The sequence below is a fragment of the Centropristis striata genome, chromosome 10 (genome assembly GCF_030273125.1).
Source record: "Centropristis striata isolate RG_2023a ecotype Rhode Island chromosome 10, C.striata_1.0, whole genome shotgun sequence".
Lineage (NCBI taxonomy): Eukaryota > Metazoa > Chordata > Actinopteri > Perciformes > Serranidae > Centropristis > Centropristis striata.
In genome coordinates, this window is record NC_081526.1 from 19568961 (window position 1) to 19631630 (window position 62670).

The 62670-nt window shown below is 39.9% G+C and overlaps 4 protein-coding genes across 4 annotated transcripts in view; all 4 read right to left on the reverse strand.

The window, feature by feature from the left end:
- The window catches only part of xpo4 (exportin 4), a 54834-nt gene extending 54800 nt beyond the window's left edge, over positions 1-34 (reverse strand). Inside the window, exon 1 of the mRNA XM_059343255.1 lies at positions 10-34. Coding sequence (XP_059199238.1) covers positions 10-34 — 25 coding nt within the window. The remainder of the gene's footprint in view (positions 1-9) is intronic.
- Positions 35-4451: 4417 nt separating this feature from the next.
- lats2 (large tumor suppressor kinase 2) lies at positions 4452-35460 on the reverse strand. The gene is made up of 9 exons (XM_059342420.1): positions 35220-35460; positions 24533-25250; positions 14127-14259; positions 12435-13993; positions 10928-11155; positions 9838-10192; positions 9173-9355; positions 8922-9028; positions 4452-8241 (listed from the first exon to the last, which is right to left on the reverse strand). The coding sequence occupies exons 2-9, from the start codon at positions 24896-24898 to the stop codon at positions 7702-7704; spliced, it is 3471 nt and encodes a 1156-aa protein (XP_059198403.1). The 5' UTR covers positions 24899-25250; positions 35220-35460; the 3' UTR covers positions 4452-7701.
- A 1536-nt stretch (positions 35461-36996) lies between these two features.
- Positions 36997-44941, reverse strand: LOC131979429 (uncharacterized). Its single transcript, XM_059343399.1, has 2 exons — positions 44698-44941; positions 36997-43516 (listed from the first exon to the last, which is right to left on the reverse strand). Exons 1-2 carry the CDS (start codon positions 44873-44875, stop codon positions 42159-42161), a joined length of 1536 nt encoding a protein of 511 aa, XP_059199382.1. The 5' UTR covers positions 44876-44941; the 3' UTR covers positions 36997-42158.
- Positions 44942-45943: 1002 nt separating this feature from the next.
- ska3 (spindle and kinetochore associated complex subunit 3) lies at positions 45944-53096 on the reverse strand. The gene is made up of 11 exons (XM_059343079.1): positions 52917-53096; positions 52203-52264; positions 51405-51576; positions 50839-51286; positions 50633-50694; positions 49790-49989; positions 49472-49675; positions 47704-47895; positions 47402-47469; positions 47040-47170; positions 45944-46276 (listed from the first exon to the last, which is right to left on the reverse strand). Exons 1-11 carry the CDS (start codon positions 53029-53031, stop codon positions 46119-46121), a joined length of 1812 nt encoding a protein of 603 aa, XP_059199062.1. The 5' UTR covers positions 53032-53096; the 3' UTR covers positions 45944-46118.
- Between the last annotated feature and the right edge of the window lie 9574 nt (positions 53097-62670).

The window sequence follows — 62670 nt, forward strand, 5'->3', positions numbered from 1 at the left end:
GTCTGGTACCAACACCGGGATGCTTCACATTCATGTGGGAACATTATTAAAAATTAAAAGTGAATTTATATTTGAAAGTACTTGCATTATAATCCTACTATATTATTATATCAGTGGCATACATTTGTCTTAAAATGACAATAATATTATAATAATTTCTGGGACAATATATCCTCTAACAAAATATTTATTGTGACAGGCCTATCTGTGGGTCACATGTTTCTACTTCTGTGGTATTTAAATAAAACAAACAATCCACTAAAACAGTTCCTCATATCATTTTTTTTAAAAGGGTGGTTTAAAGTGGTGGTCTATAGCGTAGTGGGTTACGCAGACGCCCCATGTGTAGAGGCTACAGTCCTCGCTGCAGCTGGCCCCGGTTCGAGTCCCGCATCGGACGGCCCTTTACTGCATGTCATTCCCCCCTCTCTGCCCCGTGTTTCCTGTCTCTCTTCAACTATCCTATCCATTAAAGGCATGGAAAAAGCCCACAAAAATATATTTAAAAAAAAAAAAAAAAAAGGGTGGTTTAAATTCCACAACAAGGGGACGCAAAATGGCAGAAAGCAACAAGAAAAAGCACAGCTAGCTAACTTCATGAATCCAATACACAGGCACATGGTTAGCCACTTGCTCTTAAATCAGTCAGTTACACCAATGGAGGCTAGTGGGAGTTAATCGCTGAGGAAAAAGAGGTAAATATGAGGTGTAAATGGGTGTTTTTTAGGAGGCAGCAGAGAAGCTAAAGCTACTGTCCGGGTGAATCAACAGCACCGGGATGCTTTAACTGTCCTCACCGAGTGTAACAGAACTTAACGGCTCAACACCAACCGCCGAACTTTCTGGAGCCGTTGGAAAGAGTCCAAACGTGGGGGGATATTTAATGATCGTAACAGTCAATCAGAGAGCGGAAGAAAGTGAGAAAGAGTGCGGTGTGTTGCGGGTTTTAGCGGGATGGAGGCAGCCAAAGGCTGGGGAAGGGAAGGCGCCACGCATCGCTCACATAACGTTGGAAAACCTGGACACATTTTAACAACAAAACCCGGGTTTAACCGCGAGCGTCCCCAACCGCCAAACTCCACCCGACCCGGAGTGAACACACACGTCCCGCCCGCCTCACCATGGCGACGAAAACAACGTTAAATTTCTCACCATTAAAACTTTGGCAGCGCTTTCCAGCTGTGTGATCACTTCTGGTGCACCGACCGCCGCCATCATCGTCGTCCCTCTCCAATGACGCGCCATGCGCTCTGCATTGTGGGAGTCACAGCGGCTGGCGGCTGGCTGCTGGTACCCGGCAGGGTTCAACCATAGATATCTATGAGAAAGTGTTTATATCATGGTTTATATTTATATATATCTATGGGTTCAACCCTCAACCCTTGCCCCGGGGAGGAGGCAGCGGGTTATCGTCACCCTGTTAAAATAATCGCCTAACTCATTTTTTCAAGTTTCACAGGAAACACAAAAAACTTCACCAAAAGTGTAACATATGACATTTATTGATCATTTTACTCAGAAAGGATGTAACAAAGGATGGCTATTGGCAAAGTAATAACACTGTGTGTAAATTATGTAACTTAAGAGAGATAAATGGCTTAGGCAATTTTTTGAACATGCCTTTGTGACTTAAGCAAGATATGGTAACACAACTTTTTACTACTACTATATACTTTTCATTCCACCACATTTGACAAATGTGCTTAAAATATTCAGTATGAGTATGCATGTGTTAAAAATCATCCAAATTGAATCTAACCAACATTTAAAAAATGTTTCTTGTTAATGCATTAGTAATAATTACTATATTTCAATGAGTCTGACGCGAGAAACATTTTAAGTGCTAGACTTATAATAAATTTCTTTGCTGTGGTTTGCTTTTTTTTAGGCAAAGGTTACCGTAAACAAAAACAAACAGAATAAGATTTAAAATAACAATGATAAAGTTGGATAAAGTCCATTCAAGATTTTTTAAATTGTTTTTATAATACAATTCAAGATTCTATCTTTTGATTTAATATTTCCATCAAAGTGGATGTTTTAGACTTAGTATTACCGTATAAATATATTACAATATAATATTTATTATTCCCTCTATAACAATCTTTGACTTTAATTTCTCTTCATCTTTAATGTGGATGATATACTTTTATTTTGCTCCTTAGCCCAATTTTATTAGATAAAAAAATGTGGATCAACTCTCAAGCTGTGCCAGTTATAAATAATAATAATAATTATAATAATAATGATGGTGCATTAATAATCACACATTAATGCACTGAAATAATGCACAAATCCACGTTGGTTAATTTAATTTATACATACATTTTACACACAAGGACTGTGAAAGCATTTTTACAAATTCTCAGTTGATACATAAATGTAAAAAAAGAGATAGATGTCCACATTACATCATCTATAATACTGCGTAGACACGGGTTTTTTAACATTAGCACAAGGGGAATTGAAAAAAAAAAAAAACAAGGGGGGGGAAAGATACAAAAAATATGTATATCTGTATAAATATAAATTCAAGAGTAACAGAATTGTATCATACATCAAGGAGCATCAGAGACAATAAAAGGCTCCTTAGAGTAAAAATACAAAATGAAAAAAGGATACACAAGAAGAAATCAAGTCAGTCAAAGATTGTCAGTCGTCACTCTCTAACTTTAGAAACAGAAAACACTTCACACACTCTGCAGAGAGCTGCGGCTCTCGTTATTATAAAGCTATTTATCACAAAGCAGTCCATCCTGGTAGATGCAGATCGGGTTGACAGAAGACAGACAGACAGAAGTGGAAGTGGACATCTGGACCAGCTGAGAGAAACACTGTACGGGGAGGGGTGAAACATGCATGTTCCTCTTTAACGTCAATGATGGAGCCCATGAGCAAGGCACTTCATCCATGATAGATCCAGAGATGCAGCTCTGCAAGAGGCTGTAGACACTGGCTTTGTTTACATGCAGGACACTGGCTTTTCTCCAGTTTAAGCCACCATTAAACACGGTCACGACAACCAGTTAAAAAAAATTGCATTCATATTTGTGTCTTTGCACCAAATCTGTCAGTTTGATATTCATTTTTAAATCTTAACAATCAAATAAAACCAGCAGCTTTATACATTAAAGAGGACAGGCTAATTGGGTTTTAAATAATATATATCACAATAAAATTTATCCAGCTTATTATAATTGTTTTTGAAATTGTAAAAGAGCCATTAACTTGCTAAATGTGCCAAATGTCATACATTTACAACTAAAATCTTAACAGTGAATAAAGCTAGGTTCAAAATTCTTGTTTTATTTAATGACATATTAGAGTCAAAATGTTTTTATACTAAGGGAATTTTGGTATACTGCCATAAAAAACATTTCACCCTGTTTTTGGGAAAATTTTGTATATCAATCAGGCTGTGAATTATATATGAACAAACCCTATTGTAAAAACCTTCAGAATATAAATAGGAATGAAACTGGAAAGTTTGGTGACTGAAAGTGCTACGAAAGTGGAGATTTCTGGCTCTTATTTTTGAGTCAAATCTAAACATGAAGACGCAATGTTTGTTTTCTTGCAACACATTCCCATAAAACTCTGGGTCTGCTGCAAGACATCCTTTTAATAAACCAAACAATTATTACATTTCTACACTGCAATGTGACCTTTATTCTTTTAACGTATCCCCTTTTTTTTCGTCCTTTTCTATTTTAGCTTGCTTTTATTTATCTTTTTGTTCTCTTGGCTCTTTAATTACTTACATTAATTACTATACGTGCAATCGTGCATGTAAACAAAGCCACTGTGCAGTGCAACAAGTTCCCCAGATAAAGAATAACAACAGATAAAAGAATTGTGTGAAAAGATGATGATGATAATAAGAAGGCAATCTTTTAAGATTGTGCTGCTCACTTTAGAACACAGGGCACATTTACAGAAAATCAAACTTTCAATATATTGTCAGGCAAAATAAAAAAACAAAAACAAACAAAATCTTCTGTAACAAATCTGATCCTCACATTTTCCATCATCGTTATGCGTCAGAGAATCACTTAAAAAAAAAAAAAGGAAAAAAAAGGTTGTGACTTCTTTAACATTCCCAGTCATTTAAGTCTAATTCTGAATACTGTTGGAACAGTTTGGTGTTAAAAGACCAAACAGTTGAGTTTGACACACACACACACACACACACACACACACACACACACACACACACACACACACACACACACACACACACACACACACACACACACACACACACACACACACACACACACACACACACACACACACACACACACACACACACACACACACACACACACACACACACACACACACACACACACACACACACACACACACACACACACACACACACACACACACACACACACACACACACACACACACACACACACACACACACACACACACACACACACACACACACACACACACACACACACACACACACACACACACACAGAGCGCAGTTACTGATTGTCAAAAAGCAAGAAAAGTACTGGATGATAGTGTTGATACAGAACATGGCACAGATCTGTAATAAAAGTTAAACAAACACTCAAACTTGTGGTCATTTTGGATAAATAAAGAAAATGTACCAAACATTAACTCTTTGTTGAAGTTTGCGGTTTTGTAAAAACAGAAAGCTATTCATTTTACATTTCCTGAAGCCAACCTGCCTCACTCCTCCTCTTCCTCTAACTTTTATCTCCTCTTTATCTTTCCGGACCCTCCTCTCCTGCAGTCAGGACCCGCCCGGCTGCAAGAGGGCGAAGAGTCCGCCATCGATGTTCTGCAAACACTGATCATCGTCATCATCATCATCATCATCACGGTCGTCATCGAGCGGTGACACACACTCCACAACATTCATCTAGAAAGGCACGCGGCTCATTACTTTCAGAACCCAAGCACACCTGGCAACACTTCTTTAAGCCACAACAAAAGAAAAAAACACATGTAATAACAATTATAATAATAATGTAAATAATATTAACCACAATAATAAGCAGCATGTTGTAACTGAAAGAGAAAATATATATATATAAACCAATATATTTGTACATTTCAGTACTGAAACGATCAAAAAAAAAGGATATTAAGTGTTTAGAAAACTATAATGTATTTTTTTTGTATTGCACATAGTCATACTATCACATGTTTTGCTGTTGTAAGAACATGTCGCTTCGTGTTTTCATGACTGCCTCCGGAGGTTAAAAAAAGGAGGCTGGTTAAGTTACAATGCAACTCATCTTTGCAAAATAGCTGTAAAGTTGTGCATCTTGGTAAACGTGTGTTTATATATGTGTGTGTGAGAGCTTTGATTCTCAGTCAATCTGTGGCTGATTTCTGTCTTTAAATAACATTTCATTCTTTTATCAGTTCTTTCCTTAAAACTAAGCACCAGAAACTGTTTGTTTTCTGCCCCAAAGTAAACAAGAAGTATAATTTCAACCAGTAATTTATGAACGGAAATTCACTCACTGTCAGGCTCAATAAACGTTTCAGTGGTTCAGTCTTTGATTGGGCTTGTTTTTTTAAAAGCCCCATCTGAACTCTACACGTGCTCTTTGTGTAGGTTAAGATTTGGAGGTGAGCTTTGAAATGGTCTGTTGGAATAAAGGATCAGTAACAGGAAGGATTGTATTAACAGAAGAATAACTGTAACAGCAACCTCTAAGGGAAGAAGGGTTAAGGCTTCATCTTAAAGGAAAAGTTTGGATTTTTTTGGAGGTTTTTAGGAGGTATTTATTCATAGTCAGTGTATTATCTAGAGTAGATGGTGGTTGGCACACCCACAGTTTGGAGAAGCAGACAGACAACTGGCAGGGAAGCTAAGCCATGTCTTGCTGTGGAAGAGAGCAACAGCAAAATGTATTTTAGCCACAGAGAAAATAACAACACAAAATTAAGAGCAGTGGTTCTCAACTGCTAAACTGAATAAAAATAAATACATTAGGTCACAGAGCCACACGAATTTACTTCAGGGACCTTCATGTGAAAAGATGTTTAATGTTATATATGATTAAGACCAGAATTAGTGACTTTTCAACTACAAATGAGTAGATAACTGGAGGAAGTGAAACCTATGATCTGAGTAGTCACTCTTACTCACATTGGTCTGACCTTTATGGTGAATTAAATAGTTAAAAAAACTTTTCACAATTCTCTGGGGACCTCCCTCTCCCTGGGCCCCTAGTTGAGAACCAGTTATTTGGGACATTTTCACAGCTACCTTGCCATCAGACAGCTCTGTTTCAGCATATATGGAGAGAACTGAAGCAACTTCAAAGCTACCAGACTACATTGACAAATACAGTAATTTTACCTCACAGAACACAGGAGTTGCAGGTCTACCACGGCCTCAACTGGTTAAATTGTTTGTGTTATTGTGCGACTTTGGTGAATCCAAACTAGCACTTTAAAACACAAAAGTCACACAATAACACAAACAAGCTAACTGTTCGAGGCAGCGGTAAACCAGCAACTTCTCTGTTCTGAGAGGTAAAATTACTGTTTTTGTGAAAGATGTCTGGTGGTTTTAACAAACATGAATTTAAGGGCCTCACTTACCACATTGGAAAGAGATGTTTGACAGCAGGGTAAAGTGGTGAAAATATTCTAAATATAACGTACACTTAAACTTAAATAGATTTTATTTAGGAGGCTAAAATATGTTTTGCTGCTGCCCCCGTCCACAGCAGTACATGCTTACTATCCATACCTGTACTGCTACTAATTTCTCCAAACTGAGGTTGTGCCTTCCGCCACCTACTATATAACATACTGTAAATGTATAAGTACCTCATACAACCCCAATTCAAAAAATCTTTAAGGACAAAGCACTGCACTGAACTAAAGTTGACACATAATGAGGCAGCTGTGGCTTTATAAGAAAGATGGAGCAACCAAAAACATTTTGTTTGGTTAATTTGATCTGAGAATCTGGAGAAGTTGTTCATCCATCTAGTTTGAGCCATTCAATATGAATATATCTAACTGCACAGACCTTTTCTTAACCCTTTACGTCTGAGCTGTACTGAATATGTGAGTGTGTGCACGTGCATGCAATGTGTCTTTGTAGCTTATTTTGCAGCAGCTGTGAAAGAGGCGTGTTGTTATTCGGTCCCCCCCCCACCTCCCCTCCCCGTCCCCCCTGTGATCAACGAGTACACTGTTTCCACTCTTCACATTGCCGTGTCCGATACTCAAGTGTAAAGCAGCTCAGGTAGAACAGGAAGTCGCTCCTGTGTCAGGAGATCACCGCAGAGGGTTATTTCAGTCGTCCGTAAGACACAAGGGTGGAAGGAATGGGACAAGAAACCGCTGGACGAACCAGAAGCAGAGATCTGTGATCCAGACATCCGTACATTCCTGAAAATATTCAACCTCTTCACCCTTGCTGCAGTCAGTCACGTGCAGAATTCAGTTTCTTGGTCCCGTTTCAGGGGAGTTTTGTATTTGTGGACGCACTATTGATTCCACAAGGTGGCAATGTTCATCAGTCCTGCTTTCTGCATCAGTCACACATGTCAGATATGCACACACACACCTGTGCAGAACACACACCTCTACACACACACAAACAAAGAAGAGCAGTAGTGGGCGGCAGGGTCATAAACTGCGTTATTATGCAGTAATAGACGCACGCCACTCAGGAAGCCTGCAGCTCTACACGTACACAGGCTCACATCCCTCCCCCTGCTCTCCCTCCTCCTCTTCATCGTCCTCATCCTCCTCCTCTTCTTCCTGTTCCTCCTCCTCTTCCGGGCCCATGCTGGGCGCCATCTCGCTTGCCTCAAGCGGTTTTGGGTAGCGGAAGGGGCAGCCGTTGTCGTCGAAGAACCTGCGGAAGGTGAACTCGTAGAAGGCGTGCTCCGGGTGCTTCCCGTGCGGGGAGCAGAGTGTGTCCAAGGCCCGGGTGCTGTCCCCGCTATCGCTCCACGCCCCGGGACCGCCCTCCTCCTCCACGGGGTCAAAGTTGGACGTGTCCATCGGGTGGGCAATCTTTGGCCGGTACGGGGCCGGTTGCTGCCGCAGGTTGCTGGAAAAGTCTGTCGGGGTGAAGAAGGGATGAGTTTTGATCTCGCCTGCACCATTGGCACCCAGACGATCTTCAGCAGAGCAGCAGAGACGACCAATGATGTCGACGGACTCAGGGCTCAGTTTGACCTGAGCGGGCACCTGCAGCGTGCTCTCCCAGTTAATGACCTGCAGAGGGGAAAGACACAATACATGAAGTGACCACAACTTCAGTGACGTCATCTGCAGATAGAGAACTCTTATAAACTGTTGAAATCACCCCTAAAGTTTTGACCTGAAAGTTCACTTTTGACCAAGGAAACATTAGTTGACTGACCCAAATTAGATGGAGCGTTTTTTTCTTTTTGCAGGTTGCAAAATGTAAGCAGCATCACACTGCTGTTTCCAATGTCTTTTTTTTATTATTACATTGTTACTTTAACCAACCAAACACTGAATCAACTATCCTTAATCCTATCATTTTGCTGTAAAGTAAACTCACAGAGCCTACCTCTAATTTTTTAAGCAAGCATAAAACATGGACAGGCAGAGGGCACTTGAAGCTTGTTTTTTGAACAAACGGAAACATCTGTGTAGATATATAAGACCCACACAAAGAGGATAAATCACAGGCAGCACCACCAGCTGGTGCAGGACCATTGCCTGGATAATGGTTGGTTTAATTTTTATTTTTAGGTAGAGTTGGGGTAGGGCAGCTTGATTGAAATTTTATCGGACTAGTGCAATATCCGAAAACCAAAATGTACAATATTTGTAAGTGAGTAATATGTGAAAAACTATTTTTTGATTCAGCTGATCCATTAATTTATTGATCAATGACTTTTCTAAATCAAAGCAGTGATACTGACCTTAATCTGAGTCTCGGTGGGTGTCGGGGCGAGGAAGGGTGGCTGTCCCACCAGCATCTCAAACAGGATCACTCCCACACTCCACCAGTCACACAGCTGAGTGTAACCTGCACAACAAGACACAAACATCAGATTAATCTGTATCAGGAACGCCGTGACACCACGATGATAAAAAAGCAGCACTATTGCATTTTCAGACTTTGGATATTGATATACCCAAATACATTTTTTTTTTAGTTGTTCTCTCCTACCTTTGCGCAGCAGCACCTCGGGTGCGATGTAGTTGGGTGTTCCCACCAGGGAGTGAGCCAGGCAACGCTGGTGCTGCCGGTTGGCGCGCTGCTCCAGCGTCATCAGCCGGTCCCCACAGCGACAGTTGGACACGTCGTCCCAGAAGTCACTGGGCTCCATGCTGTCCTGTCTGACATGGCTTCCTGCAGGCAAGAAAAGAGAAACAATGCTGTTAAACTGAAACAGCCTGCATTACCTGGAAAGGAACACTCAGAACTCCTGCCAGCATTTCTGAGGAGCCCTGAAGCTAGGTTTAATGTTTACAAAATCAAATGAATCCTCACAGAATATCTATAAAACTTGTGTTTTTCGTGTTAAATTGTGTGCATGAGTATATTTAGGCTGGGTTGCAACAAAAAGGATTACATTCTTAAACCTTATAATCATAATATATCATATTATATATTTTAAAATGCATTTTTTTTATTGTTAACACTTTAAATGATGAAGGAACTTGCAAATGCCAAGACAATACAAAAATGTAAACCCCACTTTGTGTCATTTTGATCTTTTTTGCAAATGAGCCAAAACACTGACAACCAAGACTATTTTGGGTCATAATAATGAGAATAAATATGAAACAAATTTGAAATAATATATTTACCGTCATCACAAGCTGCCTCACCTTTCTGGTAGTACTTGGAGTTGTGCGTCCAGCGGAAACCCGTGCAGAGGCCGAAGTCTGTCAGCTTGATGTGTCCGTCTAGGTCGATGAGGATGTTGTCGGGCTTGATGTCGCGGTGGATGAAACCCATCTTGTGGACACTCTCGATGGCCAGCGTCAGCTCCGCCACGTAGAAGCGTGCCAGAGGTTCGGGGAAGACGCCCATCCGGATGAGCAGGCTCATCATGTCTCCTCCAGGGATGTAGTCCATGACGAAGTAGAGGCTGTCGCGGTCCTGGAAGGAGTAGTAGAGACGCACCACCCACTCATTGTCTGCCTCCGCCAGGATGTCACGCTCTGCCTTCACATGAGCCACCTGAGGAAGTATTCACATCGTCTTAGTACAAGTATAGTCACATTTTATTTGAAGGGGTATGCAGACTGAACCTGAAAGAGTCTTTATGAAGTTTTATGATGTCATTAAGTGCCATTTGGTAAATTCTGACACTTTTAATGCAAAGTTTAAGAGTTTCTGAGATGTCTTTGACAGATTTAATAGCTTTATGTGTTATTATATTAAACTGTCATAACTGGTTGTCTTGACACCATTATAATTGTGTTATGGATATTTTTCTTGACCTCAAGTAAAGTGGAACACTTTGGACTTTTAAATTAGGGGTTTTAAGTTTAAGCCTTTGGTTTTAAATTGATTTTGTCATTTCTATGGTTTGCATGGTCCTATTCATCACTTGTTTCTGTCTTGTTACCGACTTGTCAATCATCTGTGAAGCACTTTGAACTGCATTAACCTGTGCATTGCACTTCCTAAGAGCTGTTGGTTGATTAAAAACTATGACAGCAGGAGACACACATGCACACAGCAGAACAAATCCTTTTTTTCTAACATTAAGTTAAAAAAATCAGTTATATCAGTAGAACGTAAATATCTAATGTATAAATGCATGCCCTTTCAACGACCCATGTCTCTTCATGTCTATTTCAAAAAACTTTCAAGGGTTTGATTTGCTCTTCCTCTTTCAAGGACTTCAAGGACCATTAGGGCTTCTCAAGACTTCCTCATTTACTGTATGAACAGTGATGTTTCATTTACCTGGTTGCGGTTCAGGACGTCTTTCTTGCGCAGTGTTTTCATGGCGTAAAGTGCACCCGTGTCCACTTTACGTGTGAGACAAACTTCACCAAAGGCACCGATACCCAGAGTCTTGATTTTGATGAACATGGACTTGTCCATTTTGGCTCGGCGTAGCCTGTTGTAGTTGGACTCCTTCTGGTTCAGCATCTTCCTCATCTGCTTCTGTTCCGCCTCAGACAGACCGGCCTGAGAAGAGAAGAACAGGGGTTAATGAAAGATGGTGACGAGAGCAAACAATTTAAAAACAAGTTAAGTTTTCATTTATCATTGTTGATGAGCGAGGAATGTGCTGTGAGCTGAACCCGGCTGCTCCCTGACCTTTGTTGTTAAATTTAACTAATTCTGTTACCTAACAGTCTGGCTCTGGCTGCGGGATTTTGTCCAAAAATGCCTTTCAACAACTTTAAAGTGGGTCGAAAGGGCAGAGGCCAAAGTCATGACTCAGGACGAGCTGATGCAAACACAAGTGTGAACTCACTGACTTCTCATTCCAAGACAAAGTTCTTGTTGTCTGAAACAAAAAAGTCCTTAGTGAGAATTCCCTGAATGACAAACTCTGAGAGAGTGTGACCAGACAGCCACTGGTTTAATTTTGTTTTATGGAGAATTCATTTTCAGAAGACTAGGTATTCTCCACAGTGAACACATAAATGACATTCATATTTTAGACAGGCTATACTGAGAACTGATGGATGTCTTGCTTGCTGACAGTGATGCAAAATAATAGAAGTTCATTTTAAATTTAAATGAAATTTGTCTGCTAATTTGTGTCTTATACTTTGACTCAAAAAACATGTCAGCCATGTTTCCTTTCCTAATTTTTTAAATCTACTATATAATATCTGAATTCATATTCTACCAACGATCTGAAGCACATTTAAACTCTCTAGATTTAAATGAAATCTATTAAAACTTACAGATACCTGAAATGTATGAAATCAGTATGAATACTTTCTGTTTATCCTTTGGAAAACGGTCTGCAATTTTTATTTAAATGGTTTATTGAATGCAAATTGATTAACACTGTAAATGTGCCAGTGTTGAGCAATATCCAGACAATTAATGATAAAAAAAAAGTTAAATAGATAATCAACATAAGCTGTTGAAACATAGAATCACATTACAGGAGACACAGGTAAAGCCAAAAGGGATGTAAACACCAAAGAAAAGTAAATTAAATGGGTTAATTCATGCAAAACCACTGGTGTGCTCCTGTAATTTCTATTTAAAGATGCTTTTCAGTGATCCCAAACGTGTGAATTCAGTTCTTCAAAACACTCAACCCAATGGCGAGTGATGCAAATTACAGAGCATGCAGGTCATCAGGTCTTGCATGCAGGAGTCATGTGCATTGCTGCAGGGCGCTCCAAAAACAGCTATAGACTTGCATTTTAATTTTCAAGGCTTAAACGTCCTTTGTCAGTTTAACGGTGAGGCTGTAACATTGTTTTCTGGCTAATCTTACCTTGGACATCTCTTGCTCCAGCTGCAGCCGGCGGTTCAGTTTCTGCTGGTGCGTTTTCATCACGTTCTCAATGTGCTGCTCCATGTAGAACTTGAAAGCGAACGGCGAGTAGGTTTTGATGCGCGACTCTCTCTTCTCCTCATCTCGTCCGTTCTTCCTCACTGGAACAGGCGATGTCTGAATCTGCTTCTTGTCTTTCACCGTTTTCTCTCCTTTGCTCATCTTCGTCTTCTCCTTCACCTGCTGGCTCTCCTCACCCTTTCCGCTCCCTCCGCTGCTGTGCGTGCTCCTGGCCACGGGGGTGCCGAGGTCCTGAGCTCCACACATGACTCCTTCCTCTGCCCCAGACATGAGCAGGCTTTTGGGGTACGGTGGCGGCGGGCAGCGTGGCTCCTGAGCAGGCTCCAGGGAGTAGGTCTCCTCAGGCATGTAGGCCAGAGGTTCGCTGCTTTCAGGAGCCTGAGCCGTCATCCAGCTGGGGTGACACGGTCCCACCGCCGTCTTAGGTTCTGGTCTCATCACGCGGATGCTCTTCACCGGCTGTTGGATCGGCGGAGACGTTACGGCTGTGATGGTGTTCGGAGGACCCAAATTCGGGTCCTGTTTCCCACCTGTTTGGGGTGCAGCCATCGCAGGCCGGACGCCGTTTGGCCCCGCAGAGCGACTGTTGAAGGAATTGGTTCTGCTGGGGACACGCACCTCCCCCCTGAATGGACCCTGGGGCTGCGGTTGTCTGGCTTGTGGGGCACCTTCAGGACCAGGAGGCCCCGCCCAGTGGTGCTCGTACAGGTCCAGGTTCAGGCTGGCCCTGGATGGCGTCATCAAGCCCTGCGGCATGTCGGAGAAGTCGGGGCCGATTGCTGCCACCCCTCCAGGGGAACGGGACATCATGTGGACCTGGTGAGAGGTGGGGCTGGCCTGGCGTGGGTGAGAATGAGGGGGCAGGTACAGGTTTGCCGGATACCCTCCCCCTCCCCCGCCAGGACCGTTCTGGCCCATGGCCCCTTTCCCCTGCATGTTGACGTAGTTGTCCTGCTGCACCATGGGAGGCGGGGCCATCTTGTTCTGGAAGGAGGCGGTCCTCTTGACTCCGTAGCCTGCGGTCTCCATCATGTGCGGCCTTGTGTGGCCGTAGTCATAATGGGGTCCGGGGCCCCCTGGTGGCTGAGGCTGGAGCTGAAGTGGCTGACCGGGGACGTTGTAGCTCATCATGGGCCCGTGCTGCTCCATACTGCCAGGGTAGCCCTTCTGCTGCGCCCCCGGAGTGTACATGGTGTTGGCCGGGTTGTTCTGGTTCGCCATTACAGGCGGATAGTTGCCCATACTGGGAGGTCGACCCATTGGGTTTCCCATAGCGGGGCCCTGTGCCGCAGGCATCATGTAGTTCATTACAGGAGGGGCACTCATGTAGGGTCGGGGCATCTCGCCTTCAGGGCCGTATCCACCGCCCCCCTCATACATCGGAGCCCCCATCTGGTGGTACGGAGGCATGCTGCCCGCCTCACCTGGAGCCTCTAAAGCAGGTCGGTGGTCCATCGAGTTTGGCATGCCGGCTTTTCCTGTAAGAAACGAGATCAGGTGCATTAAGCGTAAAAGCAATTTGATCCTGTTTTCAATTGCAAAACAAGAGACTGCCTTCCACTCCATGCTGCATACATTCCATATAAACATTAAATGAATAAATATTTGTACCAGGTGAAGTCTGCTTGATGACACGGACGATGAGCTCATTGCGAGGGTCAAGGTAACCCATTTTGCTGATGTACTCCAAGGCCGCTTCGATATTCCTACTTCCTGTCTGCTTCAGCGCTCGCACAGCCATCTCCTGTGAAGCACACAGACAAAAAGAAAAGTATTGATACCTTATTTTGACACATACTTTTCTATAACTACCCCTGTTTAGTCAATGTTTCTAAAGTCTTAATGCTGTCGAAACACAAGTAGCTGAGAACTTTGACTCAATAAAGACTTTAAAAATTGGTAAAAATCTTAAATTAAAATCTGACCTGACATCAATAATTAGACATCAAATCTGGCCAGACAAATTACTGCCTGCTTTTAAAGATCAATCTCATACACACACAAGAACCTTAACTTTGAAAAGGCATTACTGCAGTATCTGCAATTAATGACACAAGAATACACAACAAAACATACACATATGCACGCCTGCTACACACATGAACTCAAAACGAGGATTCTCGGCCTTGGAGGTGTTTAAAACACTCAACATAAAAACACATTAAAAAAATATATCAGCACAGTGGGTGCTGAAACACCTGCATCCTGGGGTCACATACCAGTGACTTCCTGCGCCTGTGACAACATCTCACAACAACAAAAAACACCAAAATGAGGTCAAATTACTTTTGGAGAATGGAAAAATAATTCCTAGAAATTGGATATCCAGATTGGATAGATATTGGGTATAAAAATGTATATGAACAGTAGGTGGATAGAAATGTTTATTGGAGATTTTCTCTCTTTTTCTTTTGTAACACAACAGGCAGTTTCAGTGCAGATAAATGGAAAGTTCCGAAATAGAAAAAGCATTCAAAGAAAATATGATATTACCTCATGATGATTTGCAGTGGGTGATATTATTTCATGTGAATGATATATTAGTTGCATGGAGGTGTGGTCCTCTGTAAAATGGTGGATCATGATATAAAATTGCTGCAAGTTCACAAAGCACATTGTAGTAATTATGGGGCTGCAAAAATAAAATAACTGAGGTGTTTTAAAGTCATTCAGCATTGCACTTTCGCTCTTTTAATGAGCACTAATTCAATAATGTCTATTTATGAAGCAATCTTTTAATTAACTTTTTTCAGTACTTGCATTGTCCAACAAAAACATTAAATTTGTGAAACATAATTAAATGTAAAAGTGAGAAACATAGAAACAATTTTTTGCACTTTTCTTTGAGTTGGAGACAAAAACAATTTGAGAGCAAAATCTTCAGCTTTGATCAACATGTTATACCGTATTTTGACATTTGATTTTATTGATTAATAAAGAAAATAATAAACAGATTAATCAACAATTAAAGTTTTTTTTCCTTATCAATAATTATTATTGTTTAGCTGAATTACTTTTCCAAAAAAACATAATAAGAGCGTGAGATTGCAGCAAAGCAGCTTCCACAGCTCCTCTTTTAGATCGATGCATTACACTGATTACATTCTCCTCATTCTTAATTTAAAATGTCGTTTTATTGAATTATTTGCCTTTGGGCTCGCTCCTCAATCTTACAGGGGGAGCTCCTCTCAGGCTCCAACAGGTGGGTCACTGCAAAAGCCTGGAGCTATGTAGGTCACCTATGTGAAAAATGTTGGTTAACCACTTTGGCGTTTTCTATTCTTCAGCTACCGTGTAATTTATGCTCGAGAGACGGCGGCAAAAATGTGCAGGAGGAAAACATGCAGAGCATTCTTCTCAGAGCGTTGATTAAACAATGCCAATCATTCCTTTGGTTCTTGTGCTAATTTAAAGCAGGACATCTTAAAGGATTTTCAGCTCAAGATTCAAATGAGAAATCCATTCAGCTCCCTCAGACAAAAACGCCTTGACACGTACTTCGGTTGCGGCGAGACAGAACCGGTTGTGGTTCTGATTCACAGTTTGAAATGTTGGGATTCATATAAAGATTTAAAAATGGGGGGACAAAAGCCAAACTGACAGTTTTACAGACTTAAATCATGAAGTTTCTCTTGGCAGCACCAGAATATCACAAGAAATATGTCATCATAGTGAAACAATGCAGACAGAAACCCACTGTAGATGATACATGAGTACAAACTGTCCCGTCTTAGGCTGTACAGGATTCCTTTTACAGCAGTACACTGAGATTCATACAAAAATGTATGAAACTGAGTTGAAATTGTGTAGCTCTCTTATGGGGTTTAAAAAATCTTTAAAATGTAAAACAATTAATGATTATAATGTTAATTGATTAACATGAAAGACAACCTAGGATTATGACAAGGACTATAATGTTTATTTATATTTATTTCTATTGGTGATATTCTGATCAAATATTATGTGAAATTTGATTATTAAGATGTACAGTATGTCGCAGAAATAAAAAAAAAGATAATGTATTCATTCTTCCATTCATTGAAATATGTCCATTATACAACTGGTGGCGTAAGAAGTATTTAGGTCTGAATCCCAAGAAGTTTCAGGGCGTTTCTGCTCATGTTTTACCCTCTGTGCCCTTTTTTTTAACAGCAATATAAAAGCCCTGTACCTCTATAAAAACAACAGCAAAATCACGACTAGAATGAGGGAGAACTCAAAATTGTCCCTTGTCTAGTACAACACAGTTATTTAGTTTAACTAACAGAATGTGCTATTTCCTGTATTGAAATTTTTGTCATGTGACTGCTGGTCTCAGCCGAGTCATTCATGGATTTCCACTCTGCTGAACGGTGAAGAATTTGTATTTTTTTGCATGATCTGGTTATTGCAAAAGGTTTATTTTTGGGAAAATGTTATATAAGATATTTAGAATAAATTATTTTGATTGAATATCACTATTCTAAACTTGGATGTCATTATTTTTGCTGACTGAAGCGTTTGTTTCTCATGATTTGTTTCAGGGCTGTGTGAAATTTAAAAATCCAATGATAATTTCGGTTTTTACAGTTATTGTCTCTGATGAATGGTTTGATTTTGGTGATTTGGGAGAAAAAAATGCCTTTCAAACCTGCCAGCAGGTCGTGGGGTCCTGAGCGTCTTGTCTTATTAGTAATAAATATGTACACAAACAAAAGACCACAGCGTATGAGACAAACACAACAGAAAATCTGCCTCTCTCTGACGGAGCGACCCACACCTAGATGAGGAAATCCCCTCAAATGGCATATGACCTCACTGCAAAGACATCTCAGACCTCTGCCCCGGCTGCTCTCACAGAGCCGACATTCAGAAGCCCCCACTGGCCACATGCAGGGACTGCAGCCACAAGTTAAAGCCATTACATTCGGTGGATTTCATACACCAACCCTGACAGCATTAAATCCTTGTTTTACACAATAAAAACATTAAAAACAAGTGTAAACTATAACTGAGACTTAACAGAGCAGATTTATTAATATATCATTTAATTGTGTCAATTTTAAGCTAATTTCCTCATGTAACTTCACACTATAGTATGATAATTGTCAATAACTGAATCCTCAGTATCTTATTGTTGTAGGTTTACACCATGAATATAAAAATCTGGTGCTCTCTGCAGATGCTATAACACATTTATTATTATTTATGGATTATTGCGATGGCCTCTCCACTGCTCTTCCCCAAAAACACCATTAAACCGCAGCACATTCAGTCTGCGTGCAGCTGCCAAAATTTATAACAAGAACCAGAAGAACTGAACACATTGTTCCTACTCTTAAATCTTTACAATGGCTTCAGGATCATATTTAGAAGATTTCAAAGTGCTGCTGCGTGGTTCATAAATCACTCAGCAGCCAAGCAGTCACAGACAAAATGAAATAAAAATGCATTCAGACATTATGCTAAACACGGGTGGAACAACAGGAGCTGATTTAAAGGGATAGTGCAGATAACTTAAAGCAGGGTTATATGAGGAACTTATCCATAGTCACTGTATTACCACTTGCCTTGGAACCACAATGTTTTAAGTTCATGTGGGTAGAACTGAAGCTGTTACTCATACTTTTTTAAAGTCACCAGACTCCTTTGATAAAAACAGTAATTTTACCTCACAAAACATGAGACTTGCTGGTGTACTGCTGCCTCAAACATGTGGTTTGCTTGTGTTATCATATGACTTAAAGAATCCAAATTTTACATTTGAAATGCCGAAATAACACAATAACACAAACAAACGACCCGATTAAGGCAGCGGGAGATTAATTAAGTTGAAAAAAAATTGGAGAAATATAAACAAATATGAGCCATTTTGTGCCTCTTCTGTTTCATTTCTCAGAGACACATCTTTATTTGTTGTGAGGAAACTGAATCAAAACACACAGAAACAGTGGGCACAGTCAGCTCTCAAAGCCAGGAAATGCCAAGGCCACACACTTTCTACACTTTCCGTAATGTGAGTGTGTGTGTGTGTGTATATATAGGGGTAAACGCTGCATGTACACGCCTGCTTTTCGTCCCCTCCCATTGCATCCTTGTGTTCATGCACACACAAACATAACCCTGGGTCCAAGACTGACCGCACGCACGCACGCACACACACACACACACACACACCACTGTTTATACTCCGTTTCCTGTGTGTATGTGAGTGTGCGTGTCTGTTGCATTCCTGTGTAGCCAGCAGAGAGTCCTGGCTGCCAGAGCCGCCCAGTAATGTCACATTATGTCCTTCTCTCGCTCAGACTTTCTACCTCGTTTACTCTCCTTCTGCTTCTCAGGCTTGAAAAATCTTATTTGCTTTAATTGCATGATGATAATTAGGTATTAGTGTGTTGAATATGGTTTACAATGTGCAAATAAAGTATTTCAAAGCTGGTGCCCATAGAGAGGGGTGGGTCACCATGATGATATACACTTTCAGACAATCTCTGTTTAAAGGCATTCATAGCATTTAACTCAAACTACATACACTATTTTTTTTACTGTCAGTGGTAATAATTGACAGAATTTCTCCCACATACTGTTCATCTCAAGGAACCAACTCTTAATAATCGCATAAGTGGATAGTAATGCAATTTCTTTCTCAGATATTGTTGCATTCCATTAAAATGTATGATACATTTGCATGGAACCCCGGCAAAAGGGACACAGGAGTAGAACTTAAAATGCATTTTTCAATTAAATTCATCTTTAAATACTGGTGGTTGCTTTCTTCAATGTGCAACAGAATGTGTGCGTATTACCAAGTTTTCCTTTAAAGATCAAGTTTTCCCGCTCAATATACTTTGTGTTTTTTATTGCAAAATAGTAAACAAGTTTATAAGTAAAAATAAAATATTTGATTTTAAACAGTTCTGAGGCTTTATGTTAAAACAGAGATATCGAACTATTAAAACACTTTTTACCGTTTTTCGTTTCCTGTGTGTGTGTGTGTGTGTGTGTGTGCGCGCTGGGTGGAGGCGGGCCTGGTGACCCCGGCTGTCATGGCGACAGATGTTCCTTGCTCACATTCCTCGGCGCAGGAAGCAGGAATTCAAGCTATTTGTATTCTGGATAGTCTTTCTCCATCCCTTTCTCTCTCTCTCTCTGTCGAAAATATCCAGGCCTCATTTGTACCCTTGTCATAATGGTTGTGGGCCGCAAGCCGCCGAGTTATCCCAAACGCATAATCACTAGCCTACAAACTTCACACACAAACACACAAAGTGCTCTGACAGACTGGCATAACGAGCACAAACACACACTCGCTCTCTCCTCAGTGACAGTCAGTTTTTTATACAAGTTGCCTCTTTGACCCAAATTCTGAAACACACTGCAGCTTTGGAGGAAATCAAAGCCATATGGAGGACGTGCAGATGGACGGACATGCCGAGAGGGACGTCCATGCATCAGTTCCCCTTCTCTTCTTCCAACTGTACGGCAATCATGAGCTGAAGCCACGTCTTCTACCCCAACACACAAACCATCGTTACATAAACACTGCAGTGTTTGCTCGCTCACATGTCGAGCGATTTAATATGCCGAGCGGAATCCTGAGCAGCCGCAGTTTGTCCCGTACCTACAGTAGAAAGCCTGTGAGGATGGACGGGAACTGAACGCACCCCACTCCTTCCCTTCGTTTCCTTTCCCACCCTGTCATCTCGATGCGTGCCTTGCAGCCCCCCTCCAAAACATTTCCTCCCTTAAAAAAAAAAAAAAAGTGATTATGTAACGAGCCACATTGCTCTGTAATTTCCAGCTGGAGAAGATGGGAGAGACAAAAGACGAGGAGGAAGGCTGATAAGAGTTGAGCTGAACAAATGGGGTCGCTTGTAGAAAATTAGGTGAGGGGTGTTCAAGGACGCAGCAGCTGAGCCTGGCAGCCACGACGGCTCCCCAGCATGTTAGAAAAAGAAAAAAAATGCAGCTTCATAGCCTAAAGATGGAAGCTGTCAAAGAAGCTGAAAGCCAATGGAAAGACACTTCTTGACAGTTTTTTTGGGTGTTTTAGATCGCAAAGTTATCTAAAATATTACAGAAGCAGTCCAGAGTAGTCCAAGAGTGGCATTCAATTTGTATACATACATACATATACAGAATACTGCATACAAATGATCTAAAACAAACACACACAAAAATATGTTGTGATACGTAAAGTTATCATACACAGACACATAAAACAAGTCATGTGCAGTTGATAGTCGGACCTTCCTGACATTTTAACAGTATATACGGTATATGATGTATTTGTGCTTGTATGTAAAGAAGTTGGGACACTGTGTAAAACATAAAAATCTGATCAATCTAGATTTTAGAATGTATATTCATAAAAACAAAAGTTTATCAGTTTGAACAAAAAAGTATACTGTCCTTGTATAGATTTGAATTGAATCCATGTCTAAAGGATTAGAAAAATAACACATTTGCTGGAAATCAGGATTGTATATGTTATATACAAGTACATTTTTAAAGAGTCAGTAGCTTAAATCCTTCAAACTGTTTTGTTTTATAAAGAAGCCAAAAGGTCGATAAATGCAATTCTGTAATAAATATTTATTATGTTACTCTTCTATTGATATTGAACAGCATTGCAAACACACTATGTATCACATTGTGGCATTTATTTAATTTATGATGGATCATTTATTCACTGCAATAATGTAAATAAACTGAACTCATATGTACAGCGGGACAAAGAGTCTGAGGGACCAGAGACAGAGGAGGAGGAGAGGAGACGCAATGGGTGGTGACTCGACTCCAGCAGAAGGAACTGTTCCACCCTGAGGCCATTGAATGTTCACTTCCTGTTTGTATTGACTCGCCCGCACCGCTCAGGTCCATTCACAAATGGTGGAAGCAATGGAGGTCTACGAGCCGGCATTGAATCCGAGGAAATGGCTTCTATTATCTTTGACTGATGTTAGATATAGACTGGAGAGGCTTTATGCTCTTCTGATAAACTTACAGCATTTTATCTATTTATATATTTTTATCTTATACACTATATTTCTGCATTTTCAGACACAAGAAAACTACAGAAGCCCACTTCTGCCAGTGAAAGAGAAAAAAAGATGAAAAAAAACCCCCTGCAAGTCATTATAATAAGGAAGATTCTCAAAATAATGAGATGCCTGTTATTTTATATTATCATGAGAAATCACAGTTGCCCAGTGAACGATTACATAGCAGGTTAAATGATTAAAATAATTAACTTTTTAAACCATTTCTAGTTTTTTGAGCTTCTTAACGCAGCACAGTCAGTGTGCATGTAAGACGGAGGTGCAGAGTAAAGGGACCGCTATCATCAAACGCCTTGCAGCTCCACTGTAGCGTGGAGGATTTGGTGGTTGTGCTGTGCATGGGCCTGAGCTGAGCATTCTTCACATACCGAGCTCCATCACAGGGCCGTCCTCAAGCTCATTAACTACCGCTGTGCCAAAACTTAACAAGGACAACTGCATTTTGTGATGCAAAGCTTCATCCTTGATAACAATTTGGGACAATTAAAAATTGGCTTTTCAACAGTTCCCAAAGAGATGATGCTGAAGAACATGATGGAAAAGAGAATATATTGAGGGTTGTTTTGGCTGCTGGCCAGACAATACATGCACTAATTTTTGCACCTTAGAGTCATTGCATTTAATTAAGATACATTTTCATAATGGACTTTCTGGCTCATGTTTAATTTTCCGATACATTGTAGCAGACTTGAAATCAGGTAGTGATGACTACATTTTCCCTTTTCTTGGTGACTTGGACTCGAACACTGGGGACTCAGGGCTCAGGCACGGACCCAAACTCAGGAACTGACACTTCTTGTTGACTCGGAATTGGACTCAGACCTGAACACTGGGGACTACATGGACTCGGACTCAGGTATTGATGACTCTACCAAGACTCTTCTAAATGACTCAGACTCAAACTTGAACACAGGGGACTCAGGGCTCAGACTCGGACTCCGGTATTGATGACTCGACTAAGACTCTTCTTTGGTGACTGACTAAGATTTGAACACTTGGACTCCAAACTCAGATAATTATGATTTGACTCTTCTTGGTGACCTTGGATTTGGAGTGGAACACTGTGGGCTTGAGACTGACTCTGACTCAAGAATTGGTGACTATACCTCTCTAGTCTGGACTAGAGAGGTTTAGTCTGGACTAGAGAGGTATAGTCTGGACTAGAGAGGTTTAGTCTGGACTAGAGAGGTATAGTCTGGACTAGAGAGGTATAGTCTGGACTAGAGAGGTTTAGTCTGGACTAGAGAGGTATAGTTTGGAACAGGAGGTTTTACTCAGAGATTTGATTTTTGGTGCATGCACCAAAGCAATTCCCCAAATGAAAAACGTTCAAAATGTAAAAGCTGAAAAAAAAGATGAAAGATGAGATTAATAAAAAACTTCTTTAGATTTTGCAGATGTAATGATGCCGTGGTTTGATGCTGACGTCGACTCTCCTGCAGCTCTGGGGAAGGGACCCCTGCTTAACAGCGTCCACATGACACCGTTACTCAGTGATTCCTGAGGCTGGAGGTCGAGTGTGAAGGAGGCCCTAACTTCCCTCCTCACGCTCCTCCGGAGACGTTTGATGGTTTCTCTCTCGCATTCCTCCAGTGGGACAGAGGGGGAGCAACCGCCAAACAGCCCAGTTGGGAAATCCACCTGATATTTCAACATTTCAATGCTCGGGCCGGCATTACGTACCCGCAGCGATGCAAGCTTGGCAAGAGAGACTTGCATTGTATTGCATCTAAAGAGCATATGCCACTGCTGACTGCTTTCATTAAAAATTCCTGACTGAAGGAGGCTGAGTGGCTTCAAACAGATTCACACTAATATTAAGAGACTATTACACATTTTGTGTCTCAGCTTCAATATAAATGTCTTACATTCACTCAAGTGGTGTAACATATATTGTTGCACAAGTTATTGCAATAAAAGAATCTTAATCTCATAACTTAATCAGTTATGATTACCAAATGTTAATCATTTTTGTTGGTTTGAGAATTTAAATGTCCATTAAAACTGGCAACAAGTCTCAACGATTTCCTGTTAATCTAAAAACTAAAATTAGGTTATGTCAAGATTTGTTTTTTGGCACACTGAGGTGTTTAATCGAGAATGTTTATTCAACCAGGTTGCTCTGTATGTTAATGTGTTTATGGGGACACTGCCACTGCCATAATTCACATTTTTCAGTTATATTTTACTTTAATTTCATGTAGATAAAGACTGTATAATAAAAGCATCTAAATGTAGTCTGGAAATCCTTTACATGTAGGTACAATATTAGCCTCTGAAATCAGGAGTAAAAAAGTAGCAGAAACTGTAAATACCAAAGTTCAAGTACCTCAATTGTATTCAAGTACAGCATAAGTACTTAATTACTTTCCACCACCATTTTCACAATCACTTTTCTGGAAATTCAACTGAAAAAAAAGTGTTTATAGATAAAAATATCCAAATGAGATTTTGGTTTTGTGTCTTTTGAAGCAAAAAAAATAAAATCAGATTTTCACTGACTTGCATCATTACAAGGTACTAATACAACTACAGTTATTAGAGACATAAACCTCTTTAACTCATTAAGACCTAATGTGAGTGTGAGTCAACCTCAGGGGGGAAAAAAACTCCCTCTAAAAATCAGCATCGTTTCCCAAAACTGGATGGTTTTCTGAAAAACTGCATCCAGGTATACACACACAATTGTTGCGTCTGATCACTCTCTCTCTCTCTCTCTCTCTCTCTCTCTCTCACTCTCTCTCTCTCTCTCTCTCTCTCTCTCACTCTCACTCTCACTCTCACTCTCACTCTCTCTCACTCTCTCTCACTCTCTCTCACTCTCTCTCACTCTCACTCACTCTCACTCACTCTCACTCTCTCTCACTCTCTCTCACTCTCTCTCACTCTCTCTCTCTCTCTCTCTCTCTCTCTCTCTCTCTCACTCTCTCTCTCACGCTCTCTCTCACGCTCTCTCTTCCTCTCTCTCTGTCTCACCTGGTCACAGCCGGCGTTGACCAGCTCCTGCAGCATCTGCCTGTTGACCTCGCCGGCGCCTGCAGGGTGTCCGGACCCGGACGATGGGCCCGACTCGTTGGCAAAGGGCATGAGGGACTTGCGGATCTCCCGCAAAGCATTCTGGTAGTTGTTGAACTTCTGCGGGGGTCGGAGCTGCTGCTGCCTGCTGGCCGTGTCCTTCCCGCTCTTGCAGTCGGCTCCCCGGCCGCCGTCTGACCGCGAGCTGCCCCCGTGCAGCGCCTGGCTCACCAGCTTGGCTGGCTGCTTCAGACCCTCCTTGATCTCCTGGAGCCTCTGGCGTGTGTTGCCCACATACGGGGCAGCTGGGAAAGTCTTGGGCCTCATGGCCTTAGTGCCCAGGGCAGGCACCTACTCTAAAAGGGAAACACACACACACACACTGGCACTCACTCCCTGACACACTCCAAAAGATTTCTCCGAAGCTAACTGACCTAAATAGTAAAGAGTCTGCAGGAGGCACAGATTTGTGAGTCCTCCTCTGTGTCCCTGATTTGTTTGTGTCTCTCTCTTTGTGTCTCTGGTTCCTGCAGATGCTGGCGGGCTGGATGGAGGTGAGGTGTGGTACTACAGGCATTCCATGGTGTGGCTTTCAAGGCTCAGGTTCCAGCTTATTCCAGGAAATGCAGCCGGTCACGAGGGCACTGTGGAGCCAAACCATGATGCTGCCAGTCGCCTCCTGTGGAGAAAGAGATGGAGTTAGAGCATGGAAGACTTTGGACATGCATGGTGTTTACGTTTTCTCTTTAAAAAGAAAGTTAAGAATACACACAGAGTATCAGACATTTTACTGTAATATAAGTTAAAAGTCTTGGAATTTCAGTGCATTGCAGCACAATATTGATGCCACCAATTTTATTTTTGACTGACATTTGACTGTGGGCTCACTTTTCTCTGCAATTTCTAAGTCCTGCACCTTCATGGAATTAAACAATCATTGCGACAAAAAATGGGGTTTACAATGCTGTACATATTGAAACATTTCCATTTTAAAAACCTCTCTTGTCCTCTCTACCCTGTGAAAACAGACTGCAATTTGGTTAAATTTCAAATATTTGACACGACTATTTATCTAATCCAAATCATTCATGGCTTCACAGTTGCACTGAGGCATGCAGAATTTTATGTTTTTTCCAGGATATGGTTAGTGCTAACACTTCATTTTTGGCATAAATTTGAAGACGACATGTAGGGGCAGCTGTGGCTCATTTGGTAGAACTGTTGCCAATTAATCGGATGGTCGGTGGTTCGATCCCTGACCATGGCAGTCTACATGTCGAAGTATCCTTGGGCAAGATGCTGAACCCCAAATTGCTCCTGATGCTGCGTTCATCTAGCCTGGCTAACACCAGACCAAATCTCATTGGAGATTAGGTCTGGACACCTTCAATGCTTTTCTCCGTAGAGGAGGTGTGGTTTACGATCCTCCGGAGCCGTTTATTGGACGCTTAGAATGTCTATCAAAGCGTCTGTAGGTAGCTCTTAGCCAATCAGATCAGTTATACCAGATGACGTAGTAGAGCAACAGAAATGGATGTTTGTTGTGTGTGTGTCTATGAGAGAGTGTTGCTGCTGCTTTGCTTCTCCAGTTCTCGCTTTCTGCAAGATTATTTATTTTCACGCTTTATTCCCCCTCATGTCATTCAGCCACACACATCCACTGATTTTATGGGCAATAAACAAGCTGCTGCGGGTCTCTGGGGGCTCCGCTGTCCCCCGGCTCGGAGCCAGATCACCCGCGGTGACCGGCGGTCTCGGCGGCTCGGCGCAACGAGCCGCAGAAACCACCCGTGCGGCGCTAATAGTCCCGCTACCGGTGATCTGGCTCCGAGCCGGGGGACAGCGGAGCTGCCGAGAGACCTTTCGCCTTTCAACTTTCGCTCTAAACTATTTAAAACACCATCTACAGCTAAAGAGAGTTTCGCGTCTGCAGCAGCCATGTTGGATCCGGAAAGCTTCCAAGTGCCGAGTAGTACGCGTCATCGTCTCACCGTCCCTCCCCGCTCTGTGATTGGATCCCTAAAACAGGGCTAGCAAAATCGCTTAGTTTCCAGACTGGCTGGAGGTTCGAAATCAAATTCGAGCGCGCAAGGCAGTCTGGGTATACCCAGGCTAGCGTTCATCGGTGAATGAGTGAATTCCCAATGGTGGCAGGTGGCATCCTTAAGGTAGCCTCTGCCACCAGTATGAATGTGTGTGTGAATGGGTGAATGAGCGCAGTCTGTAGTGTAAAGCACTTTGAGTGGTCGCAAAGGGACTAGAAAAGCGATATATAAGTGCAGGTCCATTTACCATTTAGTAGAAGTGATTTTGATTAAATTAATTTTTAGATTTGGTTATTTTTCCTGACAGAATGATGTGACAAAAAACTAAAAAATTGAAATCAGGCCACTTGTATCCCAGCAAGTATTAAAAGTCTGATGAAACACGAGCATAAAATATCTCCTTGCACACTAGAAGAAATGATAAAAATCAGTTGTTCACATGCAGCCCTGGCTCTGGAAATGGGAAACAAACAAAGCCACGCAACACTATTGTGTTCCTTCTCATGCACAGGACAGGAGAAAGAGTGTGCATGTATAAAGAGAAAGGATGTTGGAGCACATGGGACGGTAGATATGGCACGTTTCTTTGGGTGTTGAGTTCAAATGTCATATCTTTCACCAGAATCACCCACTTCACCTTTAAATAAGATAAATCCCAGCCCATATAACTCCATAATATTGTTTTTTATGTTAAAACAAACTTCCTTGATTTCCAGTAATGGTTACAGAACGTAACAAACATTCAGTTTGAGACATGTAAAAGCTGGATATCAGTGTAACTAGTGCCTCAGCAGGACTGGTGCATACCTAATGCATAATTCAGGAATGCTGGAGGTCATAAAACACCACCTGCCCCCCTCTGCACCCCATCAATGCATAGCAGCGGTTGCACAAGTCAGCCCCTGTCACTGCATACTTGTGCTGCTTGGTCATCGGTAAACACCCTTGTGAGAGCGCAGAGATCCGGCGTGGGGTCAAAACAAGCCAGCGGCCCTCCCTGCGTGTGATGCTCCCCTGTGATCAGACATTTAACACCGTTTGACAGTCTTATCTGGAGGAGCATACTCCGGATTCTGCCACAGCGGTGTTACTCCTCCGGGGCAGATGGGATGACGTGTGGAATCAATGTTTCTGTCAGGAGCCTCACGTGACGACTCGCAGCTAAGGTGACACAATAGAGCAACGAACAAAAGCATGAAAGTTCACAACAAACACTGACAGACTGGGCTTCAGTTGTGTTTGGTTATAATCATGGATCCAAAGCTCATGAAAAAAGACAAAGATTGAGTTTTTATCCACAGGAATGCTCTCCTGCCTGGATGAAAAGACCATCATGGGGCAATAAAACTCCCCAGTGACACAATTCTCTGAGGGGGAACAGTAGCTGGTCCAAAACAAAACTAAGAATCAAAAACAAAGCCGGCAGCTGGAGCTACAACAACAAGTCAACTAGTCCATGAGTCGATAATATTTTGAATTGATCTTTAAAAGTTCTGCCATATTTCTATGCAAATATAGCAGAAAAAATGCTGTGTTTACTGTTCAGACCTTGGATTTTGAGAAACTGGAAGGACATTTTTCACTATTTTCTGCCATTGTAAACCTGCATTCTTTCTAGTGGCCAGCAGGGGGCAACTCCACTGCTTGCAAAAGAAGTCTGCATGGAAGTCTATGAGAAAATTGACTCAAAGCTATTACATCTATATGGATGTCAAAAAAATCTATCAAAAGCGAAGGTATCACCAAGGCTAAAGTAAATATCATATAATCCAATTGTTGATGAGTTATCTCATCATACAACAAAAATGTCAACTTCCTGTTGGTTATAGAGGAGAAGTAGGAAATCACCAAAGTCAGAAGCATTTATCTTCTAACAAACATAAGAGTGTGTATAAATATTTATTCCATCAAATAGTTGTTGAGAAAGTGACGCTGCAAGAGTGGTTAAAAAAAGGGAAAAGGGAAATGGCAAATAAAGATAATTAACTGCCTTTTTTTTGCCTTGGTTTATTTTGGTCAAATAATTCAAAAGTTAGTCCCATCAATCAAAGCTGCAGTATCTTGGTAGGTAAATTTTTGTTGAAATAAAGAAGTGGACTATTTTAGATCACATGTGGCCAATATCATACATTTTTTCTTTTTGACTGTTAGAATACGTGACATACTCGTCATTCAGCAGAAAAGATTTTATTCTACAACAAAAGGAGGATTATTAAATGTTTGCACCTCTAAGTTAATGAGTTTGACTGTGAGTGATGAAATCTCACCGAGGGAACATCCCTGATGATTAACAGAGAGGAAAACTTTCATTTTTGGATTCACTTATCACCACTTGTTGTTTGGCTTTGTTTCACTTACAATGTTTTTTTCTTCCCATTTCATTTGGGATCCACTAAATTAAAGTCTCACTTTAGCAGCCAAGCGATACCTCCTGACAGGAGACCCTTAAAATTGAAAGGCAGGTTGGTTTCCTGTCCAACTGTGCGACTTAATATCTTCCTCAGCCAGAGAAAGATTTCCGTTAGGCTGGGAGGTGAAGTCTCAAGATACCAGATCTGGTTTGTTACCTACACGGAGAACAAACTGCCAGACACAATCACATCCTGGCAGGTTTCGACACAGCTGTGGTTTTAAAAAATCTTGTCTGCGATTCCAACCATTTTGTTAAGCAATCAGCCTTTAATTGATCTGGTTGTGATTCAAAAAGTCTGATCGGCAGCAAGATTAGTGGAAGAATTCAACCTAAGTGTGTCATCCACAATTATCCTGACACATTAAAATAATTGATGGGTGGAAGGCATTTCCTCAGACAAATTTGTTATTTTATACAAGCAGAACACATTTCAGTGCTCATACCACGCCCGGGGCTGTGATCAATCATTTTAAAATGTGTTTGTAGTCAGTTTAACCTGTGAATGTCTGTTTCACCAGTGAGAGTCAGCTTAATTGTTAGAAAAACAGCAACAGTAGGAAGTACTGTGAAGGTTCATCTTAATCACAACAGTGGCACAAGGTCTAAAAAACTTTAGTGCATTGATTTGGATCAAACCTTCTCCAAACACTGCAGATAATTAGCAGTTTAAGGAATTAGTAGTTTAAGGGCACATGCCTGTAACCAAATATCCACTTCCATTTGCTCATTTGTGACTGTTTCCTGATACAACCTCAATCTATTACCACTTTTCCACCAAAGCAGTTCGAGGGCCAGTTGTAAGCCGGTGCCTAATCTCAAACCAGTTCCTTCAATTTTCCAGCCAAATAACCAGCTCTCAGCCAGGAAAACTGGTCCCAGAGCAGCACCACCTCTTCAAGACTAATGAAAACGTGTATCATTTATCAGTTGATTTGCTTTGTATAACTGCAATGTGACCCATATGGGCTAGTGTAAAATTTACATCTTAAGTTCAGTGTTAACATGAACATAATCTCCGTCCATCGCCATCAAGACGAGTGGCACAAATTTTGACTTGTTGCACATGTCGTGTTCGGATGCCAATGTAAGCTCACAAGCCAGGAGCAACATTTGTGAAGAGACGATTGTAGTCCGTCATTGCTGAATTTTGAACAAATTATCCATATTTACTTACTGAGGTCAGAAAACAAACAAACAGTCACTTTCATGTCCATATATCATACAATAGTTTCGATTTTATTTATAAACAATGCCACCAACATTTTAGCCAACAAAATGTGTGAAAAACAGCGAGGTTTTCCAGCAATTGTTTTTCATAGCGCCTAACATGAATGAACAGAAAACAAACGTTTTGTTAAATAAAAGTACATATCATAGTAGTTTCTTCTACTCTGAATGAAGCTGGCTAGATTTCAGTATTTAGAGCTTTCCACCAGCAAAAACTGACATAAATAACATGATTTCTCTGACAAACTTTAAATTGTTGAGTCATGATGACATAGACCTTATAGTAAACATTGTCTCTTTAAATGGGAGTTTACAGTGCCACATGTGAAGACTTTGTTCTTATGTAAAGCCAAAAAGTGTCCCACTGTTCATAAAAAGGCATGCATTTACCAAGTTGTTAAATTCTGTAGATAATTTCTGATGAATAACAATCTTAACCATATCGCCCAGAGCATTTTTCCAGTAAACTGGTCTCATGGCCTTCACACCAGAGATTCCAAACATAAGAAACCGTGAACTTCAGCACCCACCACCTCCTCCCTGACAGACTCCATCCCTTTGGGCCATTTCTAAGAAGGACACAGCCCTCACTGTTTATGCAGATAAAACTTTGTACAGACAAAAACAGTTTTTTTAATATTGGTTGGTGGTGGGATAAGGCGGGGACATGGCCGCCAAGCTGCATAAATGTTGCCCCATCTCTGGGATCTCTTGTCTCCATTCCTGTGATGCTTTAGGCGCCATGTCCAACCAATGAGCATTCCATTCCACAAGTAACTACAAGTAAACTTGTACCGCCGTGAATCATGGGACAGTCTGGGACACTCTATGCTGACCAAAATAAACCAAAAAAACAAGATATATGGAGGATCTTTGTCTGGAAATAGGATGACGTTGGGGCAAGTCCAATTTTCAAGTTCGCCAGAAAAAAAACTGCATTGCTCTGCTGTAAACCACAACTCATACACTTCCACAAACACACACATACTTGACCCTAACCTGCAACAATACATACCTAAGAGTTTTAAACCTCTGACTCTAAATTGGATCACACTTGACCTGAAAATAGTAAGAAATGTTGCAAAAATATGTACGCTAAATGCTAGAAAAACCTGCCCTCCAAAAAAATAAATAATAATTTAACGTGTCATTTTGTCTCATACTGAGTCCTAAAGTCTTGAATATTGTCAAATTATTTAATTAAAAAATAGATTAAAAATCTGCAATGGGACAATAGTAAAAAAAGCCAGTAATGTCTTAAAAATTAAAGACAAAATCACAAAAATATCCAAAAATTTCACTTAAAAAAACCTCATGGAATAAATTGACTTGCATACATCTTAAAGTCTTAAAGTTTTTGCAAAGTACTTTTTTTTTAAAATTCAAGCTCAAGTCAAGTCAAGATAGACAATCCCCCCCCCCCAAAAAAAAATTCTTGACAGACAGACAAAAAGACAGACAATGAAGGAGGGGAAAGGATGCAACTCCCTTAAACATTTGAGTGAAACTTACAGCATTTGAAAAAGAGAGCATGCATCGGTCAGTGGAAAATGAAAGCTAATGAGGTAACTCCTCCTGGGAAGTTTGGGGGGCTTCCCTTAGAAATGTGCTCATTTTGCTTCTTGGAAATAAGTTAAAAAAAAACATTTTAAAAAATGACTAAACTACTAAAGAAAGCTTAACGAATTAAAACCCAAAAGTAGTTAGTCGTCTCATCAGCAGCAGCAGAGCCAGGGTTTACATCTTGTGGACTCTGTGTTGTTCTCATCCCAAATTCCATCAAGCACCAAATTTACAAAACACTGTTGCCATTGTTTTTTTTTTTCCTCGCTACCTACTGGTGCTCAATAAAAAACACCACACAGCTCAAACAGCCGCAGCCAACATCAGCATCTGCCAGCATCTGTTTACAGTCGGCTGGTGATTTCCCACTGCAGTCATCCTGTGTTCCTTCCCTGACAGATTCCCTCTGCGCTGCCTGATAGGCTGAAACCAGCTGTGGCCCGCTACCTGACGACACACTGCTGCACCAGCACCAAGTCAAACAGGACTAAATGCTTCAAAATGTGACCTCCCACCTCAGGAAGAACATAACATGTCTATTTTGACTCTTTTTATTTAACTTCTCTAGCAGTATTTACCTGCAACACAACACAAATAGGCCTGTCAGGATCAGAGATTACGATAAACAATATTATTGTACTTTTAAGGCCAGATAGAATAATATAACAGGATTCTAATGCAATTACACCCTTTCAAAGAGCAGTTCAATCGTCATTTTTAAGAATACTCTCACATGAATGTGAAAAAAAAAATTAAGAAAAAACACAGTAGAAATTGTGTTTTATTATGTTCATTGCACTCAGGTCTAATAATAAGTATAGCATAGATAACATCATGTTGGCAAAAGTTGCTGCCATTATTAAGTAAACAAACCTGCATGTAAACACAACAGGAGATACTGAGATCAGACAAAATTATCATCGTCATATCCATATCCATATCTCATACGATAAATCCATATTATACTTATCATGACATGTTTTACTGTCATATCTGCTCTGTTTTATTTATTGAGGAGTTTTTTTTCATATTCATGTGTGAACATTAAGAATTAAAAGTTCATTGCTCTCTGAGAACACACTTGCATTGTAATCCTGTTATATCAGCATTATATCAGAGGCATGTATTGCAATTTTATCAGAAATACTTCTGGAACATTATATCATCTAACAAAAATAGTTATCCTAACAGGCCTCGTGGCTTGTTTGCTAATCTGCTTCATCTTAAATTAAGTCAATGTATTCCCTTAAACTGTAACAAACTGTCTGATGCATATGCATGACGAATGAATTCTTAAAACTGAAGCCTCCCACACATCATCAGAAAATGTGACTCCCAAAGTCTTCACTGCTCCCTCAGATGAACAGAAAGTATCTAAATAAACCCGGGTGTTGTGATTTGGTTTGCTGCTCAGCATTCAGAGGAGCCGGCTGCCAGGTGACTTCAACAAATCAAACACCTGGACAGATAAGAACAAAAAAACTGCTGGCAGAAGCCATAGAAGTGTGTCAAACAGAAAGAGAGACTGTATGTGTGTGTGTGTGTGTGTGTGTGTGGTAGTAGTAGTAGTAGTTGTAGTAGTAGTAGTAGTAGCACACCTGAATGAAACACATGGTTGCATCAGTGCCAGACTATGCAGGCCTTTAGGCTTGAAATAAAATAAAAATAGCAAATGATATACAAACATCCGAAGCATTTTTTCTCCTTTGTTTCCCTCCTTTATCCCAACAGATTCAGATAATATTTCTCCCTGTGAAAAATATAAAATAATCCAATAATTTTATGGTGAACTTGGAGATATTTATCTCTCTGTTTTTTTTCCATGTCACAGCTGTGTTATTGTAAAGTTCTGCATACAGAATCTCAACTATAACACTGAAATAAATACAAATCTATAGCTGAATAGCTCCTGGATCTTCTTAGTTTAACGCAGTGGCCCTTCTTAGTTTAACGCAGTGGCCCTAACATGAACATGTGGGCCCTTATAGAAGATCCTCAGTTGTGGGTCTGCAGCAAAAACATGACAATTTTTTACCTTGTGAATAATAAAATAACACAATAATTTTAGGGTGAATTTGGAGGAAGATCTCAACTTTAAGGTCTGCAGTAGAAATATGGCTGTTTTTACCCTGTGAAAAATATTGCATGATCCAATCATAATAGGGTGAATTTGAAGATATTTGTGTCATTGTATGTGACACATTGTGTCATGTCGTTGTAGATTGTAATTCTCCGCATTACATGACATTTCAATCCACTAAAACACTGAACTAAATGCAGGATGTTCTGATACACAATAAAACAGCTGAGTAGCTAAAATTTAACTCAGTGGTCCCTAACATGGAGTTTGGTCCCCAAGTTAGGGAACTGCCACAAAAACATGACAATTTTCTACCCTGTGAAAATATAAAACTACCCAATAATTTTAGGATGAATTTGGAGAGTTTTGCATGAAGAAACACAACCATAACACAGAAATAAACGCAATATGTGCTAATACACAAATCATGCCTATAACTTTAACTGAGCGGCCTCTAACATGGAGTTACAGAAATGAAAAATATAAAATAACCAAATAATTTTAGGCTGACTTAGGAGATCTTTGTGTATCTTTGGTGCCTAATTTTCACCACGTCACAGCTTATTATTTTAAAGTTATTCATGCAAAAACTCCACTGAAAGACTAAAATAAATGCAAATCAAATCTATAGCTGAACAGTAGCTGAAACATTAACTCCCTTACATGGAGTTTGGGCCTTTTATAGGAGTGAAAAATATAAAACAACCCAATAGTTTTAAGGTGAATTTTGAGAGTTGTGCATGCAGAAACTCCACTACAACACTGAAATAAATGCAAATCTGAAGCTGGGTCTTCTACATTAACTCATACAACAAAACTAAACTAAATGCAGGACAGTCTGATATACAAATCAAACCTACTTCTTTAAATTGAACATGGAATTTGGACCCCACAAAGTTGGGGGTCTGAAACAAAAACATGGCAGTTTTAGCCCTGCCTTTAAATTAGCAGCAGGGGATGATGTCTAAAAACAGACTTTTCTATCTAAAAGTTAATCTTCACTGCTGTGCCGAAGCTTTAACCCGTTACAGGCTGGAGTCTGCGTATGAAGAGTTTCTGAAAGCCTGTTTTACCGTCCTGTGGCCTTCCTGACTGTATCCCAGCAGGCTGCTCGGGGCTGGGGGCTGACACCAGAACATTCCTCTGCAGAAATGACTGTTAACCCCCAAAGAAAACAACCAAAACAAATAGAAAAGAACCGCTTTCTACATTCTCCTCACTTTAACACACCCATGACGGAACTTTTTCCTCAGCAACAAGTCGTGGAAATAAGTTTACACCACCACTCCCCTCCCCAAAAAAACTTTAGTCTCAATTTACCATGTGATGGAAGCGGCGAGAATAACTCAGATTGGAGGGTAAATCCGTCAAACGACGACTTTTAAAAGTCCGTCTCTCGGTTTGTGAGCGCGGAGGAAGGAGCGTAGAGCTTAGAAGAGACGGAGAAAGAGGGTAAATATGTTGAAATGAGCCTCCATTTTCTCCGCGGACTGCAGGCAGGAGCAGAAATGCAGCACAAAGTTGGACACTCGCTGCATTGTTAACATTCCTCAGGTCACGTGACGGACCGACGCACGTCAGCACGGATCAAAGATCGTCTGTTAGACAGGACACAAGGAAAAAATAAGACTTGATACACTAAAAATAACAAAATAATAATTGTCTCCTGTTAAGACAGTTTGACATATTGAGCATGGATTAATATTACCTGTCTTGGACTCCTTATGTACTTTTTTTTATTTTATTGTTTTTACTTTTATGTTTTATTATCATAAGATTGTGTATCTTAATTTTGCCCCTTTTTTCTTTTTTTTAATTGGTTGTTAGTTTGGTCTTGTAAAAAAATTAAAAACTCAATAAAAGTTTAATCATAAAAAAATAAATAATAAAATCATAAGACAGGATCAACTAAAAAAAATTGAAGACAAAATCCACAAAAAATAAATACAAGACAAAGAAAATCCTCTCACTAAATGTTTTGTTTTAATGGTATTCAGATACGTATGTAAGTGAAATTAATTAAAAATTTAAAAGTAACTAAAGCTGTCGGCTAAATCTAGTGGGGTAAAAGTATACCATGTACAACAAAATGTAGTTAAGTAGAAGTAGAAAGTTGCATGAAATGGAAATACTAATGAAATTATGAGCTCCCTTGCACCATCTTGGTCAGTCTCAGCTGTAATGTCAAAGCTAAAAGTTGCTTTATTTGTTTAACTTTGAACTTTTATAGCCTACAAAAAGAAAGCCTTAACAATCCTTCAATTTGTTAAAACATGTAGCCTAGTCATGTGTGAATATTGCCAAAGTCATTAACTTTTATTTAAACAAAAATAACTGTCAAAAACACATTGTTTTCAATTGTTCATCTGAGGAAGAAAGGTCAGGAATAAAAGTTTTAATTAAATGAATTAACATTTGCAATCATACCATTTTATTGCTAAATTTCCAAGAGTGGATGTTGATAATGAAAACAAATTCCCATATATAACATGTGCAGCACATTTAAAGCAATTATGTGTTTATGTAGTAATACAATAATTAAATCATCTTTCAAGCTGTTCTGATGCCACTACAGCTTGCAGTACTGTGTACCACCAGGGGGCGCCAAAGTCTAAAATCTCCAGATTCTCCACAATGACTTTAAAAAAGCAGCGAAGTGAGAGGTCTCATGTTTGCTTCCTCTCTGACCGCACAGAGTCTAGGAGGGGCTTCCTGCAAAGCATTTCTGCCTTTTGATAAATCAAAAAAATATCAGTACATTACTCAGTCACTCCTCTCTGGCCTTGAAGGAAGGAATCTTTACAGATGAATCAGTGCGAACGCAAATAAAAGGCCTTTTACTCCATGAGCAGTTATTAGAAAGTTAAACACATGGACACAAAAAGAGGGATAACACACACGCATAAATATCTGTACACACATATAACACAACACATAATAAGGCTGTTGCTTTCCCCAACCTTTTAATTTTTCTGTCACAGAGGTAATAATGAAGAAGAACTGAAAGCCTTCATGGAAGGAAAACAGCGTGATGACAGGTGTGCTGTGAGGTGTGAGATAACATACAGAAAAGTCATGGACATGAATCTGTGTGTGAGCCTGGAAGCTGTTTATTTCAGAGAAGGATTGAAAGGAAAAGTGCCATTTAGTGGAAGAATCACAATTTATAAAACTTAAATGAAAAACTGAGATTCAATTCATAAACATTCAGCCATTAACTGTTTTTAACACTCTTATTTGCCAGGTCTCACCTCATAACAGTCTTCTAGTATTCAAGAAAAGAAGCATTTTACTCCTACTTTGACAATATTACTCTCAGTGTAGCAACAACTCTGCTGTCTAGTCGAAAAGTTTACTCCAGAAAGGAAAATCATAAGAAAAAATCCAAGACAAAACAGAAAACTGAGCGGATATTTAACATTAAAGGGATGGTTCAGATTTTTAAAAAGTTAGATGATGGCCAGCATGACCCCAAAAATAAGCAGGATTATTGATATGAAAGATGTACTGCTACAGCTGTTGAGAAAGACACTATTAATTCAATTTTAGCCAGCAAAAGAAAAACCTCAAACAAACTAATTTCAGTTTCAGTATAACGCTATATAAAGCATATTTTCACTGCTTTACCTTACAGTCAGACAGCTCTGTTTACGTTGACATGAGGTAGGGCTGGGTCATGTGACAGCATATAACATCAGAATTATGTAAAAAAAAATATTGGTACATTTTGTTATACTGTGTTATTTTTGATAGATTGTTTCTATCACAATGTCCAAAAACAGAGGCTGAACTGCGTTAGGGCAAACTTTTCCATGCACATAGGAGTAAGCTGGAGGGAGTATGGAGTACCATGTGATTATTTCATTCTGACTATTTATTAATTCACTAGAAAATATGCTTAAACATGATATACACCATAATTGAGATGTGAAATTGAATCAGGATAGAAACATTTGGCCATATCGCCCAGCCCTAATGTATCTCTCTTCAAGCCACCAGACTCCATTGACAAAAACAGTAATTTTACCTTTACCACAGGAGTTTCTTGTCTACCACTGTTCCAATCGTTTAGTTTGTTTGTGTTATTGTGCGACGTCTGTGTTTTAAAGGCTTAGTTCGGATTCACCAAAGTCACAAAATAACACAAACAAACTAACTGATCGAAGCAGCTGTAGACCAACAGCCTTCTGTGTTCTGCAAATTAAAATGACCATTTATTAATGGAGTCTGGTGGCTTGAAGACAGAATAGATTCCCTGGTGAAAAGGACTGTCAGATGCCAAGGTAAAGCAGTGACAATATTCAAAATATTGAGTTCTCTTAAACAAAGATATTTTTTTTCTAAAATAGGTTGTGCTGACTGCCAGCAACTGTAGGTGAAACACTTACTATGGATAATACCTCATATGACTCCACTTCAGAAAGCTCAAACTCTCCGCTTTAACAATGATTTAAAAAACTGAGAGTACCATCTCAACACCAAATAACACAAAGAAACCAAAAGGTAAAAGGAAAATTAGTTTGATGTCCTTCAGAACAACATTAACAGACATTACAAGCACATGAGAAACACAACAGCCGTCAAGAGGAGGGGACATCCAGGAAGGCACATTCCACTTTGGCTGTTGAATCACACTTTCCATCATGTTAAAATAACATTTTCCGACTGATTTTGGGCCCAGAGCCAAAGCACAAACCCTCAAAACTTAAAGGATCATCTTTGTATAATTACTTGACATCATTTGAAATTCATAGACATTAAATGGTAGAAGGGTGAAGAGCATGAAACATAAAAACGAATGAGAATATTTCTGACTGTACACAGATAATCCTAGTGAATAATAAGGGGTGCTGATTGTTTATGCTATTTAGTAACCAATGAGGAGTGTATCGTATGATGCAAAAATAAATATTTATAAAAAAACAGCAGTACCAGGTTTACAAACTAAGGCACCAGCAATGCAGGACAACTGAAGAAGCATTTAAATTAGCAGAGTGTGGACCTTGTCTTTAGATGTTTAAGGGCAGACACTACAGTTAATAGGATATCTTTTTTTAACTTACAGATACCACCATGAAACTTCCCCAGTTTGTTATTTACATTAAGACAATATTTTTGCATTACAAGTTTTCTGAAATTGTATGTTTAGATATGCAAATGTTAACTCATTAAATCATTTGCATATATTTCTAGGATATTAACCTGAACATTAGATAGCTAATCTCAAAGTTATTATTTTGTTGATATATTAGATTCAAATTATTTTACAGAGGGATATTGGGATATCTCCTTTTATGGTTTCATAAATAAATTTCATAAAGAAAATACTGTCAAAAGCCATGTTAAATGAAGTTTCGTCGTGTTTTTAGGAACAAATGTTCTATAAATCAGGGTATGAATGATATATAGACAAACCCCTCTGTAAAAACGTTCAGAATATAGTTAGAAATAAAACTGGTAAGTTTGGTGTCTGTAAGTGGAGCTGAAGATTTATGGCTCAGAGCATGAGAAAAACTAATTTTGGAGAAAACGGCCTGTAATTTATGTTATACATTCTAAGAGGAAATTACTATTTGAGGATGATATATATATATATATATATATATATATATATATTGTTGCTATGATTTAGATTCAATATTTCATCGCTAACTTTTAGTGAATTTAAGAGAAATCTACAAAATATACACCTTGTTCCGGATATTTCCTTTCCACTATTCTGAAAGAAGAATAGAGAAAAATAGCTCTTAACCTCAAAACTGACCAATGCATGAAAAAAACATGTTTTTGCCTGTAGTGCCTCGCCTTAAAATCATAAGTTTCAGTTTATTTGACTAGATGAGCCCATATCTTAGCTGATAAACTACTAAAAAGCATTTTAATGGCTGTTTAACCTTTGTTACAAAGTAGTCTCCAGCTAACAGAAACGTCTCTGTGGTGTGTGCTCAGGGTCCAACACAGTTACAATCAATTAGAACACACTTGAACAAAGTTGTTGAGAATTAAAGTGTCACAAATTAAACTCTCCAACGTGCTGACGTGCTGCTAACACGGCACTGATCGCTAACAACAGTTCACTTGTAGGAGAATAAATAATAAATCTCTTTTAATCACTTGTAATGATACTTTGATTCAGTGTGTCTATGAAGAGCTGCAGAAGATCTCCAACCTCAATGACAGAAGAGTTTATTTGTCAATACCACCCATTACCACTCATACGAGTGTTGGTCAAAACGTTTGGCGGTTCGTGGGACAGAACAGAACACACACGTAGTTATACATACACATACGGTTTGCAAAAAAAATGCAGATTTGTTGAATTTAGGCTACAAAACCACTGATCTAGGTTAAGGCCAAAAAAAATGTCCAGATTTTTACCCCCATAAAACTTCTTTAAATTTTTTCTCTGTGAATGCATTTAACTTTTGTAGAATGGCACTTAATTTCAGGCCACATATAATCGTGTTTTGAGATGTTAGACTAACACAAACACATATTTTAGAAATCTCTGGCTTTGTATTAAATAAAAATGTAATGTTCACACCCCAGTGTGGTAAATAGTGACATCATTGCTAATCATTGAAGCATCCAGCTGGCCTACCAGTCAATAAGTGCTGTATTGTAATTATTCCTGACATGTGGTGAACACTATTTATGTTTTTGGTCCGTTCCAGTTATTTGTACCACCCAGCAGCTCAATATTTCTGCAGGGCGCGTGTTTATTTTGTGTAAAAAGCATCAAAACCAGTAAAGTCCTGTACAGTCAGACCTGATGGCTATTGTTAAAAATAACCCTGGAAATGATAAACAACATTAGACTCTGGCTGTATGGGGATTCATTTGTCTGTGGGTGGCATGTTTGTCTGTGTCAGGTCATGTAATGATTATATTATATTGTTATTAAATGTAACTGGCAGACAAACACCTGTGAAATTGCCAAAAAAAGGTAACCCCTCAAAACCCTCATTAACCATGACATGTTTCTTGACTCAAACAGACAGGAGAGCTGCATTATTAACCTGTTTTATATCTGTATTGTGTTCACTGTACCTGATATATAAGCAGGGAAGCAACATAACGGCTGGATAAACAACAAATCCACTTCCTGCAGCAGAGGGACAAATCAATCAGCTGCTGTAACATTTGTTGAGGAGGAACATTTGACACCAGTCAAACTGCACTTCATATGCCTCATATTTACAAACGGATGACGAAAAATAGATTTAAAGGTACTTTTACTCACATGGTTGTCATTCGAAGCCTAAATAAAAAAAAACATCCTTTGCAGTTGAGTTGCATAAGTTAAAGGAATATTTCACCTGCAAAATCCTCGTTTGTGTATCAATTACTCCTTCAAATCATCAAAGAAAACTTTTTCACATGCCTCCACTGTGAATTATTCTTGTTGAATTGAACCTAACGGTAAGAAGATCTTAATATACTTCAATATGGTGATATCATGTTTTGTGATCTGTTAAATACAGGGATTTATGCTTCTTTATTAGGTGAGGACTTTGTATAAGGTTTCTATGAATATGAATAGTTGTTTCAGTATGGCCTTTTAAGTTATTTTGCTGTGCGAATAAAACCTATGATAAAAGAAAAATCTAACAACCTAAGATTTTTAATAATAGTTTGCATGCAAAGTTTCTCAGCAGACTGATTGCAAAGAAAGTAGAGCTATAATGTTGAATGTTGCAGTGACTGTATATTCAAAGTCAAGCATATCCCTAACTTTGAAAAGATAACAGTCACAATTAAGCATTTGCAAAACTTTAACAACTCTGTCCAGGTGTTGGTTCATACTGGAGGGGCTGTGGGAAAGTCTGTAAACAGACGTTTTGATAAAGTTTTGCTTTTCTTAAAGGTTTCATTTTCATAAATTCATCAACAATTTTGGATTCTCTGTTAACCATGGAGGCATGAGACCGACTTTCCCTCCAAGAATTCCAGGTAAAACAGGGTGAGTGATTGATATAGAAATGGTAATTTTGCACATGAAGTATCCCTTTGATGACATCACATCTTAGCAATAAGGTTTCTTGATTTGCTCTTATTTCCAAACAGAAACTGACCTTAATAACAGGGAGTCACATCCACTGAAAGTGTAAATTAAAGTGGACAGGAATAAATAAGTTTTATATATTTGTCCTGTAGTGTTGACTCTGGGATGCAGTGGGAAAATGTGGAATAAGGTCCGAAGCAGTAAAGGGAACTTAAGTGACCAGCACTAAGGAGTGCGAGGCATTTCTGTACGGATCACTCTAGTGGAGCAGCAGAGATGCACAGGTTGTTTAAGGCACAAGCAACTTGCACAATCTTATCAAAGGTTGAGAGGTTTGAGGTGCGCTCAGAGACTGTGGTAAAGGGGCTCTCAACAGGGCCTGTTAGCATGGCGTACCTCTGCTTCACCATGGAGATCACCCTCTCCACATGCCTGTGCACGCTCATTGTCTCAGAGGAAGTATCGGCCTGTGGCAAGCACTCAGAGGTCCCGAGTGTCCCTTCTTGGTAGCTGCCAGCAATTTTAAACAAGGCTCCACGGGCAGCCACAGAGTCTGCAATGTTAAGATCACGACTCGCCAACACAACGTCACCTGGGAGGAGCTTGCAGAGAAGCCCGCAGCCCTCCGCAAGGCTTTTGTCGCTGACATTTCCCAGCACGCCCCTCGAGACGAAGGTGACGACGCCTTGCGGCGCCACACCAATCAGATATTTTAACACATTATAACTTATCCGGCCCCCCTGAGAGCTCGCCGCCACCCTCTGCTGCTGCTGGCTGCCCCGGGAAACCGGCTCCTCAAAGGGCACCACGAAACAGTCTACGATGACAGCACAGTCGGGATGCGAGGTGCGCAGAGCTGCCGGGAGGTTTTTCCGGAGCTCGGCTCTGGAGGGCCAGAAGACAGCGGTTGGCACCAGAGTGGAGGACATGATGTTCACCATCTGGTGCACCGTTCTGGTCACTGTGCCGACTTTAACACCAAAGCGGTAGGCCAGGTCCTGGTTGCGGAGGTCCAGACGGAGTCTCATCAGTGTCAGCAGCAGCTGCTGGAACTTGGAGAGCTTCACAGTTTTCATCCCGTCCATGTGAGGCGCCAGAAGCCACATGACCGTCTCCAGGACAAAATAGTTTGGTAAACCGGTGTAAAACTTTACTTTCTCCGCATCGTTCCTCAACGAGTTCTCAGAGAGAGACATTTTGTCCACAGACTCCCTGAGGATCTGGTTCTCCTTCTTCAGGGCTTTCAGAACGTCTTCAAAGTTAACCGAGGCATCAGACGTCTGAGCAAACTTTCCTTTCTTGCTGTCGCTCATGGATTCATCGTCGTCATCCTCGTCTTCTTCATCGGTGCTGAGGGAAGAGGACGCACTTTCCTCCACGGCAGCCTCCTGCTCCTTCTCTTCAGGATGCTCCTCCTGGACCCGCTCCCGGACCACAGACCGGCCCTGGCCCTGGCCCTGCAGGAACAACAAGGCGTTAGCGGCCTCCACGCGTGCCTCCTGCTTGTCCAGGATCTCCAAGGCACCCGGCTCCTTCATCTCTGGGGATAAGGGAGCAGCCGTGAAGACAGAAGGAACATAATCTGGCGAACGTGGATTCTTCACCTGTTTACCTGCATGTGGAGGAAGAGGATGTTGTGAATGGCAATGCGGTGAAAAATCTGACACAAAACTAGACAAACATATTTAGGTTCAGGATCTGTCTAATGAACTTTCTCGTGGGTTGGAAAATATAGGGCCTTTCCTGATGAAACTAACTCAACAACTGATTTATGGTCAGTTGCTGTATACACAACAATAAAACAAAACTGGCACAAGTCATTGAGATGTTTTATATTCATGGGCCCATAAATCGGGTTTAAATAAAGCAGCAACCTTGTGTCTCTGAAGTGAAGCCACTACAGAACTATCTTGAACATATTATGTCCAGCAGGGGGCGACACTATTGGCTGCAAAAAGAAGTTTGTTGGTATGAAAGTCAGGAAGAATGTGAATAAACTTCTCACTTGATTTATTGCCTCAGTAAACATTTATAGAATTAAACAAATTTAATTTGCTCTTTATGTGCACGAGGCTGAAAAATAAAAATAAAATAAAACATCCTTCATCCAGATTTCAACCAACAATCGTGTATCTAGTGTCCCTTTTTTGGCAGATTTTTCTGCTACTGCCGATAATTTATTCAAATTGTAATGTATATTTACTTTGTGAGTAAATTAAAATGTGCTTTCTCAACTTCTAAAATTTTGATTTGAGGGGGCAAGACATTTATTTAAGGGGGCTCAGCCCCCTCCTGCCCCAGCGTAGAGCCGGCCTTGCTACTAAGAATAAACTATTAGCTATTCTAAATTGATAAATAAATCGATCAGGAAGAAAACATGATAAAATAATTACCTGAACGTCACACATTGTGATTACACCACAAAATGTAAAAACACCCGAAATCGTTAGAAATATTAAGATCCGCTGACATCAAAACTAATGAAAATGCGTTTTGAGTATGAGGAGATTATTTCCTTCAATGTACTCCTGCATGATCTATCGGAGCTGGATTAAACAAACAGTGGTGGTACTTGTTGTTTCCGTGTGCTGACCTTACCTTAGATGAAGTGAGTACTACACAGCCGACTGATCTCACCTGAGATGAAGTGAGTGCTACAAATTTGACTGACCTTACCTGAGATGAAGTGAGTACTACACAGCCGACTGATTTTACCTGAAATGAAGTGAGTACTACAAATTCGACTGATCTTACCTGAGATGAAGTGAGTACTACAAATTCGACTGATCTTACCTGAGATGAAGTGAGTACTACACAGCCGGCTGCCGTCGTTCGGTACCCAGCCCTCTCGGTTCACGGCAGCTATCCAGCGCTGCTTCCTCTCGGGGTCCCGGGGGAAACGGTAGAAAGATAAGGTGGTGCCCGGTGTCCTTCTGTTCCTGCAGCCGGCCACCACACATGTGTGAACCATAGTAAGGCCACGGGGAGAAAGCGTGGAGGTGTGCGCTGCTATTTGTTGGCTGTTTTGACTCCCAAAATGGTGGACGAAGAGAGGCTGGGAAAAAAACTGTAAAACCGTCATCAACGATCGTTTGCATTCTGCGATCTAATTGGTCCATCCTCGGATGACGTCACTGAAATATGCTCTTAACTCACGCGACACTGCAACCGCAATAACGGGTTTCTAGAAACAGTTAACAGTTTAGCTCATAAACTTCTGAATAAAGATGAGTTATAATTGTCTTATCCAGGGCCGACTCTAGCCCATTTGGTGCCCTAGGCTTTCCTTCAAGGATAAATGGGTCTGGATTCTTATGGGTTATAGCTGAATTTAAAAGTCTTTAATTACCAGTTATTGTCAAAGAGTATTGGTGCTGAATTTAATTTTAAAATTTGCTTTGCGGGTTCTGAATAACTTACCCTTTCAACCAAATAATCAGACTGGAGAACGAATATTGGTATGTTAGATGTTCTAAATAAATAAAGAATTTAAAAATCGATTTTTAAAAAAAATCTAGTAATAACATTTTAAGAGCATACTATAGAATATAAATGTTGAATTAAAAAAAGAAAAAATATATGAAAAACTGAATGGTAATTATGTCCATGGTCTACACAAAGACAATTTTTACTTATTTTTCCATTATATGTATTCTAAAATATTTTAGACTGATTTTAGACTTTTTTTTTAAAAAGCCAACGGGTCAAATGGTTGTGCTTTATGGTTGTTATATTTACATTTATTTTGCAACTTAATCAATGGACAAAAATGCATTTCAAAATTGGGAAAATTCACCAACCATAAAAACAAACTTTCAGTTATTTCTAATGGAGATTCACCTTTATTACAATTCTTTAGTCAAGCTAAAAAACAGAAATGCAAAAGAAGACCCAAAATAATATTTGAATCATATACAATTATGTACCTCAGGCATATCTTTTCCATCTTTTATGTGTTCTTAAAAAAAACAACTTTATTTAACATACCCAACCTGAATTTCCTGTCACTTTGTTTGCCATTTAAAAGCCGATTTCCATATTATGTATGCAAAGTCTTTATTCATTTTTTATATACACAGTTTATACCCAGAACAATAACACATAAGTACAACTTATTGACTAGCCATCCATAAACAGACAAGAATCTCTGAAATATGGAAGAAGATATAGTGTTGTGTCCAAATCTGATAAGGTGTAATGTATCCAATCAACCTTTAGTTTTGTGTGCACAGTTTGTACTCCGATGTGTTCTTGGTTCCTCTAATGTGCTCTAGCTTGTTGAGCTCGGTCAGACAGAGGATGTATATAGGGAGCTTAGCTCCAACACAGCAAATCCTATTCAGCTCCTCCATCCGAAAGTCTGTCTGTCTTCCTGCAGAGGGCGACACAGAACAGAGAAGTCTGAAAAGTGCTCATAATAGGTTCCAAGCTTCTGCCAGTATACTGCTAGAATAAAACCATATTTCAGCTATATGTGGCTTAGAGATTTGTTTTCCTTAAACTGAAATTAAAAAAAACTTTTGGTCTCTATGTTCTAAAAACTTTTTTTTTAATGTACTTTTTAAATGAGGTTTTTACAATGAAGTAAACAGCAAACAAGGGGGGTATCCGTCTCATGGTTAAATAACAATTAAAAAAGACACCATTTCAGGGCTATATACTTTAATATTGATTAATTGGGATTCTGAAATGTGTTCCAATAATTCCATAGTTTTAAATGTTCTCCGTGGTATATCTTGATGCCTGACACCAGATCCAATTCCCAGTGAAATCAGACAAAATAGTTTAGAGCACATAAACTGAAAGAGCCTTCATTTATGTTTTTAGAGGCAAAATTTGGCAATGATTACTACAGTAGTCACTAAATAGAATGCAGTAGGTTTTTCTTTTGAGATTTTATATTTGAAATTATGTTTTGTCATTATGGCTGTTATTGAATCGAAGAGAAATAGAAAAGATTTGACTGTGATTCCCCAAAAGTTAGAGCAACTGCAGGGGTTAAAGGTTATAGCACTTCATTGACAAGAGACCAACTAAAAAGGAGTGTTACATTGAGAAAAAAAAAAAAATCACAGATTTCTTTAAATTTAAACTCAAAATATATAACATAGCTCAAGTTGTGCTGTCACACTGACCTCGATTCTCTGCTGTGAATCTGTTGATGTTGTTGATCGTCCGGTTGAGGCTGTTCAGAGTCATCTGCCTCATCAGATACGAGGGTAAAGAATAAAACTCGTACTCTGTCACCTCAGACAGACTTCCAATACTGAGAAGAGGACATGTTGCAATTAAAATCTTGATTAAAAAAAAAAAAAAAAAATACAAGCATCAGTGATACCAGGATGGCATAAATCAAGCAAGGAAATAACATCAATCACCCCTAAAACCCCAAATATATATACAAATGATACATTAATAACCTCTTTTCTTTTTACCCAGCAGCTGTCAGATCTGCACCATTAGTTGGGAAAAATGAGTAAAGATTTCCTGAGTTTACCTGTTTTTATTAGTTTCTGGGTGCACAACCGCCAGCGCAGTCTTCTTTAATGGAGGCTGAGCCATAAGCTTCAACACAAAACAGAAATCATTCATTCACAGCAGAAGAACATGGCAGGAGGGTATTATATTACATATATGCATAATATACATTTGTTTTTGATGCTCTGGATAATATGTCAAACAAATCTAAAAGTCTGTTTTTAATCATTTGGGCATAAGATAAAACTTAGTTTGTAGGTCTCAGCCTAGAAAATCTTAAAGTACAGATAATTGTCAGCAGTTTACTTAAATTGAACTTACTTTGCAGATGTCCTGTGTAACAGAGCTGAGGTCGGGCATCTCCGGGGTGCTGGGGTCTTGGTAGTCCATCCTGATGCGAGGTGTCCCCAGGCTGAACTCCTGGGTGGGTCCATCGAGCTCCAGATTTTTGACAGTGGGCTCCTTGGTCACCTGTATATGATCCATAGTCTTCTTTGGCATTTTAGCACTTCTCTGGAGGGAAACATGAGCCGGGTAAAAAGGCAGGAAACATCAAACAAAGAGGCTCCAGGTCATCTTTTTCAATATAAAACATATATATATTAAATGTACCAAGAGTAGTAATCTCCTTTCAGGATATTATACCCTGATGAAAACAGTTGTATGATATTCCATTTCTGCCATTAGACGGCTCTAAAGCCTTAACAATGGATCTTTCAGTAAAATACAGAATATTGATAATACAAGACAATGCACTTCTTTTTTTATTGAGCAAAAAAAAACAAAAAACAGATTGTGAATTTTTATCATTTGTGACATTTGCTGTTCTGTGTTGCTGTTCCAAGTGTTACAATTTGTTTTATTCGTGTTGTTTACAAACGTTTTTGTTTGTGACAGAATATTTTGCAATACTAGGTTTATAATTTTCATCACAAAATGTACAGTTTTATTAGCCTGGCTAACACCAGACAAATCTCAAATGAGATTTGGTCTGGAAACCAGCCATTCATTTCTCCATAGAGGAGGTGTGGTTTACGATCCTCCGGAGCCGTTTATTGGGCGCTTAGAATGTCTATCAAAAGCGTCTGTAGGTAGCTCTTAGCCAATCGTATCAGTTATACCAGATGACGTAGTAGAGCGACAGAAATGGATGTTTGTTGTGTGTGTGTCTGTGAGAGAGTGTTGCTTGCTGCGTTGCTTCTCCAGTTCTCGCTTTCTGCAAGATTTATTTTCACGCTTTATTCCCCCTCATGTCATTCAGCCACACACATCCACTGATTTTATGGGCAATAAACAAGCTGCTGCGGGTCTCTCGGTGGCTCCGCTGTCCCCCGGCTCGTAGCCAGATCACAGGCGAGACCGCCGGCTCGTAGCGGCGCTAGTCACCGGTGAGACCGCCGGGGGACAGCGGAGCCGCCGAGAGACCTTTCGCCTTTCACTCTAAACTATTTAAAACACATCTACAGCTAAAGAGAGTTTGCAGCAGCCATGTTGGATCAGTAAGAAAACTACAAGCTCCAAGTGCCGAGTAGTACGTGTCATCGTCTTGCCGTCCCTCTCCACTCTGTGATTGGATCCCTAAAACAGGGCTAAGAAACTGCCCTGGTTGCCAGACCGCCTGGAGGTTCGAAATTAAATTTGAGCGTGCAAGGCAGTATGGGTATACCCAGGCTACAGTTTTATGGTCAGTAGGGGATTACATGCAATACAAATTTTCCATCATTGCTATGGTCATTGTATCATCAGTGCAAAGTGATTTTGACGTTACTTTTTTACTAACTGGAGTACAAACCTTCTCAAAATACAATTAAGACAAATCAATAACCTAGAGGACCTCAACCTAAAATTAAATACTGTATTAAAAAAGCACATTAAATTGCACTGATCTGGTGATTTGTCAGTCTGTCCCTCAAACCAAATAATTGTTTAAACGTGAATTTAAGGTTTTGACTGGAAAGAAAGCAAATCCGCTTCAATCTAATGGACAGAGTTTAACTAATCTACGACAAATATGTAGGATACAGGTGTGAATATGACCTGTGGCTAGAAGAAAAAAATAACAAAAAACAAAGCTTCCTTTGGGACTTACAGTTTGTAAAGAATTCCCCAAAACAGACTCCAGGTTCGGCATCTCTGGCATCTGCTTGTCCTCCCCGCCCAGCACGGAGATCTCGGGCACATTGTATTCCCAGGGGCGTTTGGAGCCGGTTGCTGCAGTACTAGATGATGGAAGTTCGAAGGTGTGGAGGTCATCATCACCTTGCATGTTGATTGGTTCAGGCTGCTGTGCACCCTGTAAACAAATGCAAAACATCTGAGCTGAAAGCTTTTGTGTTTGACAGTCTGAATGAGGTTATAAAGACATTAATAACTATTGATTGAATGTTCATTAACTAATCCTTTCTACCTTTTTGGAGCTGACCAGTCGATTCATGTGTGGAGTTTGAAACGTTGGGACCTCCGGTGTAGTCGGCAGGTTTTCAGGGCGATCAGGGGATTCAGGGTCACCATTACTTTGCGCAGGTGGAGAGCAGTGACCGTTTGTCTTTTTGATCTTGAACCCCGGGGTGCAGAACACAGGTGGCTCTGGGGACAGCAGGGTCTGCGCTGGAGACAATAAGAACAATGTAAGGGGACAGCAAAACATAATTTTGGAGCTTTCTGTTATCTAAGGGAATAAAGATGGTGGCTTTCTTGTAAATGTATTAGTAGAAGTGATGTTGCTCTGTACTTGTCCTGTGCCTCTTATGCATTCAAATCCAAAAGGAACCAGAAATCTCACTATAGACACTTCGAGGGGATCCACTGTGTTTTCCACACTGACTTTACTTGGGTGTTTCACCCAGGTAAATTAACAGTTGCCAAAGTATTATATTTAGCATTTCTATTTTTTATCCTTTCTGAGAGAATGGCACCATGTGCAATTTATCAACTAGATAGAGATCTTTCTCTAATGTTTTCTGGTATTACACTGAAAGAGAGAGACACACTGCAGGGTTTTATATGCATTTATTTATTTGTGGCTGCCCGAAGATCACCATTAACAACCAAAGTGGTCCTTGACAAAACTGAATAAATATAGGAAAAAAAAGGTGTCAGAGATAGAGCAGAAGAACAGAAATAAAAATCTGTGATTCCTGTAAGGTAAAACCTGCCTCACACCTCCACAAAAAATGCAAAGTTCAATTAAAGATAGAAGTTAAAGTCTTAAATTTAAGAAAATAGGAGGGAGCTCTTAAGAGTTTCATACCTTTTGTGTGCAGACTCTCCATTAGAGCATTCACTGGTGCTGCAGGCATGTCTTGTGATGGTCTGTCAAAGAAGAGGACACTCATAAAGCTATAATAAGCCAGGACTATTGATTTTAAAGATCTCTAGAAGTCCTGCTGCAAATCCTGCATACTGCTGGTAAAGGTCATACACCATCTACATTATATAAAGCTCATTATGTTCTACCTCTGGGGCTTTTCAACATTCTTCCGAAACAGATCCATAGTAAAGTCGTTGTTCAGACACACGGTGCGCTCTGTAATGCCAAAGTCAGACATCTGAGGTGTGAGAAGCTCATCATCATCCATCCGCAGGGCACATTTGGGGGTCAAGGGCATGGCTGGTGATGCGGGGGGGTTGAGTGAGGGGTGAGGAAGGTTCATCTCAGGCATAGGGGGAACCTCAGCGCACCACTCCGCCGCAGTCAGAGTTCTTTTCAGCTGCAGCTCCGACAGGCCGAAGTCAGCGAGCTGCGGGGTTCGCATCCTGTCAGTGGAGGGCTGAGGTCCCACCATGGAAGGTGATGCGGAGGGATTATCTCCAGCCTCCTCCTGGCTCTCTTCGTCTTCTGCTGATTTAGTTTCATTCTCATCTGCTTCTTCATCTTCAGCCTCTGAGTCCTGACCTCTAGCCCCTGTGTAAGAGGAAAAAACAATAATTTTGACAGCATGCACTGCAGAAAATAATAATGTGTCCATAATAATATTAAAATATGTTTTACTCCCAACAACACAGCTACAGTGATTACTTACTTGTTGGTCTCTTGGTGTCCGGGCGACCTTGATAGCCGTATTTTTCCCAATGTGCTGCCAGCGTCTGGACATCTTTAGCGATGCTCTGCTCCATCACTCTGCAGGCCATAATGAAGCTGCTGACCTCATTCTCCTGTGCTCTCAGCTGAGAAACATGACCCTGGATCTGCCCCTGTAACAGACCAGACCGCATCACTGTGCTTCTTTTAAAAGTTAACAGGCCAAACACATAGATTTTGAACCAAAGTAGGCAGCAAATAAGGAAGGACATTAAAAGAGTATCTTGATGAAAATGATAATGGAGAAGTATCTCCACCAATCCTTTGGGATGCGTGCAAAGTTGTTCTTAGGGGGAAACTTATTGGCTATTGCTCCAATTTAAAAAAACAGAAAATATTAATAGGATACAATCAGATCTAAAATGGTTAGAAAACATTCATAAAAGGACACTTTATTTTACAAATATATATATATATATATATATATATATATATACACACACACACACACACACACACACACACACACACACACATATATACACATACATATATACATACATACATATATATAAAGGGTCATCTTTCATTAAATGGTTATTAAATGAGTTTGATACCACCAACTGTCATCAACAGTCATGTCAGAGGATGGCAATTCATTTGAAAAAAACCCACAATACCTACACCTAACACTGATGTTTGGTGTATTAAAGGCTGCTGGGAATATGATACATAATAAAGGTAACACGTCGCTACCTTAAAATAGAGAGATTGGTGCACAGTTTTCATCACAACATACCTTCAGGTTCCCAACATCACAATTCAGCTGGTGATATGCTCGCATGGCTTTTGCTGTAGTTTCTGTAATGAAAAGGGGACTTGTATTAAAACTAGCTAAACAATTTACACATTGTTAACGTAACCAGCGGTAAGTGACATGGTTTAACTGATGACCCTGTCAATCAGCGACTTTCATTATAATTAAATAGGACATAAATGTATATCATGAATTCATCTCTAAAATTTTAATTCTTACTTAATTCTTCCTTATATCTATTTTTACTGTAAAATAGTCAACTTTTTATGTCAGAAAAACCCCTTTTCAGCTTTTTGAAGGGGGCATTTTGAGGCGTCTTCTTTTTTTTCCAACACAAACCACTGCACAAACCAGACAGCTGTAGCCAAAAGCTGCTTCTCCTCCATTTGTAAGTTTTTACTAAGAGCATGATGGGGAAAAAATGCATGATAGGAAAATGCTAAAATAATCTAGTTGTAGTCTTGTAAATAGTTACCCTGCAAGATTCACATTCTCAGTAAAATCTCAGTGTGAGATTTTTAGATGTGAGCAGGTGTGAGCTGTTTTTCGGGAGTCTTTTCCGAATCTTTTCAAAGTCTTCTGGTGTATAGGTAGCATCATTAAGCAATCACGTTGAGCTGAAGGTCTCCAGATAATACGGTCACTACTTAATCCGTAACACCGGACATCAGGCTTGTTTGTCGGTGTGTCACTCACCGCTGTCACCGTCGCTGTTGCGCTTCTCAAAGCAGTGCTGGAACTTCGCAGTTTCTGACTCTAAAGTCACCGCCAGCTTCTTCAGTTTGGCAAAGAACCGTTCTGTTGGCTCCATTTCAGATGAGAGTCTAAAAGATGTATAAATGTAAAGAAAAGGCTACTATTACACAACCTAGCGAGCCGTTTGTTTACCTTCTATGTAGCAGAAAAACTTTTTGATTTAAGCGCCTTTTCCGCTTTTTTTACCGGAAGCGTTTTCGTTTTCTTCTTCATGAGTTTTAGACGCTCAATATCTCATTCACGCCCCATGGCGCCCCCTATCTGAAGTTTTTTTCTTGTTCTTCTTTGGTGTTTATTGGCAGTTGGCATCCTTTTCGTTGCATTTACCGCCATCTGCTAGACTTAACTTCTTTCAAACTTTCCTTCTGTTATATTCTTTGAATTAGTCCAGTTGTGGCAAGACATCTCAGAAGGATAAGATTTTCCTCCCTTCTCTAGATTTCCCACCTTCAATTATATTTTTGAAATGTTCTCCTCTTTCCCTGCCTTCTGCCTTCTGCAACTCTACCTTCATCCTTTCCCTCTCCCTTTCATACTCAGGACACGCTGTTACCACATGTTCTACTGTCTTACCAGTTGTATGTTTGTCCCTATTTATCATGACAGCATTTCACATTAATTTAACTATGCTTGTTTTGTTATTATTTAACCATATTATATCCTGGGTCTGTTTGTGTAAGCAGGTAGGACGTTTTGGTTTTGGTTCAATTAAAAAAAAATATTTTATTGTTAAGTGAATAGTTCAGTCAATCATTTCTCTCATTCTATGGTGAATTGCAGTTTATATACTTAAGCCAAATTTATATATATATATATATATATATATATATACATATATATATATATATATATATATATATATATATATATATATATATATCTGGGTGGCACTAATTAAATTCAACTTTTGGACTGAAAATGTTTCCTGAGTCTGCCTCCTACAATTTAAGCCACTTTGGTTTTGCTTCCTAACATGGATCCTTTCAATGAAATAAAAACTTATATTAACTTATTGTAAGTCGCTTTGGACAAAAGCGTCTGCTAAATGACATGTAATGTAATTTAATGTAAAAAAAAAACGTTATGGGGGTGTTTTTGCAGATTCAGACTTCTTTCTAAATAATTATAATTGATTGTTTGCAGTGGAGGAAGAAGTACTAAATATATGTTGAGTAAAAGTAGCAATTCTACAGTGTAACTGCATTCAAAATGTTACTTTAGTAAAAATACAAATACAACATATCACATATTTTCCTCTGTATTGTCCTTATTATTATGACTTAACAACATCTATATTAAAGAAAATGTCACCCCAAGAAACATTTTTTTGCTCTGAGGATGACAGAATGGAATTTTTTTTTTATCTATTTAATGTTTATAAGTTGGATAGATTTTTTTTTAAAACTACTTTTGGATGTTTTATGTAATTAATAATGAATAATGAATAATATGAATTATAATAGTAGTAACAATATATGGAAGACTAAAGCTGCCATAAATAAATAAATACATTTAAAAAAGCATTAATTACCAAATAAATGCATGTTAATTTGAACAGTCTAAGAGATTAGAGTTAGATTTCCTAAAAGATATTCCTAAATCCTCTGGAAGGTCAAAGTAAATTCTGTCACGGTAGTTTTTCTGTCTAGATTTAGGAGCCACCAGATGAGCAACGTTTGAGGATCTCAGGGCCGCTCAATAAAAGTTCCGAAGTACAGCTTGGAAGCAAGCTTTTAGAATACTCCTTTATACATCCTCCTCTAAAGTGCAGAGAAAGAATGTTGCAGGAGAACTCTTATCAGATCAACCGGTTGTTCAGGAGAGTGTATAAATATTGGAGAAACTGTGAAGGTCAGTGCAGACGTGCACACAGAACAACCGAGGTGAGTCGCAAGAGGAATTAAAATTGGTCAACATTTTAGATGAGTTATCAAAGTGATTAGATGAACAATACATTTCTAAATAATGGCAAACAGTTTCACCACCAGTTAACTTGTTATTTTCTTAATTTGTCAGCTCTGCAGCCATGGCGATGTTTGGGAAGGTTTTGGAGCCAGTGGGCTACATGCAAACTGTGAGGTGGGTTTTCTGAACATCTGCTAAAAATAAAATCTTCCAAATACATTTCTGTAGCTTTAATGTGTGTGTATGGTTTTCAGGGTCCTGGTCCAGAGCATCTGCTCCTACCTGGGTGGCAAAGCCTCAGCAGAGGAGAGTGAGGGGGCCAAGAAGAACCTGGACCACATCGATCAGGAGCTGGGAGCATCAGGACACGGCCTGCTGGACGACCAGGAGGTCCACCGGCTGGAGGACGACCTGGCTGTAGTGTACTACCAGCTGGGCACAGCGGTGAGGAGAAGCTCCCTGGATACATGCAGTTATAATTTTCCCTTGAGAGCAAAATGAAAATATATGATTTAGGAAAATAATGTTTGAGATATTTTTTTGGAACAGGCCAAAACTAGTGAAACTTAGAACCCTTCTTTCCTTTAATTTGAAGGGTAGTCTGAATGATGACTGGAGTGTTTTAGTGTGAAGGTCAGGAGAGGGTGGAGCATCTGTTCAACATCTAAAGATCAACTTTTTCAAACTTTATTAAGTTATTCAATTAAATGCAAGTATACAATGCCATGTGTACTTTGAGCATTTGTATCAGTGCTGAAAGCAATTAATCAGTTAGTCAATCAACAGAAAATATAAACTATAAATCATCTTAGTCAATTTATTGATATATATTTCACCTTCTCCAGGGTGAGAATTTGTAGAGTTGGTTACTGTTACATAGACAAAATAAACAGGCATTTGTCCTTATTTACACACATTTTACACACCCAACAACAAATTAATTAATAAAAAAGTATTGGACTGTTTAATGCTAGTTAAAACTCACTCACTTACTCACTTACAGCTATTTTATTAGACACACTATTCCAGTTAGTTTGCTCTGCAGTTTCTGCTCCAAACACAGGTCTCAGCGTTATGAGTGACGACTACACAAAACACTTGGAAATGCACCATCTTATCTTGTGTCCTGTATCTTTTGAAGGTGAAACCACCTTTCCAACAGTGTAAATTATAGTGTGCATGGGCCCAACTGCTTATTTGTTTCTGTATTTAAAATAAATTGTATGTTTTTAACTTGCAGTCTGGGTTGTGACTGGTACGGATTTAATGTCAAGCTCAAGGACACCTCAGTGGGACAGAAACTTACACATTTGGGGATTTTACCTTTGTTTCCTTTGATTTAAAATAAATAGTTTAAAAACATAGATGCTGGAATCAAAATTTAATTGCTAGTTTAATGTAAAATTGCCTGAGGTGGCTGTGACCTTGAACAGCCTTGAGATTTTCTTTCTTACTTTCTTTCTAAGTTGGATAAGAAACAGTAGATCAATAAATTGATCACTAAAAGGAAAGAGAAAGTGCATAAACAGCTTATTATGATTTATCTGGTAGTTTTATAATTGCAGTAGGGCTCTTATGGCGGAGCTGACCTTGAAGGGCAACACACCCTGTCAATTTTCCAAAAGTGATGCATGACCGTGACTGAACTCATCATTATAAGTGTATTATGTAAATGTAGATTTATAGCCTGATGAAGAATTTAAGCATCTGTTTAGTTCTACCCGGCCATATTGATAGCCTTTTATTTTATGTTTGATTATTTTAAAAAATGTTACGACTTTTTAAAAATTGGCTCAGTGCAGCAGCCATTTGTATCATACGTTTTCAGTCATGATTGAGTTTGAAAAAGAAAAACACCTCCCTTGGTCTGTTTAGGCAAATTTAGTGAAATGTATTTAATAGTCAGCATCAGTTTCAGTGCAGGTTAATTCTAAAATGAGAATATGAAAGAAAATGTGTCTCTTCATCAACAAAAATGACTACATGTGCCATCAAGCTGTAATCATAAAATTCAGTAAAAAATTAGGAACAGCAGGTTGAAGGGACAAAAAGGACACAAAATAACGACCAAAAGATGCAAATGACCAAATATTTTATGTAAGAAATGACCACAAAAGACACAAACTAATCACAACACATACACAGATACACAAAACAACTATAGATAGACATTAAATGAGTAAAAAAACATGCAAAACAACTGTAAAGAAACACAAAATGGCTAAATCGAAACACAAAATGGCTAAATCGAAACACAAAATGGCTAAATCAAAACACATCACACACACAAATGATTATAAAGTGACACAAAACAGTTATAAAGAGACCCAACATGACCAAAAGGAAAACACAAATTCAACACAAAAAGACACAAAACAACTATAGACACAACATGACTAACACAATATACAAGAGAAACGAAATTTAAATTTAAACAAACAAAAAAACACAAAATGACCACAAAGAGACACGAGAACACGGGGGACAAGTTCTGCTCAGGGCTGAGGATGCTTTGGAATTTTATATAGCAGCTATAGCCTGGGTGTACCCAGACTGCCTTGCACGCTCGAATTTAATTTCGAACCTCCAGACGATCTGGCAACCAGAGAGGTTTCTTAGCCCTGTTTTAGGGATCCAATCACAGAGCGGGGAGGGACGGCAAGACCATAGACATATATGTCTATGGGCAAGACGATGACGCGTACTACTCGGCAGACGGAAGCTTGGAGTTTTCCGGATCCAACATGGCTGCTGCAGACGCGAAACTCTCTTTAGCTGTAGACGGCGTTTTTAAATAGTTTAGAGCAAAAGTTGAAAGGCGAAAGGTCTCTCAGCGGCTCCGCTGTCCCCCGGCTCGTAGCCAGATCACCGGTAGCGCCGGCTAGCGGCGCTATGTAACGCCGAGCCGGCGAGACCACCGGTCACCGCCAGTGATCTGGCTACGAGCTGGGGGACAGCGGAGCCCCGAGAGACCTGCAGCAGCTTGTTTATTGCCCATAAAATCAGTGGATGTGTGGCTGAATGACATGAGGGGGAATAAAGCGTGAAAATAAATAATCTTGCGGAAAGCAAGAACTGGAGGAGCAAAGCAGCAAACAACACTCTCTCACACACACACACAACAAACCAAATGTATAACTGATGCGATTGGTTAAGAGCTACCTACAGACGCTTTTGATAGACATTCTAAGCGCCCAATAAACGGCTCCGGAGGATCGTAAACCACACCTCCTCTACGGAGAAATGAACGACAGGTGTCCAGACCAAATGATTTGGTCTGGTGTTAGCCAGATTTATTGAAGTAGTAAATTTGTCATTTATTGATTACACTTGTGTCATATTAGTGTACACTATGTGATTATTAACCCTTGATCGGGCAAACCATATTTGGTAACTTCAGCGGCTATCCAAAATAAAAGTATTTCGAGAAAAAAGTTGCAAATTTACTAGATCAACGTGGCAAATCTACAAGAAAAAAGTCGCAGATTTACGAGAAAAAAGTGGGAAAAAAGCTTTTTTTCTCGCAGATTCACCACTTTAAATCTCATAAATCTGCACATTTTTTCTCGTAAATTTGCCACTTTAATCTCGTAAATTTATTTCTCAAAATTTTACCCCCCTCCCCCGGGTCCGTATGTTTTTTTTTGTTTTTTTACACATTCTGGCAGTATGTAATATCCTCCAATATTCTCTAGGGTTGAAATTTGGAATTTGCAAGTATTTCAATGAGTGCCCTATTAAGGGTTAAGTTGTTTATTATTGCCATGAAATCGGAGTTTCAACACATTTTTACTTTTTCTACAAACCTGCTTTCTATGAATCTTTGAAAATGAAGGTTTGAAACCCAACACATGTGCTTGTCTCAGGTGAGGGCCCAGCCAGACTTCACCAAGAAGGAGACAGAGGTGTTCCTGCAGTACGTGCAGGACTACCGGCTGGAGCGGCAGCTGACGGCGCTCTACAACCGCCTGATGGGGGTGTCTGCGCTGACCGACCAGCCCACGCTGCTGGAGGAGCTCATACTGAGCCGTAAGCCCAAACGCTGGGAGCTGAGGGAGTTCTGCGTCAAGGTTAGTGAAGGTGGCAGGGCAGGATGTGGCAGGGCGGAGGGCGGGGGTCTCTGTGTTCAACTCATCTCCCTAAAGGGCGTCATTAAAGTTTAATTTTCTCTTATTTTACAAGTCATTATACAAGGGCACGCACTCCAGTTTAACTACAGCAGCAGGAGGCCGGAGGTGACACAGCAATCTACACACACACACACACACACACACACACAAAGGAGAAAAACTGACAGAAAGAAAGAGGACATTTGCACCATTTCTTTCTAAATAATCTAAATTTGTCATTAATCTATATTCTTAATTACATCCAATCTAAGCTTTAAGAAGCTACTTCAGACTGAATTTCATTAAATATAATGAAAGTACAATAAATCTCCCTGAGGACACGTTTATAAGTAAGAGAAAAGCATCAAGGAGCACAGCTGTACAGGATTAAATATTCATTTTTCAGAGCAAAAATATAGATTTGACAGAGAAACATGCAGGTCCTGTGGGGAATGAAGCATGCTGCATCTATCTGGTTGGTATGAAAATAAACTGAATATTTAATTCAGCAGAGCTGTGACCTTCTGTTGTCTTTCTTTTGAGCTGAGTTGGCAAATTCCCTTTTGCCTACACTGCTGGTACGGGAACAGACATTTTTTTCCCCCACTAAAAGGAGATGAGGGGCTGAGCTGCTCAGGCTTTTTACTTCCGAATTAAAACATGAATTTTAAGTCCTGAATACAGTTTGCTGTGTGAAACGATGTTACATAACTTTGACTAGAATGTTGCACACTTGAGATCCAATCTTTATGCTTTTTATAGTAATCCTATTTCTAAAGTTTAAAAAATGGCTGGATGGTCGTTGTCCACTTGTCCATCTGTCGTCGTGCCCTCCAGCAACACACACACACACACACACACACACACGATTGTCCAGCAGTCACAGGCTTTCTCATTATGTAAACTTTATTGTGTAGTTAACTTTTAAAAATACTGAATTTCATTATTCTTGGATTCATTGTTTTAATGGACAGAAATAAAGAAAAGAGTTTTACTAATTTTCATTTTTCTGGCTAATTGTTTATGAGTGCATTTAGACCATCCACTATTAACATCTTTATTTTTTTTATTTAATCATATCTATATGTTTGTATACTTTGAATAGAAATGCCCACTTAGTCTAAGTCAAAAGCAGTGACATTGGTTACTACAGTGAGCTGTAAAGTCACTCAGCACCGAGTCAATGATAATAATTTTGCATCCGAAATTCACACAAACAAATGGAGAAGGTGGCTTTGAAGAAAGTATAAATAACTTCAGTTCCCTGTCAAAAAGGGCTGTCTGATAGCAGTGAAAATATAAAAAAAGATGTCTTACATTTAAAATTATATTGATTTTTTTTTAGGTGGCTAAAGTATGTTTTGTTGCACCCCATTCACAACAGTACATATCTCACTCTCCTTATAGCCACCATAGGCAAAAACACAAATTTGACCTCCATCTGTTAGTTGTCTGTGTAGTACATTGCTTAGTTTACGTGCCTGTACACGGCTTCTTAAAAAAAGGAACAGGCTAACCGGATTAGGATATATATGTAGAACGTTCACCATCCAGAAACCTACGTCACGTAACATTGGAAACGTTTTTTAGAAGGACTTGATAAGGCAGCGTTTTGATTGAAAAAGACACATAGTTCCACCAAAATGTTAAAGTTTGGATGTGATTGCATTAGAAACAGCATTTGTTTGCTCCTTTCAAGGACTTCTTTGCATACATGAGTAGTAGAAACTAACTGAAACCAACTGCTTTCACTGAGGCGCAAATAATTGCTAAACTTGCCCTCAATGTGCAGTCATCATAGCCAATCATAGTGAAATTATGCAATAAACAGTTAGATAATAACCAGCTTAACTTTAATCTGTGTAATGAGCCGAGTGGGTTTTACTTTGAGAGAAGGGCAGCAACATGTCGGACTAGCTATTTATCAAAGTCACCGCTGTAACTGGAGAACCTGACCTTGTTAAGCAAAGGAACTAAAGCTGTGTTTCTTTAACCTTGAAGAACCTACCATATATCATTATATAAACATGTTGTGGGTGATAAGCGTGGTGGGTTTTTCTCTCCTGCTGGCACAAGAACACACCAAATATCTAAATTCACACTTGATAAAAAAAATACAAAACTAATATAACTGTGTGTATTTGAAATCTTTTGTAACGTTTGCAGACTCACCTCAGTTACCCTCACACAACTCTCTTTACAAAGAGTCTGTGACGTCTGCATGGTTTATTTTGGGGGCTCAGAAAGTCTCGCAGGGCCGAGTAGTACGACTCCATAACGAAGCCAAAAAGACTCATAACCAGTGTCTGTTCTCCTGTAACGAAGGGATTTGGCAACACTTTGATGTTCAGTGTAGTCAACAAAAATCCCAAAGGAGTTGATGTTCTGCTAAATACAACACAGTGTCAAAAACAACAACAACATTAAAGCTGTGCTCAGCAGGATCTTCTTATATACTGCCCCTGTTAGGTCTGACTAATTAAGATGCAAAAGATTTGTCAAGGCATGTTCTGGTGTTGGCTTCAGCCAATTTTCTGCACAGCATTAACACATCTCCTTTTCAGAGAAATCTGGACTCTATTGACAGATGTTTTTCTGATGTGACCACCACAGTGTTTAAATGAAGGGGACCGCCCCCTGGAGGCAGGCTGCAATATAGGTTACAAACCTATACTTTTGACGAAACAAAGACTAAAACATCAAATAAGTTGACTAATCGATTAAAAGGGCCCTACACATGACAGACTGTTGCTACTTTATACTGCTGTTCTTCAGATGGTTTCAAAATGCAGATAGCTATGTGAAAATGGGACTTTTAGTTCTAAGTTCTGAGACTACTTGGTCAAAAATCTCTTCTTTGGGAAAACAGAAAAAAAGCCTAGCTTTTATTTTACTCCTCACTATTTGAGTAGCATTCATGTGGCAAAACAACCATCTGGTTCTTCCTGCAGGGTTTAACACATGTTCGGGGCTATTTTTGACCACTTTTTGAACTTACGCTTCTTTTCTTCCATCACTCTCACCAGATAAACTTTGTCATGGGCACTGGGCTGCTGTGCCTCTTCACCCAGGCGTCTCTGACGGGCAGAGACCAGGCCCTGCTGATGAAGATCTGGTCCGACCGCATGGGCGCCCTCTACAGGAAGATGAAGAACCAGGGCGGTCGCTGCTTAGGCTACTTCCTGGAGCAGGCGGAACTGGATGTACGGCAGCAGCTCCAGGAGGCCGTGCAGAACCGCTCGCCCCCTGAGGAGGCGGCGGGGAGCATCCTGAAGACCCTGGAGAAGAACTATGATTGGCTGCGCTGGGCGGTGATGCTGCACCCCGCCGTGGGACCCATGGAGGATGAAAAGGACGAGAGAAATGAGGAGCCGAAGGAAGAAAAGGAGGAAAAGGAGGAAAAGGAAGGTGTGTCTCCACAACCCAACAATTTTGTCAATGTTGCGTCTGAGCCACCAATCCCCCACGTGGTGGCGTGCTACCGTGACACACCCACTTCGCTGGACAAGAGCCGCATCCACCAGCTCATCCAGGACCTGGAGTGGAAGATCCCCAACCCGCCACCTGAGGTGTACGCCTCCATCGAGGAGGATCCGGGCAGAGCGCGGCGCTACCTGGCCTCACGCATGCTGACGAAGCTGCAGGAGGGGCTGGGGCCAGGCGTGTCTGTCCACGTGGTG

What these genes read in the sequence shown, in the direction of transcription:
- lats2 (XM_059342420.1), bottom strand. Translation starts at nt 24,898, where the DNA reads ATGAGGCCCAAGACTTTCCCAGCTGCCCCGTATGTGGGCAACACACGC. An exon ending in TCAACGCCGGCTGTGACCAG is followed by an intron (nt 14,260 to 24,532) that starts GTGAGACAGAGA and finishes TGTGCTTCACAG; the next exon opens with GAGATGGCTGTGCGAGCGCT. An exon ending in CATCAAGCAGACTTCACCTG is followed by an intron (nt 13,994 to 14,126) that starts GTACAAATATTT and finishes CGTTTCTTACAG; the next exon opens with GAAAAGCCGGCATGCCAAAC.
- ska3 (XM_059343079.1), bottom strand. Translation starts at nt 53,031, where the DNA reads ATGGAGCCAACAGAACGGTTCTTTGCCAAACTGAAGAAGCTGGCGGTG. An exon ending in TGGGGAATTCTTTACAAACT is followed by an intron (nt 47,896 to 49,471) that starts GTAAGTCCCAAA and finishes GTTTCCCTCCAG; the next exon opens with AGAAGTGCTAAAATGCCAAA. An exon ending in CCAGAAACTAATAAAAACAG is followed by an intron (nt 47,171 to 47,401) that starts GTAAACTCAGGA and finishes TCCTCTTCTCAG; the next exon opens with TATTGGAAGTCTGTCTGAGG.
- LOC131979429 (XM_059343399.1), bottom strand. Translation starts at nt 44,875, where the DNA reads ATGGTTCACACATGTGTGGTGGCCGGCTGCAGGAACAGAAGGACACCG. An exon ending in TAGTACTCACTTCATCTCAG is followed by an intron (nt 43,517 to 44,697) that starts GTAAGATCAGTC and finishes CTCCACATGCAG; the next exon opens with GTAAACAGGTGAAGAATCCA.